We start from the raw sequence: 72,089 nt of genomic DNA on the forward strand, positions 1-72,089 counted from the left end.
CCAATTATAACTATGGGAATCCTATATATGCTCCCAGTAGGATACACAGATGCACACACAGGGACTCAGCTGGGCTCTGATACTTGTAACTTGACGATTCCTTGTGCTTTAGTGTTTTGAAGCTCTAAAATGGAAAAATGATTCTAGCAAGGAGATTTGGTGGGTGAGGAAGAACCACTCACACCCATCAGCGAGCTGTGTGGGAAATCACCTGTAGGTGCCTGGTAGGGTCTTCTTACTTCTTGTAACATTCAGGTTTGGAGATGAGGGAAACCTCTGTGATTCACTCTGTCTCTCTCTCCTCATTTCTCTGAGCTATTTGCAGTAATTAGAATAGTGTATCAGGGAATAGTATAAGGTTTTATTTTTGACTCAACTACCGCCTGAGAGACAGGCTCTCCACCTGTGACATTCAGCCCAAGGGTGAAAGCAAATGAGCAAAGATTATAAAATGTCAGGTCAAGTCACATGGCACGGGGGCCTGCTGGCAGACACAGGTTCACAGACTGAGTCTTCTGAGGCTGACTTTTCTGCTAGACTACTCCCTAACTCCAGGCTGATAGTCAAAAGCCTTCAATGATTAAAGGGCTTAATAAGATTTTGTAAAGGTCTTTGGGTTCTCAACAGGAAGAAAGAAGAAAAAAAAATGTAGAGCACCAGGCAAGAACAAAATTAGATGTTTACATAAAAAGAGTGTTGCCAAAAGGGTAAACCTGTGAAAAATGAGAACACAAAAATAATTGCCAACTAGCAAAAGAAAAAGCAGTATGGGATTAAAATCTTACTGTATACATTTAAGGTGTATGATATGATGTTTCCATGGACATATACATATTAAAGTGGTAGTCAAACAATATGTGATTAAATGAGAGTTAAAAATGGCACCTAGCACTTATCAAATACCTATAGTTTTCCAGGCACCATCCCAACTGTGTGATATATGTTGACTTGTGACTCCTCACAACAACCCTTGCTAAGGATTTAGCTCTGTTTGTAGAGTGCTTGCCTTTCATGCACAAGGTCCTGAGTTCAATCTCCAGCACCACAAAAAAAAAAAAAAAAAAAAAAAAAGAATAACAACCCTTGAGGAAGATAATAGTTTTTTTTTCCCATTTTATAGATGAGGAACTGGAGTGAGAGAAAGTTTCAATAATTTGCTTCAGATCAACCTTATATTCTTAATCATTATAGTTCAGCTTTTTCTCAAGAGGTAGAAGAGGTAGGAACAGTTGGTCAGGTCAGATGGTAAATATTGGTCCTTAAAAGTCTGGAGAATTGAGCTAGGCAGGGGATCTGATATCTATTCCAAGCAAATAAATAGTATTAACAAAAGAGATGTCTTACTAAAGGGGATATCTGTAAATTCATGGTTTTTAATGAGTAGCTCATTTCCTTAATTCAGTCAATAAACCGACTTTCCTTTTTTTCCATAACTCTGGATTTAGTCCTGGTAATAGTCAAATAACTTTTTCTTTTATTTTTCTTTAAAACCATCAGTTTTCTTTGAATGTGATTCGTATAGGTACCTTTAAATGACTAGTGCATTTTAGCTATTGAGGAAAGTTAACTGGATACTTTAAAACTAACTTAAAACTAAATACAAGGAGAAGAATAATATTAGGATATTATTTAATGAAAGTGGAAATGCTCATGGTATATAAATTATGTCTATTATTATGAACCCAGTTTCATTGAAAAAATGTCTATCTGTATGTTCACCTATTCAAAAAGACTGTAAAGATATCTCCAGTTATCTTGGGATGATGAGAATATGGATTTTATATATATATTTTAATCTTTACTTTTTTGAGTTTCCCAATTTTAAAAGATGTTGTGTACTGCATCTATAAGAATTAAAGATGCATTAAAAGCGAAAATAAATACATTTCCAGCATCATGTTTAAGAAATGGCTGTGGTAGGTACTGAACCAAGTTATGAATTCTAATAAAAATTTATCTATTTCTACTTTTTATTTAAATTAAATCTTCTGACTCTTAAAGCAAGGTAGAACATTGTCTTTCAAATCTATAATGGGATTAGTCAAGCTTCAGAAGGTCAAAATAGAATCAATTCTCTATCATGTATTGCAAAGAAAACTGTCAGCTCCCATTCAAAGAGTTTGGGTGCTTGGAATCTTTTTCCGCTTTCTTAATTTACAGCAGTAGTTAGGAGATAAAAACAGTGTTTGTATTAAAAGAGAAGAAAATATGTTTTATGCCATTTTTGCTTCTAGCTATATTTAGTCATCAGGTCTGAATTCTCAGAGCTCTTTTGCAATGTTCATACCCTAGGAATTTGGGTATATAAGCTCCTAGTCAGCTTCTAGAATGGACAATGGAATTAGTGGATAGTATCTGCAGAACAGACACCAAACTTATGAAAGTACATAATATGTTGATGTTATAATTTTCATTGATGTAAGAAAGGAAGCCACAGAAGCGATTGAATAAGACTTTAGGTCGTGCTTTCTGACTATGGTCAATAAGGCATAAAGCATGTCAAGATGGACTATGAAGTCATAATAGAACAGGATTTCAAAAGAAGTAAAATTGCCTTGGGATGATTTTGGTTGAAGAAGGGGCTCAAAATTACTCCTTCTCATATGTTAAGATAAATTTCTTCTGCAGTGCTTTTTCTAGGAATCCATTGTGGCCACCATATTGTGCTACTAACACATGCAGAAATTCTATAAGATGTCACTTATCCTGGTTAACTGGGTTGCCCAAACTATAAACCCTGGAGAGAGCTTAGTTAAAAATTGATGAGCCATTGAGATTAAGAGAGCAAAACAAACAGACACAAAGCAAATGAATAAGTGATGCTTCTTCAGTTAGCCAGTGCCAGAACTGTTCGCTGCCAATTGGACTTTAAACAGGGTGGATTTTGTGCAAAAGACAGGGAAAATGTCCATCCTAATCTATTGAATAGGAATAAAGTCTCACCCCTATCCTTCCTGTTCTTCCAGAGCACACAAATTACAGATTTAGTCCATGTTTTATTACTAACTGCTCAATCTGTGGACAGGAATACCGAGAACCTTGCCAAACACTTAATTTCAAGGGACTGTACAGTTCTTCCTTATTCATCATTTGTTTGCTATCCTAATGTCTTTTAGCAGAACAGATTCAAGCCAATTGAAAAAAATAATTTAAAAAATAAATATTTTAAATCAGTGTAGCAATAAATTAACTTCATGCCTATTCTAAATGGTTTTGTTAATAAAAAAAAAACTCTTGTGGTGTTTGAGAATGACTGTATGGAAGATGAGAGTTTGCAGGCTTTCTCATTGGGATGTGACATTGCTCTCAGCTCTTTTGAATGGCTGCCAGAAGATATGCTGGTTGTCGGTTGTGGGTGCTTAGCCATCTGGAAGGAAAGTTGGCAACACCTAGTTGAAGGCATATCTCAAACGGAGGAATCCTGGCTGCCATCGCAGTTAGTAAACACTGAGGCTTCCCCACTGGATTGAACATATCTGCTCCAGCTTCCTGATGGGGAGAGAAAACTAAGAAGGAGGGGAAAGGAGAAGTGTCATTTGAATGCTGTACTATTGGCAATTCATTAATGCAGAATATTTTTCTTTTATTCCAAAACTTAATCTAGGTGAAGTATGGCCCATTTTCTTTTTCAGTCTCATTACGGCTAGACAATTGAGGCCAAGTTTAAAAAGCATATGTAGTCTGTTATTCAGAAACCGGAGTCTGAAACATTCCTTGCTGGAACTAAATGAAGGAGCAGGGACATAGGATGATTTTGATCTTTGTTTCTTTGTTTATATGACATTTGAGCTGCTTGTTCTGAAATCACTCTTCTGGGTCTCCTTCTCTTGTTTGTGGACTCTGTCTTCTCAGGGAGTGGACCTGAAGACTTCTCTAGATTTGGATGAGAAGGCACAGTGGAGATAAAATAGGAAATTTGGTTGAGGACTCTTTCTAACCCAATCACCTCTGGCTTATAAAAAGGGCACTTTATAGCAAATGTGACCCATTGTGTTCTTTCCCGTGATTGTTCTCACAGTTTTCAGAAACCTGGAGAGTGAAGATGGAGAGATTCCAGCTCACTGTCACCATGGGTGGCTCCTTTCAAAACAAGCCAAATGTGCTTTGCTGTCATTAGAGAGCCTGTTCCTTTTCTCTCAAGAGTATTTCCCAGGAAAACAACTGGGAAGTATTTGCCCTGTGTCCATCTTTGAAGCATGCATGCAATATAGGATTTTGGCATTTTTTAAAGCCAAAAACCCTGAGGAATGCAGAAGCAGAAAAAAATGTTCTCAACAGAAAAAAAAAAAAAAAAAAGAAACTTAAAATATATATTTTCAGCCAAAATCTGGTTATAAAGCTCTGGGCTTCACTGGCACATGTCAGTGCTCCCACAACCTATTTTGCAGAATAAGTTGACCTTGTCTCTTGGTTCACTGTTGCATTTTACCAGAGTTTTGGGAAACACAACTTCATAGTGTATTTGACTTTCTAAGGCCACAGCTTGTTGAATTGTAGCATCACACAATAAATAATAAAACTGTTTTTTCAGCTGTATCACTGTAGCATAACTTCCTTCCTTTGATTAGACAGAGAGTCTTTTTAGTGTGTCTTAAGAGGCTAATGTTTTCCCTTGGAATTTCCATTGGCTTAGGGCATCTTGATTACTCCTAATCAGACAAGGACTCCTCTGTTGAGAGGGTCCAGTTCTTACTGCTTCCTCCTTGTCCACTTTGGTTTCCAAGGAGGTACAACACTGTGTTTTCTGAATATCTCGTGGAGACCTCAGCAAAGGAGCTTTGATCTTGAGTTCTTTGGCACTCTCAGGCTCTTGTCCACATGGAATAATGGGAAACTTGTCTATGCGACCACTTTGTCATGATCATCATCATGCTGCTATGACAATGGATTTTTTTCCCAAACCAAAACTGCTTCACTTCAATTGCACAGGTTGAGATCCATCACTTAATCAATGATTTCAAGGAAAAATACTTAAAGACAATTTAAAGTAAGGATTCACATGGAATGGAATTTCAGTGTGAACACTGAGCCTATCAACTGGTTACATTATCTCTCTCATGTAGATATCTCTGATAGAAGCATTGCTTGTCTCTTAGTCTCCATTTTGCTCTCTATACTAACTGGCTTTTCTCTTTTACAAATTGGCCATGGTCCCTCACACTGTTTGCTTGCTCCAAATCTTATGGTTCTAATGATGAGTATGAGTTTAGATATATTCCTTTAAGTAACAGTTAAAAGTCTTTAAGTTTTCCTTAAATTATTTCCTGAGAAACCCTGTTTATTTTATTTTTAAAAATAGGCTCTTTCCTGGGGCAACAGCTTCATTTTGGATTAGTTACCTTTTGTTTATGTCCTGCTCACAATTTCTAGATCCATTATTATGGTAAATACTATATCTAGAAATTGTGAGCAGGACATTTCTCCATAGAAGAGGCCATGGGCAGGGAAAATACTGACTGGCAGTTGTGTACTTCATCTGCTATCCCTAGAGTGGGACCATTTCTATAGGATCACTACCAGTCAAACACATGTAAGTATAAAGGAGAGAAGGTTTTGGTAGAACAAACACTATTTTGTTTTATACTAGAATATTTTTATCTGTGTTATATTTTGAATAACTCAAACTAAATGAAATGTTTGGAACTATGAAACAATCAAATATTGAAATATTGTGATTTAAACTAAATCATTTTGAACTGTATTGTTTCTGGGTTATTCCATACCACCTGAAATTTTCTCTGAGGTGAACCATATTTGCTACACTCTGAAGCAGTTTTCTATTAGTGAGACTATGCAGAATGTGATGCTCCTAATTGATCTAAACATAGTTTAGTTAAAGGAGAACATATGGTCTTTCCAGTGTTACTTAGGGCATGATTTCATTGGATTAATTTGAAGTGTGTACTTTTATTTTCAGCATAGCACTTAACAAAATCATAATATATTTGTCCAGGGAGTGATCATATACTATCTAGTTCAATCCATGTCCAAATTCTTCATATTTATCAAAAAGAATCCATTCAAATATAGATAATCATTGTGGGTATGAACATATGAAACTAAACTAAATTGCAGAAGGAAACTTTTTCTAACACCTCATGCTCTTCTGAAGGATGGATAAAACATATGTTCTTAAAATTGGTAGTTATCGCAAGCCCTGTAAATACAGGTGAATGAAATAGAGCAAATTTCTTAGTCCCAACTCAAAATTTCCTGAACTTGGTAGAAACCTTTGTTGCCTATAACTGGCCCTTAACCAAGATGCTGGGATTTAATTTCCTCAAATACTTTCAGCATTTAAAATTGCCCTAGTGTGTTTCTCTTTGAGACCCAATTTCCTTTGCCAATGAATGGGCAAACAAGAATTAATAATGTATTTTTATCAGCTACATTCTCTCCCTGTTGCCATGATTTTTTTTATCTGATGCTCAATGCAAATGTTATAAATGATAAATTTTTACACAATGCCCTGCCTAGCAGCTTATCAAGTACATCCATAAAAAAGGACTATTTTGTAGAGTAAGCTATAATAATGCAATGGGGAGAATATTTCTTATTTAAGTTTCTCTTCACACTATTCTGACCTCCTCACTGTGTCTGCATTTTCTTTGTGTAAATCTCCAAATCTGATGTTTAGCTCAAACAATAAGTCATCAAAATATCTCCTCCATAATGCATAAGAGAAAATTCACATCCTTAGAAAAATATCTTCTCTTTAATGGAATAAATATTTTTAAAATCAATACCAAAATGTTATTTGAACAATCAAGTTTCCTACTGAGTTGAGGGCTATGTCAACTATAATTTTTTTTTATTTATATTTAATTTTTTATTGTGGGTTGTTCAAAACATTACAAATTTCTTGACATATCATATTCCACACTTTGATTCAAGTGGGTTATGAACTCCCACCTTCACCCCATACACAGATTGCAGAATCACATCAGTTACACATCAACTATAATTTAATAAAAGATTTTTTTTTCCTTTGGTCCTGATATGGATAAGGCTGGATAACTTGATCTGCCTAAAAGTCAGTACTGCATGCAATGTTGGATATTTTTTCGTTTGTATCTGACATATTTACTGGTCAATGTGGCATGGAGTGGATAATCAATAAGAACTCCAGCTTACAATGTGAAGGGATTGTTTTAAAAACACTTAAAAATTTTGGCCTTTTCACAATGGAAGTTTGAATGTGAATTACTTTCCCACCATCATAAAGTAGTTGAAAAATCACATCAAGAACCATCTATATTCTTACTTGTTTTTTGGTATGTTTCAAATTTTTCAAAATAAAATAAATTAGAATAAAATTTGTTTGTATACAGAGTAATTAATGGATCATACTGATAATTCTTGAGCCTACTAATCAATCTATTCAATATGGGACGGGCAGGTATTTTATGAATACTGATTGGTGGGTGACATAGGACATGCAGAGCTATGTGAGGTTTTGCCACAAGTACAAAAACCTGAATCTAATTAAGCTTCTAGACCTATCTATCAGTAATCAATAACAAGTGGCATGAGGGAAAAAAAACAAGCATAAAAGGAGAGGCGCCAAGGAAGGAGGCTCCTCTTTGAATGGTTTTGAAGGAGCCATTCAAAGAAACTTAACCACCAAATGCAGTGGGTTTATATTGTTAGGATCTTAATTCAGGCATAGACAAAATAAGGCATTTTTGAGACAATCAAGGGAAATTGAACACAGACTAATATTAGCTTATGTTTAGGGATACTTATGAACTTTAAGTGTGATAATCATTTTGTGGCTACTTAAAACTATGTTAGCAATACAAATCAATAGATTTACATGTAAAATTACATGATATTTGGGACTTCCATTAAAATAGTTCAGTGATAAACAAGCAAACAAATACTTAAAGAGTAAGAGGATGGATGATAAATAGGGAATCATAAGTAATTCTGAAGCTGTGTGTTGAGTCCATGGAAGATTACTATATAGAAGTTCCTTGACTTATGATGGAGTTATATACTGATAAACTAATCATAAATTAAAAATATTATTGATAAAGTGTGCAACAGAATTGCATGTTTACTCCTGCAATTACACAGCTAGGTGGGCCTTCAATTCATTTCTGCTCCAGTACAAAAGAGAGCATCTTTCTGCATATTGCTAACATGGGAAATGATCAAAATTCAAAAGTAGAAGAGCTGAGTTTCTACACATTTTTATTGAATGTGTATATTTGCTTTTGTACATTATAAAGTTGAAAAATCATGATTGAGGGATCATCTGTATTCTTGTCTCTATTTTTGTGTGTTTCAATATTTCAGAATAAGAAAATTATAGAATAAGCTAACAAAAAAAGAGTTTTGTCTTCTTTCTAGAGTGTGGTAAATTTTTTAGAACCTTGAGTTTGACTTCTAAGGAAAAAATATGTATCCTGCTAATTCCCAAACAACTCAAGACTGAAGTTTGACAACATATTTATTTCTTTTTTTCATTTTTCTTTTTTATTGGTTCTTTTTAGTTATACATGACAGTGGAATTTATTTTTATATAATTATGCAAGCATCGAATATATCTTATACTAATTAGGACCCCCCCATACTTTTTAGGGTAGAACTATTTTAGGTACCACTTCATGATGGTACTGGTTGTGTGTGTTCATTGGCCTTAAGTTCTATGAGTCATAGAGTAGTTATTCATGATATGAAAGTCATGATATCCATAGTACATGTTTATAATGAAGTTTAAATATGACAATGCAGTGAAACACTTGTGTAATGCCTGGCCTGTGTGCATTCTCAGTAATTGGAGCTGTTATGTCTCTTTTAACAGAGATCAATTGAGTGCCAAGTTTTATGCCAGTATGTATACTAAATACAGGGGATTTTATGACAAAAAAGACATGGTGTTTTCTCATGAGTGGTTCATAATTTATTAAAAAACGGGCTCATAATAAACTGCTGCTTTGTAGTTATAAGTCAGTCAAACATCAGTTATTTCATATGGTTCATTTGGATAATTAAAGTAAGACATAATCATAGAGGCAATGCAGTTGATACTTTAGAGTCTGGTTTGAAACCTAGCTCCAGAGTTAATAAGCTATTATTCCTGACAAAGTCACCTTTTGTGTTTTAGTGCCATTATTTGTAAAGTTGGGATATAATTGTACTTTATACAATTGTTGTGAGAATTACATATAAAATACACAGAACAGTACTTAATGCATAATAAACCCTACATATTATAATAATTAGTAAGTATATAAAGTTATGTTGAAAACACTAAATTGTGGGAGATACAGGTAATCATATTGGTTCCTGGGCTTGGTCCTGAGGAGGTATAAAAGTTTTCACAGAGAAAATGTAGTCTTTGAGCTTCACCAGAAAAAAGGAGCCACTATCGAAAGAAGATTAAGCATGTTTTAGCCAAAAGTTCTGAAATCTACAAAGGCCTAGAAGTAGAGGAGTTGAGTTTCAGAAGCAGAAAGAAATGGAGTGGGGTTAGAGTTTAGAAGGTGGGTATTTAGGCTGGTTAGGAACAGGACACGAGGCTGTCATGGTAGACTGGGTAGTTCAGTAGACAAAAGGAGTCATATGAAAATCTTACCCAGGGCTGGGGCTGTATGTAGCTCAGTGATAGAGTGCCTGCTTCTCATGGGTGAGTCACTGGGTTCAATCCTCAGCACCACATAAAAATAAATAAAGATATTGTGTCCATCTACAACTAAAAAAAAAAAAAGAAAAGAAAATCTTACCCAGAAGTATGGCAGTAATATAGTGAATAATTACAATGGAAGGAAAAATTGTTGGGAATCTATAAAAATAACCTGGAGCCTTGCTACTTGAGGGGAGGTTCCTGGACCAAGAGTATCAGAATCACCAAGGAATCTGTTAGGGGAATTCCTGGGTCCCATTCCACCTATAGAACCAGAATCTGCATTTTGACAAGGTACCCGTGTGATCCATAAGCACACTGAAATTTGAAAAACACAGGTTTGGAGACAACAAAAGAGAATCTGGACTAAGACAGGGATAGTGGGATGGGAAGGAGAGAATGAGAAATTTTCACAGACACATTGAAGAAATGAAATGGAGACAATGTGATGGCAAGGTATGGAGATGGAGGGAAGTAAAAAGGACGTATTGAGAATTAATCTTTGACTCCTTACTAAGGTTTCTGGATGGATGATGATGGAAAAGGGAAAATTTGGGGGAATAAAGGTAGGACAAAGAATTCATTTTATTGAATGTTGTTTTTTAGCAGGTCATAGGAGAAGATGGTTTGATAAAAATAAAATGAGCAAAATTAGTTCAAATTACTAAGGAGAAAACCTGATGTGGTTATCTAAATGTCATAGAAGAGTCCTAAAAGGACAAATGTTATATATACCCTTCTATAGTGTTCTGTAAAAGAACAAGGGCAAATTAGAATTGGTTCTCTAGTGTGCATTAAATACTCTGAAAAATTTTAAGCTCATAAAGTCAAAGAACTCTGGCTCCTAAGCATAAATGCATAAAAATAAAACTGTAAGGCATAATAGAATTGGGTAATTTATATGTATAGATTAGGCAGGAATTCAGGCTCTGGAATTTGGAGAGGTTAGGAAGTCCTGGTGATTCCTTGGCATCTATGTTGGTGGATTTTTCTAAAATTTGGTTTGGCTGGATGAGTGGCATACACCTGTAATCCTAGCAAGTCAGGAGACAGAAACAAGGGATCTCATGTTTGAGGCCAGCCTTGGCAACATAGTGAGATTCTGTCTCCAAAAATAAATAAATAAATAATGAAAGGGCTAAAGTGTATGTAGCTCAGTGTTAGGGAACCCATGATTCCATCTTTAGTACCACAAAAACAAACAAAATAAAATCTTGGTTTGGAAAGATGTAGAGAATTCAGATATATGAGTTTACTAATGTACTGAGTCCAAATGAAATGTTATTCAGGGTGGATTTGAAAGATTATTTAGTCAGATTGTGGAATCTCTATATGTATAATCACTCCTCCACTCAGAGCTACCTGATTTGTCAAATAAAATACAAGAGAGCCAGTTAAATCTAAATCTCAGAAGAACAAGTAACTTTCATTAGAAATATACCCTAAATACTGTAGAAGATATAGTACATGGAAAAAAAGTCAATATTTGTCTAAAATAAAATTGAACTAGATGTTATATATTTTATATGACAATATCTTCCAGTGCCCTAAATAGTAAATATTGGCTATATATATGCATATATATATAATATTATAAATATTAATGTTTTAGGCCTAAGCTGAGAATTTTACAAAATGTCTTATAGGAATTTATAACATTAATTTATAAAAGCAGCTATATATTCAGTTTGGTGGACAAAACAAAACAAGTTTGCTGGGAAAATCATGCTGTTTTTTTCTCCCTGTGCTTATGATAAAATTACTGATTAATTTTTTTAAACCCTGCATATATTTTAGCATTTTGTTCCATAATCTTAATACAACATTTGGTGGGAAGACAGCCTATAATTAAGGCACAAGTTATCAAACAAACTGCAGATGCAGAGCTCTGAAGAAGGTAAGCTTGATGCTCAGTTTTTAAAAGAGACTGATGTTAAGCACATGTGCTTGTGCTGAACAAGGCAGTGCTGAAAATAAAACTGTATTATAGGTAGTGTCTACTGCAGATAGAATCCTCCTCTTCAACTGGATCTGGTTTCAGAAATTCTAAGACACAGATCTATATTACATATTTTTTCAATTAAATTCAAAAAATACACAAAGTAGAAAAATGATTAAAATATACCTGGAAGAATGAAGTATTATGGGGCCACAGAGAAGCAGGAATTAATTTCTTCAAGGATCATTTAAGAAGGTTTCACATGTGAGCATCTCATTAAAATGTAGGACTTAAATACAGAACCTTTTCAGTGTGTTAATTTTTTTTCTGATTAAAGTAATATATGAAGATATTGTGTAAAACAGAGGTGAGTTTATAAAAGCAACAGAAAACCTTATCCTGACTATCTTAAGACCTGGAAATCTGTTATAATTTTGATTTATTTCCTTTCAGTCTTTTTCTCAATTGTAACCCAAAGATCATATTATATATATGCAATGTTCTGTTTAATTTATCAACTGTTGTAAAAATTTCTCCTTGCTACATAGCCTGTCAACCTTATTTAAATAGCTAACCAATAATATATAGATAAATAATGATTTTTAGTATAATCCTTTAACTTTAGGGTTTAGGTAACTTTTAGGGTTCTGTTTTTCTTTAATAAAATGCAAATTTTTCTTGTTCATTTATAGGATTGTATAACTCCAATTATTTCTGATACTTAGAATTATTGGGTTAAGAGTATAAAATAAAATTAGTGGTCTTGACACATATCCTACTAAACTGCCCTTTAAACAGATTGTCCCAATTTAGACTTGAAGAATCCAATGACAGAGATGGTGAAAGGGAAAGACAGAGGTGGGAAAGTGTAATAGGTAGTTTGCAACAATAAATAGTCATATTTGTTAGAGCATAAGGCATGAGTGATGGATATATGAAATCAGGCTAAAAGGGTAGTTTAGAACTAGATTACAGAAGATATTAAATGCCAAACTAATGTAGGGAGCTTCCTTTTTGAAGGGGCTTGTGAGCCATGGAAGACTTCTGAGGAGGAGAATGCCATGACTTTAGAACTGTCTTTCAGTTAATTATAGGTTATTAAATGTCTCTGAACTTTTGGATCATGCCCTAATAATATTTAAGGTCATCAGCTATCAAAATTTGAATGTCTGGAAATAAACTACGCCATTGGCTCATCATGTTTAAAGATATCATTGACATTTACCTTATTGAACATAAATTGATTTTTACACAGTTCTGTCAGTAACTGCATAAAGCACCTGGAAGGCTGAGTGTGCTAGGTCAACTCTCTTGTCATGGAAACCTTTAAATATGTACTCTGGTGGTATATAGAACTGTGAATGTGATAAAGATTTATTTAGAATTTAAGATGTTTCTAGGACCTTCTTGTTTAATGATGTGCCCTAAAATTGTTCCTGGCTCTGAGAAGGACTAGAAGACTAGCACAAATGCTGTTAAAAATCAGGCTATTTGGGTATACGCTAGCTATTTTCAATCAATACACAGGGCATGCTTTCCCCCAAGAGCTTCTCTTTCTCTATGATACTACATATTTATGTTAAAAGCTAAAGAAATAAATGATCTAATGTCCAAATCCCCTTTCTTTCATTTTCTAGGCAAAGATGAGTTCATTTTATTTGATTTTATTTTCTCCCATCACAAACTTGTTCTCAGGGAGTTAGTAGAGACTCAGGTACTTGCTCAGTCTTATCAAAGGAGATTGCCTGTTTCTAAGGAAAAAGATGGACTCCGTGAATGAACTCTTTCACATGAGTGCATGCCCATGGAGAGGAGGTTGGGAACACATGATAGGGAGAGTGGGATAACATCATTTGTTGTTTTCCTGGTGTCTGGGATTGGGAGAACACAAGCTTCCAAATTTGGAAACAATTTAAACACTGAAGGTTCTGGGTTTCAAATTCAACTTGATCTTTTCAGTCTTTGGATTCTGTCTCTTGCTGTCATAACATTGCTTCTCAATTCAAAGAGGAAAGAAAAGAGATTCACAGAAATTCGCATAGAACTTTTCTGGCATGGCCGTGCATTAGTGCAAATGAATCAGAAAACCGAGCATTAACTTTTACTTGAAATAGACAAGACTTTAGAAAATAGGAATAAATAGGGATAAAATTGCATTGATGGCTGGAAATTATTTCTCAAGTGATTTTGTGGTATATACCAGTAGGCATGCTTGGTTAAGAGAGTGTGGAACTCCTTCACCATTATAGCAGTCATTGGAGACATTTTGTTACTTAAATGCAAATAGTATCTCTTCTTTTATATACTGTTTGACATTAATGCTGTTTCATTTAAATGACTAAAAGAATATTTCTGACTAGCCTCTCTAATTTTGCCAGAAAACTTTGCTCCGAAGAATTTTTGCTTAACAGGCTGACCATTTAATACATTTATTTCTTTTGGTCAATTTAAAGCAAATAAATCAGGTCAGCTCTATTTGTGACACAAAAGGGGAAAAATGATAAGTTTTCTTACTTTGGACTCTTTTATTTTTAAATTTCTACAACTAAAATGTCTTTTCCCTTCTTTAAGTACAAGCTGACAGGTCATTAATCCTTAATGTGAATTTGTACCTCTGGGTATTTTGGGGAGAAAACTCATTAAAATTCTTTTGTTTTATATGTGACTGTCCTAATAGAAATTTGGAGATCATGTTTAGAATTTGTTAAAGTGAATAGAAATCATAGAAATGCTTTGCAAAGGAGCTGACGACATGAAATTACTTGTACTTCTCCTCAGTGCTGACACTGTTCTTAAATGTCTGCTGCTGGCTTTTCTTCAGAAATAAGTTCTATAAGTTCTATATTTTCAATACAAAGATATTTATTCCATTTGAATTTCTGGGTAGGCCTGGTGATGAGTTTGACTTAATGAAACCTTCTATAATGCTTCCCTATTTTTCTAGAAAAATCACTGGGTATTTTGTTTCTCCAACTTTACCAAAAGGTGTGGCATTGGGCTATCACCTTGCTTTTATTTTTAAGGAAATAGGCCCTTATTGAGTAAAACCATAGAAGAATGTCTTATGGATACTGCTGGATATATTCTTCATTTCATTGCTGTATCATAGTTTCCCCTTACTACTTGGGTTTCTCTCCCTCTTGTGTAGAATGCTCAGAGACTTCTAAATGGAAAAGCACTGCGCATCAACAAATTTACATTTCAAACTTGACTGGAAAGACTTCACTTATCTGCAAAAGTTTCCCAACTAAATGAGGGATGGGGTTACCTACATCCCCTCTTGCCCCAAATGGCTTTTACCTCTCTTCATTTTTTGCCACCAACACAGTATAAAAATTCATTGAGAGACATTATGCTATTGTTTTTTTCTACTTCTTAAGTGCACCAAATTCTTCCACAGTCCAAGCTTCACTCTAGGTATACATTCCAAATCTGCAACCCATCCATTCTTCATGAACATCAGCTCTGTGTTGAGCACTGGAAACACAAAAAAGAGCAAGGTAGTCACTCTCTGTGCTTTTGGGTGGGAGTGAGGAGAGCATGTAACCCCAATTGTCCTCCAGGGAATAAAAAATTACAGTTGTGACAAGAGCTTCCCAGGAGATACACAGTGCTATCTTGTGTATAAAAGAAAGAACTAATTTCCACTCAAGCCCAGGAAAGTCTTTCTTGAGGTGGTGTAATGATAAAGTAGCCCACAGAGGAAAGTGGTAGGAGACTGTTTGCTGTAGGATGAAAGGAAGATTGAGACCCATAAGATGGGGAGAGTGTCGTTTGAGGTAGGAGGAGATTTATATTGGGAGCAGGTCATGCATGACTCCAGAATAGAGAGTAGAGAAACAATCTAGGAGATGCTGAGGGATTGGACAAAGAAGGTGAGGGAGAGGTGGGTGTTTAGGTTAATTTCCAGGTTTCTGATATGCTTCTATTGTGGATGGTGGTTGCTCTCAGGGTCATTAAATCATAAACTCCTATGGGGTCAAAGGTCTTTGGGAGTTGAATTTATATACTTAAAGTAATCAATTCTGTTCTGCAATGTCTCCTTCTTACTCCAAATGGCCTTTACCGCTTCATGGTCAAAATTTACAAATATTTACTCAGGTATTTAGAAATTCTTTTAAAAAACAGTGTCAGAGAAAATGCAAATAATGCTGTTATTAGAACTTTGAAATGATAATTATAGTAATGTTTGTATTAGTCAAGAATTCTAAAAGCTCAAATCCCCCCTGTATTGTTTAATGTATTTGCATAACATTCATGAGGGCAGCTGAATTATAAATTTCCATAGCAAGGGTAATGCAAAAAAATAATCTTTGACAGTTTCTAAGCTTCTCACCATGATTGTTATTGTTTTTTACATAAGAGGTAAAGACCATTTATCTATACATTTTGTTCTCAGTTATGCTAGGGGCTAAAGAGGAAGTAAGACTGGATTCAGAAAGTTGGGAATTGTTCCAGAGAAACATGTCCTATCTCACTATCATTAAACCCTTTTTATAAAACCAGTAAAGTTATAATCGTCTTTGCTGTGGTGATTGGGGTATATACGTGTGCAGTTTCATTAAAAGGTTTTTCCATTGCTAGCATCAGAAACTAACATCCGTTCCTTGACCCACTCCTTCATTTCTTCACTCCAAAGATTCCAGCCATACGTTTCTTCAGTCATTTATTTTAGGGTGAATGAGGCACTGTGCTAGTGACTATGGACAGAGAGAAAGCTGTAGTCTCTAGAAGTCAGCCTTGAAGGCTCTCAATATTCCTCGCCTCCCAGTGTAATTATCCTGTGTTGTCTCCTTCCACAAAGAAAGCAAGGCATGTCTGTCACCAACTGAGTATGACAAAGAGAATGGAACGTAATTTTCAAGGCTTGGTTTTAAAAGGTATAATATCTTCCGTCTGGTTTCCTTTAATGTCTTGCTCTGAGGGAAGCAACCACCATGGAGTGAGACACAGCAGTTGTGTGGAAGGCCCTGTGGGGAGGGATGCAGGCCTACTGTCAGTACCAACCCGTCAGCCATGTGAGTGGGCGACCTTGGCAGGGGATCCCCCAGCTCTACTCAAGTCTTCAGATCACTGCAGTCCCAGCAGACATCAGAATGCAACTTCACAAGAGTCTGAGCTACTCTTGGATTCCTTTCCTGGGCTGGGGTTGTGACTCAGTGACAGAGTGCTTGCCTTGCACATGTGAGGCTCTGGGTTTGATTCTTAGCACCACATAAATAAATAAATAAACAAAATAAAGATATTAAAAAAAAAACTATGAAGGATGCCTTTATCCTTATTTTAAGCTGCTAAATTTTGGGGGTTATTTGCTATGCTGCAATAATCTCTAATGCTAGTCACTGCATTCAGATTGTTCTTCCTTTTCTAACAGGAGAGGGTAATGTTCACATTTCATCCATGTCTTAAACAATAGTAAAGAAAGCTCAATTATAGCTTTAGCATATAGAGATCTAGTTACAATTTGAACTTTTGGGAATCTAAAACATAGGATAATAATAGAAGTGACTTAGATTTTTATAGCAATTTGTGAATTACTTTTGCAAGTTTACAAGCCGCTGTGTGCGTATATAAATATTCCACAATGAACCATACTATTATGTATAATTGTAATGCACTAATAAAAACCAGGAAAATCTTACAGAAAAGGAATGACTTATCCAGAATTATAACTCATTGGTTGTAAAGCCAGGAACTTATTATTGATCTAATACTCATGGAATTAAGGTATGATGACTCAATATTTAGGATGTAATTCATTTTATCAGGTTGATTTCATTTGATCCTACCTGATTGTCAGAGCATATTTAGTGTGTGCTGCAGACAATAGATCATCGAGTGGGTATCTGAAGGCATGTCTAGTTATTGTCCATCCTGTCAAACCCTTTATGGGCTACAAGGGACCATCTAGAAGAGAGTCAGGCATTTGCCAGCTTTAAATGCCTCTGCTTCTGAAAGAGTAGAAGCAAAATCTTTACATAAAAATGCCTTAAGTATTTGTCATCAGTGTCAGTGAGTAGAGAGACATGGGAAGAGTCTGTGGCGTTCCATTCTGTAAAGGACTGAAAAGTGTAAGATAGGTAGTGTATGGCTGCTAGTTAAGTAGCACAGCTTAGGTGAAGGTCCTGTGGTTGGCTTCACTGGGGAAGATATACTTAATGATATAGGTGGGGCTTGATAACCTTCCACATACAAGAACACAGAGAAGGCGCCCAAGGGCTCCCCGAGTGTGCTGAAGAAGGGGTATGAGTGAAAGATGCTGCTGATTGCATACGGAGTTAAGAGGAGATAATCATAGACTGCTATTATTAATAATTTATCCTTTTACTGACTATGACACCTTGAATGACTGAAGGGAAAGAGAAGGAGAGAGACAGGGTTTTACAGGGGGTCTTACATGTAGCTAACATCCACTGACTTACTCCTGGCAGAAAAAGATTAGGAAGCCAAGGATTCTTGAATTACTAACTGGAGACAGCGTCCCTAGGCAAGGAAAAGCTATTACTTTGCTTGGAGATTAGGGGGCTGAGAATAGGAGAGAGGCTGATCCTAGGAAAATTGCAAAGCTGCTGAAGAGGCAGCAGCTGAACATATTTTCCTTTTATTTTTGAATGTTGCGATGTCTGAAGAAAAAGATATCAGTCATAGTACTGACTGGCAGTGATCCAGCCAAACCTCTAGATAGCTTAGAATTCTGGTGATTGGCATTTGAGTGAAGTCCTGACATCCAAGCTGAATCTGCTCTATGCATGCAGGCTGACTTGTGTTGGCCACTTTTTTTCTCTTCTTATGGGGAGGGGAAAAGTGTTAGTTTAAAATATGAGAAACTAGTAAGCTTCTTGATGAATTCAGTTCCTTTTAGAGCACTTAGGATACCTCGTTCCTTCAATTTTCAACCATTTTATCAGTAAAATATTTTAACATCTGACCCCATGGCAGATGGAATTGTTCTTATTTTCCTTTACATGTGGAAGTTTACTTTTCTTTTTGCCTTAAACCTAACCATCAATTTATTAATCCTCTTGGGTTTCTGAATGGATCTTCATCCTTGAGAAACACTAAATCCCCGAGTAGGAAAAGCAATTGTGCTCAGGGACCAAATGGAAGCTCATAACATTCACCATCTACCTCTGCCATTTTGTAGATTCTTGTAAATTCCCAGAACGTTTCATATTTATCGAAATTTTCTCCAGAAGAACTAATATGGAAGAAGAAAAAGCAAGTATTTTACATTTCATTCCTCAAGTCCTTTCTTCCTTTCCTTTAATAGATATTAATTACAGATAGATACATATCAGGATTTAGGGAAAAAAAGATAAGCATGACATGTTGAAGTCTCACAGAGTTGAGTCTAGAAGGAAACATACATATGAAACTTGTCATTGCAATCCATTGTGATAGGAGCCATAAGAGAAAATTATAGGGAGTTGAAGGACAAACTTATTTGGGAGTAAGGGAAATGGGGAGAAGGGTCAAAAAATTTCACAGAGAAGTTGCCATTTAAGCTAATAGTCAACTTAGTGAAATGGAGCTAGGCGTAGTGTTCTTTTTTTTAAATATCTTTATTTTATTTGTTTATTTTTTATGTGTTGCTGAGGATTGAATCCAGGGCCTCACATGTGCTAGGCAAGTGCTCTACCACTGAGCCACAGCCCTAGCCCTGGCATAATGTTCGTAAGCAGAGATAATAGTGAGTTGCAACAAGTCAGTACAGATGGATGATGGTATCATAACACATTTAAAATACCAAGAGAAGTTCACATAGGTGGTGTGAAATTTGGTGGTCACCATGTTGGGAGAGCTTTTTACTATGGGTGCTGATAAGGATGGTGAGATACACAATGGATAAATAACCAGGGGCAAATTCAAGAGGAATATGAAGGTCATGTTTTGAAATCTGTCCTAGGATAGGCTAGAGGGCCTCTTACCCACAAGGATATAATGAGGACTTCTGCTCTGACTTCTAAATTGTCTGCCATTCCCAGCTTTATAATGACCTCACTGAGTGGGTATAGAACTGGTATTTATAGAGTACCTGCTATATCACCAGGCATTGTGCAGGTGTCCAAGTTTGCATCTTGGTGCTGCCATTTATTAGTTATGCAGCCTCAGGCAAGTTATATGATGTCTCCAGGCCTCATTTTTCTTATCTATATATAAATCATGGATAATAATAGTAACTATATCCTATGATTGTGGAAATTTTAAACAAAGTAAAGCCAGTATTCAACATTTTCAAAGCATTCGAGACATGTTTGCTATCACTATTATTCCCCTTTTATGGATGGAGTTAGAATTTTAGAGGGTTTAAATAGCATGTTACATAGTACTTGATGATAGAATTGTACTACCCTGGCAAAGGATATTGCTACTCACCTTTCCTGCACAGGGAACAAACATTGCACCAAGAAACAGGAGAACAATTTCTAGAGGGGCCCAGACCAACAAGTGCTGTGACAGTGGTTCATAGACATTTGCCAGATGGTGAGGACTTGAGACAGACAAAGGGTGAGGGGGCAGGGGGCTCCATCCCATTTCCTCTTCATCTCTTGGAACCTCTCTAAGAAGGGGAAGACATTATTTCATGCTGTGTAATCTGGTTATGGAGCTCTGTGAAGAGATGGGAAGATGCAAAGAGGTATTGAATCTTACAGTAGCTAATGGCATGGAGTCAGAACATAGTTATCTGTGTGGTATTGGGACAGGGCATTTAACATATCTGAGATTCTAATTTTCCCCAAACTATTAATAAGTGAAGAAGCTACTTTTTCTTTAAATATTGCTTGGCAGTGGGTGCTGTTCTGTGTGCTTCACAGGTATTAATTCAATGAATATTTATAACATTGATGAGGCAGGTATAATCATTATTTTATGAATCATCAAATTTAGGCATAGACTAAAAGCTACTATTGAAACACCAGTTTTCTACTGTGGCACCAATCACATTGTGCCCCAATCACCAAGGGGTTCAAAATAAGTTAGTTTTCCTTATTTCCCTATAGACTTTCTTCCTTTTTTATAAAAAAAATTAGTTTTTCCATATTTAATAAATATGCATTCATGTTTTTTGTATGAAAATGATTCATTTTCATTGAGGGATCAAAGATGAATACATGTCTTACAAGAGTCAAGATCCGAAGAGCCAAACATTCATGTGAGAGACAGACACAGAGCCAAAAGCCTAACCCAAGACCAAAAATTGAATGCTATCTTGTGGAAATGAAATTAGTATTATGGGTTTCAAGGGTTTGTTCAAAAGATATTCATGACTTATTTGATCTCTAGCCACCGATTTCAAATGGAATCTGTGGACTCCAAATGGTTACTGTTCTTAGGGTTTGAAACTGTCTAACTCTCAAACACCTAGTTAATGTCACAATCACTTTGTGGCAAGGTAAACTATTTTAAATTATTGCCAATCTCAATGGTGCTTTTAGTATTCACAATCTTATATTTGTTTGCATCATGTATTTAAAAATTTTTTTTTCCCATTGAAGTATTTCAGAGAGCCCTATAGCTCTTTATGTGTAATTTTTTTTTTTTTTACTTCAGGCCTCTGTATCATTTAAAAATGTTGTTGTTTTCATTTTGATTGCTTTTATATATCAGAATTCATTAATTTTTAAATTCTGGAAATAGTATATATGGGGTTTTGATACATTTTTAAAATTTGGAAATATCAGTATTTTGGAGAAATTTCTCCAAGATCATCTATTTCTGCAACATATAGTAACATGAAATATTGCCTCTGGGCAGCTTATACATTGATGCACCTCTTTCTTTTGTGTTTTTCAAATGTAAAGATATTCCAGCTTTTTCTATTCATTGGTAAATTTATAAAAAAAATATTTTGTTATGTATGATAGCAGAATGCATTACAATTCATATTACAAATATACAGCATAATTTTTCATATCTCTGGTTGTACAAAAAGTAGAGTCACACAATTTGTGTCTTCATACATGTACTTAGGGTATTGATGTCCATCTCATTGCACCATCTTTCCTACTCCCATACCCTCTCTCTTCTCCTTCCTCCCCTTTGTCCTATTTAGAGTTCATCTAATCCCCCCATGCCCCCCCAACCATCAACCACATTATGAATAAGCATCCTTAAATAAGAGAAAACACTCTGCATTTGGGTTTTTGGGATTGGCTAACTTCACTTAGCATATTCTCCAACTCAATCCATTTACCTACAAATGCCATGATTTTATTCTCTTTTAATACTGATTAGTATTCCAGTCTATGTATATACCACATTTTCTTTATTATTTCATTTACTTAAGGGCATGTAGGTTGGTTCCACAGTTTAGCTATTGTAAATTGTGCTGCTATAAACATTGATGTGGTTGTGTCCCTGTACTATGCTGTTTTTATGTCTTTTGGGTATAGACCAAGGAGTAGGATAACTGGGTCAAATGGTGGTTCCATCCCCAGTTTTCCATGGAATCTCCGTATTACTTTCAATATTGGCTGCACCAGTTTGCAGTCCCTCCAGCAATATATGAGTGTGCCCTTTCCCCCACATTCTTGCCAACATTTATTGTTGATTGTGTTCTTAATAGCTGCCATTCTGCCTAGAGTGAGATGAAATCTTAGAGTAGTTTTGATTTGCATTTCTCTAATTGCTAGAAATGTTGAACATTTTTTTTTTTTCACATATTTGTTGATCGATTGTATATCTTCTTCTGAGAAGTTCTGTTCAGGTCCTTGGCCCATTTATTGACTGGGTTATTTGTTTGTTTGTTTGTTTGTTTTGGTGTTTGGCTTTTGAGTTCTTTATAAATCCTAGAGATTAGTGCTCTATCTTATGTGCGAGTGATAAAAATTTGTTCCCAAGATGAAGGTTCTTTATTCACCTCATTGATTGTTTGTTTTGCTGAGCAGATGATTTTTAGTTTGAATCCATCCCATTTATTGATTCTTGATATAAATTCTTGTGCTATAGGAGTCTTATTAAGGAAGTTGGGGCCTAATCCGACATGATATAGATTAGGGCCTACCTTTTCTTCTAATAGATGCAGAGTCTCTGGCTTAATTCCTAGGCCCTTGATCCACTTTGAGTTGAGTTTTATGCGTGATGACAGATAGGAGTTTAATTTCATTTTGTTGCATATGGATTTCCAGTTTTCCTAGCACCATTTGTTGAAGAGGCTATCTTTTTTTCAATGTATGTTTTTGGCACCTTTGTTAAACATAAGATAGTTGTAATTATGTGGGTTAGTCTCTGTGTCCTCTATTCTGTACCATTGATCTACCAGTCTATTTTGGTGCCTATACCATGCTGTTTTTGTTACTATTGCTCTGCAGTATAGTTTGAAGTCTGGTAGAGTTATGCCACCTGCTTTTCTCTTCTTGCTAAGGATTGCTTTAGCTATTCTGGGTCTCTTATTTTTCCAGATCAATTTCATGACTGCTTTTTCTATTTCTATGAGGAATGTCATTGGGATTTTGATTGGAATTGCATTAACTCTGTACAGTGCTTTTGGTAGTATAGCATTTTGACAATATTAATTCTGCCCATCCAAGAACAAGGTAAATCTTTCCATTTTCTAAGGTCTTTATTTTTTTTTATAAATAATTTTGAACCTGCGGACAGGTGTCCATCTGTATTTATGACATTCAAATAGGGCACTGTTGCTCTGCGTGGTGGTCAGAAGTTCACTTATATTTGTTTTAGTTGCAAACAGTCCTCATTAGAGATCTCAAACTGGAGCTTTACCATACCACATGATTCCTCAGAGAGTAATTCAATTCTTTTAGTATACCTTAAAATGATCATTCATGGATATATCTTAACTGGTCTAATGGAACAGTTGGGTTTAGTGGAAAGAGTCAAAGGAACTAAGAGACCTTTCCTCTGTTTCACCACTCTTAGATTGATGTGTCTTTTAACAGATTTCAGATGTTCAATACACATTTCCTATTATTATTATTATTATTATTATTGTTATTATTATTATTATTACATCCATTTTGTAGAATTTTAATCTGTTTTGTGAATCTATTTGCAGCCTTGCTCTCAATCTGGCAGTATGATATGTTTTGGCTGGACTGTTTATATTTCAAGGAGCTTCTTTTGTGTATTAAAAATAAAAGGATGAGTACATCACATATGTTGGAACATTTGCAATTAGTTGGTATTACTCTCTTAAGTGATTGGGCAGAGAAGGCAGACTGCCAGCCTTGGCAATCTTTTCAGATTCTTTTTCATGCCAACTTGTAGTTTGTGACTCTGCCACATTTGTATCAGGAGGTTTTTATTGAGCTTTGGAAATGACTACTTGAGCTGATTAGGTTGGTTCTTGGCTAGTGTCATAAAAATTAATCCTTTTTCAAATATTTTTCCATGGAAATGTTGGGAATAATATATCTGGATTCTCAGTATGAAATAGACATTGCCCCTTTTATAAGGTATAATGGGAATATTTGGAATTGAGTTTGCTGTAGGGATAGAAGAATTATGGCATAGAATGATCTTATCAGGGACATACCATTTCTTAGTTGGTTAGATAAGAATGGAACTGGTTGACTAAACAGTTTCATCCCAAACCACGGATGAACCTGAAACTATGAAAATTACAATAAAACTACTTTTTGGATAATTATACTAAAGTCCCACAGAATGAAGATAAAATGGGAGAAGATTGAGGAGGCTTATAAATTGATTTCTGATCTCAAAGAGTAGATAGTTTGAAATTCAATATTGATTCATAGAAACTTAAGGCCTCTGAAGGCCAAATTGTATTATTGCTTTTATATAACAAGCATCCCTGGATCTCAAGGGAAATGAAGGCTCTGATGCTGAAATGGTCAGACAAGATTCCAAAGCATACATGAGTATTCTTCTGTCTTGATGTGTGAATATAAATTATAAAGGTGGATGGGAGATCAAGTAAAATTATGACCAAAAATTTTAGGAATAGGGATGGCATGTGAAGGGAGTGGTAAAGAGCTATATATTAAATGGAAGCTATAAATACTCTTAACATAAGTTGGAGATTTGTTTTAGAATAAAAGTAATAATTTTCGAAACTTCTTTTTTAAACTTTTGTATTCCTGTTGGAGCATCACAAAGAGTTTCTTTGGGTTGATTCTCTTCATTACTTGGAGAATGAAATAATGTTTACAAGCAATGAAAAGCAGGGTAAAGCATTTTAAATTTTAAATCATGAAATTATAAAGGAGAAATTAAAACATCTTGTAATTATCTAGTCCTTAGAAAAAATTCTATTTTTATTATTAGGTAAGTGTTCCTGTGTATATACAAAGATGGTAGATAGATTATTACTAGATAATTAGAAATGATTTCATAAAAATGGGATCATATAGTATGGTTTAAAAAATTATGACACAATTTCAAAATATGGCTAGGAATTTACATACATGTCAGAGAATTCAAAATGAAATTTCTTTTCATTGCTTAGTCACATCTTGGGCACCATATTTCTCATAACTTAATCTGTGACATTTATTTCAGAATAAGTGTTGTTTGACTCTTCATTTTGAATGTCCTGGGTTTGTGTATATAATTTTAATTCTTATTCATAATGTCATATTTACTGAGGAGTGGATTTTTTAATGTGTTTAATATATTTTATTGATTGATATTCATGAGTTTAAGTGCCAGAGTCCTAACTTGAATGAACTCTGAAAAGAGGGAATTTACTAGAATTGTACTGGGATATGTAATGTAATAACAAGAAGGACAGGGAGAATTGGGTTCCAGGACAGGGGCAAATAAGGAACTAAACCTCTGCTTCCTTTTGCCTGTTGGCTCCCTCTTGCAGAGTAAAACAAATGTGTACGTGTTGGGGAATGTGGTTGCTCAATGCCCCCAGGACTGATGTCTTACTACCCTCCCAGCTTGAAAGATTTTTAGGAAAGATTGATGGTGTGACTTTGGTTAGTGGCTTTTGAATGGAATTTTGTGGCATATACATGGTAATTGGGAGTCCCTTCCTGGGTATAATATTATGTTCCAAGATAAGGAAACTGAGAAGTTCCCTAACAGGTATTAGATATGTTTGTAAAATTACATTGGCTTAAAATATGAATAAACATGGGAGGGGCTGTTAAAACTAATGATAAAAATCTAAGTTACAATACTTTTCCACTTCATTGTTTATGGGTATAGAAATAAGGCCAATAAATATATAATTTGTTTACCAACATGCTATCATCTTCTTAAAAAGAATCCCTTTTCATATTAGCATTATATGTAAGTTCACGGGAAGAAATCAAGTCTTTTTCAAGTTTGTAATTTAAGAATAAAGCGGTGTGCTCTCAGTGCAGAAAAAAAAAAATATTCAAGACAGGTTTCTGTGGAATGAAGTTTGCCTGCTTTCACACCTGGATAACTGACCTTTAGAAATAGAAAATTTAACTTCTAAAATATTTTTCCTCTGCTCCTGGCTACAGAAAGCAGATATAGATGAATAATCAAAAAGGGAGATTAATCTTAAAGTATAAGATGAAAATCATACCTAAAGTAGAATCAGGGAATCAGAGAATTGGAGGGAGAGCTGAACTATCTTTGTTCAGCAGGCCTGGCCACTTCCATTATATTAAGCCACAGGGTGTAAAGTTTTAGAATAAAAGTCTGGAAATTGTAAATTTCTATGGTGGAATACGAGTTCCTAAAGTGTTACTATTTAAAGGGAAAAAGTAACTTTGCTCATCAGCAACCAGAAGCAAAAAGCTGAGAACTGTGTGGATGGAGTTCTGTGAAGACAGGAGATGGTGATGAGTGGCTTTTGAGGAATTGGGTACCAGAGAGAGACCAGGATCAGCCCACTCCCAGCAAAAGTGAGGATGAAAAGATGAGGAGCCTCTGACCTGGGGCTCCAGGGGTAGTTGATATTGTAGGTCACACAGACAGGATAGGTCTATGAACCAGAAAACAAAACAAAACAAACAAGCAAAAAAAGATAACCTTAAGAGAAGTTGTTAAATATTAAATATTAAATCTTGGGCCAAACACAAAGCTGGAGCTGGATGGTGGCTGTTTGTTCAGGGAAAGAATAAACAGATCAGAGAGATGACAGGGCTCTGTTCCAGCTGTGCTGTCTATTAACTAGCTACTAGCCAGGAAGTCTACTTTATTAAAATTAAATAAAATAAAAATTCAGCTCCACGGTCTCACTAACCACATTTCAAATGCCCAATAGGCAAGGGCCAAAGTCGACAGTAATGATCTGTGCGTGTGTAGAACATTTCCATCATCACAGAATGTTCTATGGGACAGTGCTGAGAGGCTCTGACAGTGAGCCTGAAGTGGCCGTGAACCTGAAGGCTTGGTTCAATGTCCTGCCTTCATTCTTCTTTTCATAGTTACCAGAAACTGTTGTGAACTCAACTGGATCCTGATACTACTATGACATGTTGGGACAAGCATCTAGCATTACAAAAGAGGCCAATACTGGGGTAGGTGTAAGTACATAGCATAAGACCGCATCTAGAGTCCTCAAACTTCCTTCCAAAAAAGGTTGATGTCCCTTTGTAGGCTACCAGGCAAAGATTATACCATACCCTACAGCATGTGCCTCTGCTCTTGATCAAGGCTGTATCTAAGCCAAATAAACAATGGACTGATGAAATTATTTAAAAATGTTGTCTTATTTCCCAAAGGACATTAACTATGTTAGGGATTAGTGATAATATCAGATCTCTCACCTATCTCATATAGACAGGTATTATATAGAGAGACAACAGCCACCTTATCCTAAGAATTCATAGTTTTGGATTCTGAAATTAAAACTATGCATTTTCTTGCAAAAACAATCTATTTATTAAAAAAACAAACAAACAAACAAAAAACACCTGTTAGTAAGTGGAATCCACATTTACCACTAGGAAACATTAGTTCTTTGTGTTTATTTTTTTGATTTTTGTCCCCATCAATGATTCTTCTTAGGTATAGGGATCTTTTCACAGTCATTGACTCCAACTTTTTTGAACTGGTGAGCAATTTGGACTTATACATTTATTTATTGCTACATTTTGCTCTTTTTAAAAGGACGTTGAAGAAGAATGTCAAGACAACTCCTAGAAACTCATTCTCCTGCTCCTTGAACTGTTGCTATTTTTAACTCAACAGTTTTTTTTTTTTTAATTGCAGCTGCTTTCTGAGGCTATTAGGCTACTATTCAATTAGGTATTGCTTCTGTGTACACAATGGCACCCTCAGAAGCTTTAAAGTGCTCACGCAGTTTCAGAAATGTTTCATTTGCTACCAGGGAGTATCTTAGTTCAGAATAGCTCAGGAAAATAGAAAGAAGAAAACAGGATACTGTTTCGCACACCTACAGTTACCAAGGAAGATAATAAAAGCAATGAGAGCTCACAGTTATTGAGGGCTTAAGCTTTTGTGTCACTCCAAGTCTTTATCTTTTTGGACCCTCACAAGAATTATTTGAGGTGTGTAATATTCTTATTCCCATTTTGCTGGCTGGGAAATTGAGGCTTCAATAAACAACACTTTACCCAATGTCATAGTCTAGAAACCACATTTTCTTTTTTTATATATATTTATTTTTTTTATTTGTAAGTGGACACACAATCTTTATTTCATTTTTAGGTGGTGCTGAGGATCAAACCTAGTGCCTCACGTGTGCTAGGCAAGCACGCTACCACCGAGCCACAACCCCAGCCCTAGAAACCATATTTTCAATCACCATTTTAGCATCTTTGTTGACTAAGATGGCTATTTACTGAGCACATTTTGTGCTTTTCCAACCATGTTTGTTCTGAACTGGGCTAGAAATGATTTGCTTCCAGTTTTCATTCAAGTTCTAGCATCTTTTAAGATTCAGATTAAGTTTCATCTCCTCCAAGAAGACTTTCCACTCCTCTCCATCCATGGTGAACACTCCTCCCCGGTCTTAATCCTATAACCCTTTGTGCTTTTATGTAGTATTTTTGAAGTCTTCCTTGCATTGGAATTTTGTGGTTGTACCGTGAGTTTCTGGAGGGTTAGACTATTAGCTTATCATGCTTTTTATTTCCCCTGGTGCTTAGAATTATTCTGAATAAAGTAGGTACTCCAAATATTTTTGTTGTGAATGATTTTGAAGGCTTACTAAAAACTTAATGAATATTGTGTTTTCTGAGTCAGGATGGGAAGGAAAGGTGAATGATTGAGGTTTCTTTGTCACCCGTCCTTTCATTTGTACTTCATTATATTTGAGTACAACTTACCTGTTGTGATTTTATGATTGCCTCTAAGGTTTTATGCATTTATTCAATAGAGACTTTGCCATCTTTCAATCTACTAGGAGCTGGACATGTGAACAGTGACAAAGACAGATTGTGTCACTCTTCTCCTGGAGTTCAGAATCTGAAGGGGAAGATAGAACTCTATAAGCAAATATTATAATTACATGTCTGCTATGAAAGAAACAGAATGAGATAATATTGAGAGACTGAGGAAGTTTTTTATTTAAACAAAAACTTCATGGGTAGGAAGGAAAGGATGGGAACACATTGTGTGAGTGTCCTGAGGTGAGAAGAAGCATGAAGAACTGAGTTACCGTGGAATAGATGATACATGTGATCAGTTCTCCATCATTCATGCATGACAAGCTTCATACATATCACATAGTTGCAGGTTAAACTATACTTCTATTTTATTTTTTAGGGGCCTGAATGGCCTCCCTTAGGAGTCAATTCTGACTTTTGTATGTTTGTTAATCTTTGAACTTGTAAATTTGGTTCAAATATAGCTTCTTACAAAAACAAGGAATTTGCTGTTGAGTGTTTATGTCAGGTAGTCTCTTAACCATTTTATTCATATTATTTCTCCAAAAAAGAGGTTTTGTCAATATTTTTCTATAATTTGAATGCCAGGTAGTGTTTATTAACTATTTTAATGATCTGCGTTACAACTATTCAACTTTGTTGTTTTTGTATAAAAGCTGTTGCAGATAGTACCTAAATGGCATAAATGGATGTAGCCATATTTCAACAAAACTATTTCTTGTTACTGAAATCTGAATTTTAGGAATTTTTCACATATTATAAAATATTCTTTTTTAAAAATTGTTTAACTATTTATAAATATAAAAACTGTTGCTAATGCATGGGTCATTCAAAAACTGGGCTTTAGTTTACCCATTTCTGTCCTTTTATCCCATTTTACTAAAAATCAAGGTAGGGTCATCGGGAATAAATTTATATGAAGAATTAGAATTCAGGTTTGGTGGATTCCAAGATTCATTTTTTAATGCAAATGCCTCACATCATTAACAACTTTGATAAGTTCACAGAAAAATGTCCTAATTTCTTCTCATGTATAAATGCTAATCCCCAACCAGAGTGCATGCTCCTCTGAGGAAGGGACTCTCTGTTCCAATTGACTTGTCTCTCACTACCAGATTGATGTACTTTCAGGAGGCATTCAGTATTGCTTTAGTGTCCTTCAAATGCTTTTTCTAAAAGTAACTGTGAACTGTAGATTTGGGGGAATACGTAGCAATCATATTTATATCGCCAGCATAATTTAGCCTCCTAAAATGCATCTCTAAAGACTGATTAGAAATGATTAAAATTCTAGGTGCAACTTTCATGTCACATTTGTAGAATTAGCGTCCTCTGATCAGTTTTCACATGCAAGTCTCCTAAAACACAAAAAAGTTGATTTCCCTTCCTTTATGGAACAATTGCCCTCTAATCCTCTAAACCGTGGGGGACTCTTTAATTTTTTTTGTTTTGAAATTGTTGTGCCTGTGGAGTCAATTAGAGGTGAATGTAAGAGGGTTTAAAATCTAAGTAAATAAATGGAAAAAGCCTGAAGACCTTCAAAATAATTAAATAATATGTGGGTAGAGAGTTTGTGTGTCTTCCTCACTTCTTTCCCTCTCTTCATCTTCCTCACTAGTTACCTTAAAATTAAAGTTCAGATATGACAAAGTTTTCACAGGAATGTACTGATGTGGAAAATGGTGGAGTGCTTTTACAAAGAGAACTGGCTTTGCCATTTAGGGTGCCAGTTATGGCAGACATTTCTATAAATATGAGTACCTAAAATATAGTATCAACATTTGGGAAAAAAAAAAAAAAACATTGAAAGCAGATATACAGGAAGTCACATGCAAGAATGGATAACTTACAAAATTTCATCCTATGACAACATTTTTAGTTCCTAACTTAAAAATGTGTGAATAGATGTAGTGATTTAAAATAAATTCTTCTGAAGGGTATGATAGTAACAGATTTTGAACAGTGTTGGTTTAGGGGCATTTTCTTTTGAAAATGGTTTCTCTGAAGATTGGACTTCTTCATCTCTAGTAATTAGCTGTGTTGAAATATGCACCCCCCCCCTTTTTTTTTAACTGAACTTTCCCAATACATCCCCAGGTTGATTGGAAGATAAATGCAAACTGAGGAGACTAGAGGTGAAGTGACAACAACAAGTTGTGGGAGTTTTGAAATAAGTCTCTTTCACATCTTAGTGTTTGTGGGGATTGTTTTGATGTTTACACTGGAACAGAACATGAAAGGGCTACTGTGAAGTTCCACCTGTTTCAGACGTGCAGAAGTGTGTCATTGTTGAAAATAATAATCAGCTGGAAAAGAACTGCCTAGAACAGCTGGAGAAGAGTTCACATCACCTTGTATAGAAGCCTGGAAACAGGGAAGGCATATCTTCTAAACCACAGCGTACATCAGCAGCATGGCTGCATAGCCTGGTGCCTGTAGCCACTCCGGCTTAAAAATATGTTCCTCTTTGCTAGTTTGTGGGACAAGGCTGTGAACAAAATAAATTAAATGAGCAGGGTTCTGACCTAAGCAGCTGGTTGCCACAAAATGATAGTGAGGACTGAGGGGAAGAGAAATGAAGTTTGTCTGGTCTCAGTGGAATATTTTCAAGGGAGTGTCACTGACAAGTTATATTTCTTTAGATGTCGACTTAACTTTACTCTGGTTCAGTGAAGGAAGATTGTACTTAATAGAACCTGGGTGTCCCCAAAGACTCAGTGCTGCTTCCAATTGGCACTTTCAAATTTAAACAAATTATTGTCTTGTGGAGGCTCAGACTTTTCATTACATTTTTATGGGGAATAAACTTCCTGCATTTGCTGCAAGCTGAGTATGTTTTTTCATTAATTATCGATGCAGGAAGCAAAGAAACCAAACGATGAGCAAGCCTAGGTTAGACTCAAGAGTTCTTGAACCGGGCTGAAAGCAACCTGTGTTTACAACAATGAAATTGCTGCATCTACACAGATAAATAGAATCTCAAGGTTACTGTGGTGAATTATTTGACCTTAATTTTTTAATTCAGCATCATCACAATGTTTTGTGGAAGCACACTTTTTTCCATTTTCTTAAAAGTGAAATTAAGTTTTCTCTAGTATAAAGAAATGCAGCTAACTATCAAATAAATCATGTGATTTTAAGAATTATGGTTAATTTCATTTTGAGCAACTATGACTTTAGAATGTATGAAATAAGAACAATAAAACGCGTTTAAAGTAGTCTTGCACAAATGTTAGTACTTTTAAAATATGATTGATTTATAAAAATAATTTATTTCTACTTAAGAAAACAGATGTTAAAGCCATATTTACCACATGTTGAAAAAGTGAAAAAAATGCAGTCATCTAAAAATTAATTGCCAAAATTATTTCCAATTTTTTAAAATATAAAAACTGTATAAGTAGAGATTTGACAACTGAGTCTATATAACAGAAATACTTTAAATACTGTGAATATAAATTAGTAACTGGGTACATGATGTTGATGTAATCTGCTAGGCATTTGTCTATACGGCATTTGAGAATATTCAACTTCCAATTCTGTAGCATCCCACAATTTATGAAAGTGAAACTTCTGTGGGACCCGGTGTACTGAGTGTAGTTTAGATGACCTTCTGTTTTTCTGTATGCATCTTTTGGGTGGTTATTTTTCTCATGAAGTTTTGAAGTTTCATGCTCTAATGAAGAGCATTGAACAAAGACCATCCTTTACCATTAGTTTTAATGGATCATGTTCTCATTTGTGGCTCAGTTTTAAAACCTGTTCTCTTTTCTTAAAGGTTATCATGAGGACAGATAAATAGTAGGCTCAGTGATTTTCAAGTTATATGGATGAATTGATTTATAAATTTAATGTGACTGACTTTAATTTCTTTTTAGACCTTAGTACATTGGTTTGATACAACTATAGCATACATGTCACAGAAAAGTAAATGGTATCTGCATTCATTTATCCATTATATATTTTTTCTAGAGGTCTTGTATTATTCCCGTTTTTCATACTTATATAAAATTAAGTAAGGTTGAAGACTGTTGAACAGTAAAGTGGGGAATGGGAAGTGTGCTCCTGGTAAGTAAATAAATTTATTAGCACATTAGCACATCCTGATTTACCCAGGGAAGATCTATTCAAGAACAGAATGACAGCATTTGTTTTGAAATAAAACCCTAAAAAAGATGATTTTGAAAAGACACATAACAGCATTCCTGGAAGATGTTAATAAAAACATTGAGGTAGGATTTAGGGCTTTTGGAAGAATGGATCTTTGCTAAACAGTACTCCAAATCTACATCAACCACTGCCAAAGTGTTTCTATTAGAATGTTATTTTTTTACCTTAAGTCAGACTCTACAGCCTAGGTCAGCCATCGTAAGCCAATATCATGTGTCCATTGGAGACTGAAGATTAAAGTTTCATCTTTAATCTATCTTTAATCTAGACTTTTCTAGATTCATCTAGATTAATCTTGACCTTTCAATCTGATAAACAGTATTCATTGAACATTAAACATGCTAAAGTTTTACAGAAATCAGATTTTCTAATTCTTTCCATATATATACATACGTACACACACAAACATACACACACACACATATATGAGATATACTTTATATTATCATGATCCTTATTTTACAGTTGAAGAAACTGTGGCACAGACAGTTTATTTAACTTGCCCAAGATCACACAGCTGTCAAAGGCTGGTGTTAGGATTTAAAACCAGAGAGTTTCAAAGCTTTTTTTTTAAAAAAAAAATCACTGCTTTGCCTCAAGAGAAGCATGAAGCACTTACCTTCTAGTAAGGGAGAATGGAAACACATAATTTTCATATGGTAGGAAAAATGGAATCAACGAACTGTGCACAATGTGCAGAAATATATAGAAAAAGGACTATTGATATTGTTTGTGGGGGTAATCTTGGGTTTGGAGCTTAGTGACACCTAGATAAACTACTGGGGATGAAGGAGAGACTTTTCATTTGGGCAAAGTGGGAATGGTTAATAGCTCAGGGAAGAGGACAGTAAATGCACCAGGTCTGCATGTGAACACATTAACATGAATTTGTGCAACTTCAAGTAGTTCAGTTATGACAAATTTTAAATGGGGTTAGAGTGGGTCAAGTGTGCAAGAGAGAAGAATGAAGAGATTGGCAACAATCAAGAGAGGGGTCTTTTCAGCCAAAGTCAGTGGCTTCAGCCACGACTCCAGTTACAGACTGGGCCAGCAGGTGGATGTTACAGCACCTGAGTAAGAGAACACAGGGGCAAGGGCAGACTTTGGGAGGATGGTGAGTTTTGAATCAAAGTCGTACAGCCATATTTAGTTTATCCTTTTTATCTAGATCTTCCTTTAATGCCAATTTGGATATGTAGTTATTCTAAATATTGACTCTGAATGGCCTATTTTGTGGGGACAGACAGTCAGGGGAGTCAGTGTAAAAACCCAAACAGTCACTTTCTATTTGCTCACTCAGACTTCAGAGTGGTCAAAGTAGAATCATGTGCGTACGTGCCTGCTCACCCAGGCAGGTCTGGGATTTGGAAGAGGGAGCCAAGGAGGGGTGAGCAGCAGCTTTCCACCTTTGGCAATATGCCTTACTATTCTGAAGACCAGTCATTCTTTTGCTGCTATTAATGCTGATTATACAGAAAATTGCACAACACTTCACTTTGATTTAGCCAATTGAAATGCCCTTTTATGAAACAAGTAGCATTATCGAATCGGTCAACTCCTGGATCGATGCAAATCTGAGAGTTCTTTTGCTGCCATAGAGAGAGTGGTCCTATCATTTCTGTGCAGTCAATTAGCAAAGGTGATGTGAAATCCTCCAGCTCTGCTATGGAAAGCAAATAGGCTTTGCGTGATTATTAAGCAGTTTTCTCATGTGTTCCTTCCTTGACAAGTTAAAGGCATTAAGGTTTGAATCCTTCCTGCCCACGCTCACTGTATAGAGCATATGTCATTCTCTCCATCTTTATTGCTATTCATATTGAGGTCAATTATGAGCTGCTGTTTAATGTCACCATGAAATTGTTCAATTATTTTCTCTGGGCATCTAAGCAGCTATCCTCAAAGGGATTTAGGAGAAGTGATATTAATACTGAGGAATTCTTAGGAAGCTAGTAGCATTGGATGGCTCTCCTTTTGTGTTTCACCCCTTCTCAATTATGAGATCCAAAACATTTGATAAGTTGTTAATGAATAGCTCAGTATCCAATCTTGTCTTTGGTTAGTACTGGAGAAAACAGATATAGTTCTTTTTTTTTTTTTCCCTTGGTGGAGGACTTGTACTTAAAGAAGAGAACCTGTAATCTTTGTAATCTTTGCCATTTTTTATCTATCTCTCATAACTAGGAATCTTCTGGAATCCTTAGGGCTTGTGTTTCATAGTTAAGAAATCAGTAGATTTGAGTTTTCTTTTTCCATTTTCATGGTTTAATGGAATGGGTAGGGTAGAGGAAAAACCTGCTTTTGCAGCAAATCCCAAGTGTCTTTGTACAATGTCAGTGTTTATCTATTTGGAGTTTACAAATAAAATGTCCTTGAATATCTGTTACTATTGTTATGATTTTCAGGAAGATGCATACACAAATACTTCAATAAAAAACACTTATCAACCAATATCTGATGGTACTCCTTTTTTTTCCTTGATATCCCAGGATGGGTTTTCTGAGGTTCACCCAATTGTCCATGATCATTTTATGCCTGTTCTTGGCTCTGGAATTTGGTTATGTCTATAGCAATGCAAAATCTACTACTGTCTCTTTGAGATATTTCAATTCTTTGTTTTTTTTTTTTTATCCAAACCACTATGTGCAAGGTAATGTACTAGATATTCTTACTAGAAGGGATCTAACTGGATCAATAAGCCAGGAGCTCCTTTGAAGGAGTTTGTGGTATAATGAGGCAATGGACATGTAACACTGAACTCAAACTCCTGGCAGGATTAACCAACTATTACAAGAGGAGCTAATAGAAGTCTGTGAGAGAATATACAAAGGAATAGTTCTCAAACAAATTACTTCACGGAAGAGGAAATATTTGAGCTGAACTTTCAGTATGAGAGGGATTTTCACAGGCAGCATGGAACTGGCTGGACATTGAGGTTTAGGGATGCCATGAGCAATCACAAGCATCATTACACCATATGATTTCATCCTCTTAACCATTCCCTGCTACTGCTTTCGGACTTCTATTTGCTAATGTTGTACCCATCTTTCAGTCTCATCCTTTAAAAAAATATCATTTTCCATATTGCTACTGCAGTAAGCCTTATGATTCTCAAGCTTCATTCTGTCTTCCAAGATTAATAAGCACAATGTCATTCCATTGAATCCAGACAAAGACAAACATTCCTGCCTTAGTATATACGGTTTACCTGAATATGGTAGGTACCTGTGTCTACCAATTCATGCCTTTCTGCATTATAACTCTGGATAACCCATTTATTAAGCATGCATTTACACCTATATAGTTTTCTGCGTTTAATGTTTTCATCTCTCCAAAAGTGAGTTCAGTTACTTCATCTCTACTGCAGTTAGCCATCAAGACTTGGTTTACTCTACAAGTACCTGAGGATGGGAGGGAGTGGGGCAACTAAACTGCATCACTATAGAGTGCTGTTTAAGCAAACTTGTTCATCTTTAATGTGCTCCTGTTATCCTCATGTGGTGAGGATCTTTTTTTTGTGGGTGTTAATTATCAAATACAACTTTCAATTGTACTGATTACTTATGATTACATCCTTCAGTCATATTATGATAAACAGTTACTAGAATAGGATGAATTTGAAGGAAGAACTTAGGAAGTGAAAGCATATGGGACTGGGGAAATGAGAAATATCTGAGGAGAACATTAGTAGTTGAAGGGGTGAAGGCTTTTCAACACCCATACATCTCTTCCTAAGAGATTTAAATATACATTTCATACATATTTACATGATTTCATCTTCAAATGAAAGACTGAATTCATTCATTTATTTATTTATTCATTTATTCAGTAAATAATTATTGAAAAAAAGGCTTATTCCGAGGTAGATGATTGTTTGGAGTCCTCTGTCTGGATTTTTTGGTTGTTATTGTTGTTTGTTTGTTTTTTGTTTTGTTTTCTGTCTGGACTCTTTAACACTTTCTGGGAAAACTGTGCCAGTTATTGAGGAAACCATGAAAAAGAAAAAAAAAAAACTAATTTGAAAACATGGAATCCAGCTTAGAGGATTTTGAAAACCCCAGTCTATTTCCTCTTTATGCTCCAGCTCACTCTGTGCCTGACCCACTTGGCTTCCTGTGGTGTTGGCTCTCCTTTCTAATCCATGTATTTAGACTTGGTTATTGGCTTCAGATTGCCACCTGGACCATTCGCTTGACATAGTTCCATGCACCATGACTGTGAGAGGCCCATCATTCTGTTCAGACCCTCCTTGCAGACCCTGCTCTGGGGACCAGCATCAACTTCTAGGATGTGTCTGCACAGGGTAGATTGGGGGTGATCTGACAGAGATACCCAGAACAGATTTGTGGATTATATGGTATGATCAGCCCATCTTAAATCTTGAACTTTAGGCCATTTGCCTTCATTGTGTATGACCTTTGGTTTGAGAGGAATATTTAAATTCTTTTGCATAATACAAATGGACTACTTTTGTTCTCCTCAGAAGATCCCATACCAATGCAAATATTTTCTTTATAAGGAAAATTATACATATATTTTTTTCCTATGTTGGAATGATAAATTCTTACTGAAACTCATGCAATTGCTTACTCTCATTCTTCCTTTCTGAATGTTTTTAATACTATATAAAAATAATCACTTTTTTAGTAATTAAATTTTAATCCATTATGGTGTTAGGTTGTAGAATAACCAGACTATTCTTAAGTAAAAAAGAATTGTTTCTTATTTCAAAATCACTTCTTAATGAATCAAGGAAAAAGGAGTAAAACAAGAAAATATCACCCAGTTGGTATGTCCAGTGATCCTGAAGTTACCAAAGTTCTCAGTGATCTATACCCCATCTTCAGGATGATATCTCCCCTTAGTTCCTTCACTGTTTTCCTCTTCTTCTCCACATACAGAACAAGTAATATTATTCCAGGAAAGGCTGGTGATGTCAGTCCTTGTGCTCATCAACGATTTGTGATATGGCTAGATTGCCTTTTATTGAAAAGGGAGACAGAGCCTATGATAGGGATATCTACTTGTCCTGGAATATATCATGTCAGGACTTGATTCCCTCAGGCATAGGAAGTCACTGTGTCCTTGTACACTGTGTCATGTAATGCCTGCCTGCTTTGTGATGGGAAATTCCTTCACTTCCCAGATTTGTGATCCAATTGCTGCTTCTTCCTGTAACTCAAAGAATCACTGTGCTATTCTAGGAGCAGACTGCAGGTTATTCAGGAAAGTGCCATCATCATTTGTTGGCTGCTGGAAATATTTGGCTTTAAATCAATTTCAGTAAAAGTTCTGACCAAAGGCCAATGGCCACATTTTCCTTTAATCAATACTAAAAGTTGAACACTTATGTGGCTTTGAATTGTTTTGGTTTCCAACCTCTCATATTTTTGTATTAGTAATAATAAATTGCATGCTTACTATTTGTGGATATGGTAAATCAGAAAAGTAAGTAACTTCCTGTTGAAAATATAGATATCAATCATGTTCATTGTAAAACATTTAGAAAATACCCATAGACAAAGAGAAATCACTTGTTTCTCAAAAGTATCACTTTTGTTAAATTGTTGGTGAATATTCTTTTTAATTATATCTCTGTATTTAAAATGTAAATGATCCACAGAGTTTGTTCCAAAAGTGGGTTACTGTAGCAGAAATATGACCACACTACTCCTTGTCTCTGAATCTTTACCTGCTTTCCCTTGTCTATAGAATTAATCCAGACCAGTTAGTCTGGTTTTAAGAACCCTTTTTGTATTTGGATTCACTCCCCTTAAACCTTCTTATCCATCCTCTAAGAGTAGAATAATGCTGCTTGTGTTTCTTGATTCTCTTGTCTCCAATGCCATTACCCTACTACCATCCATCTCTTAAATCTGCTTGACTCTTACTTCAGAGGCTCTGAGTTAGAATCAATGCTGTGTTTCACTCTAGTATAACCCATTTTTTTTCTGTTAAGCACATCTCTTGGTCAAACTTAGTCTGTGTTTACATACTTGCTTTCTCCTCCAGATCTGGAGTTTGGAGGGGGAGGATCCTTATCCTCATAGTATGTTGTGATGCCTTATTGAATGTCTGTTTCCCTCACTGCTATAATCTGTACAGAGACTGGGTTCACATTTGCAACTCCAATACCATGTTCTTATTGCTTGGGGATGTAATAGTACAGACTCAACAAGACTTAAGACTCATTTACTCTGCATCTTTGCAGCTCCTAACATAGCACATCGAAGATGGTGATGCCTAAAAAAATATTTGTTGAGTTGAATTGTTATTGACTCTAAGTAAGGAGCATGCCTGGGTCAGATGGCAAGGACTATGAGTTGTCTAAATTCTTTGGAACATTTTCAAAGGAAGTAAGATCATTGCTTTGAACTTATTCAGTAATATAAAGCATTTTGAATAGAGATAAAGTAAGTCAATATTTTTCCAGGCAGCATTGTTATTACAGGGTGTTCTTAGTGACCTCAATAGCCACTATAACTATTTGAAACATTATGACTCTTACTATTTTTATTTTTGTTTTGTTTTATTTTATTTTTTGTTCATCAGGCCACATCATCATTAACATTGGATCAATAATTGTGCCATCAGCTGCAATCCGGGCAGAGTACCACCATTTACTTAAGAAGACCACTCAAGTCTGCCTTCGTCATTTTGGGTTTTATTGGTCATCATCATCATTTGTTTAGCTCTTCCACAAATGATGGTACTTTTTCAGCTTTTACTTATTTGGTAAAATATCTTTCCAACCCTATTTTGGATAGAAAATGATTTTACATTTTGGGTTCTCCTCTAAGTAACATTGAAAGGTACACGCTTTTTTCACTTTTTCTTGGATATTTAGGAAAGATCGCAAAATTTATCTTCCTTCACACTTTGCAATCTTCTCAGTCCCTCTTCTTTAATTTGCTGAATTTGTCTTTAAATTAAAAAATAATGCCTGGTTCCACCCCCTTTTTGGGCAGCATAATTTTTTGTTCTTTTTATATACACTTTTTAAAAAATCCTTATTTCCTCATTTTTTTCATTGCAAACTAGTTGAACATAAGAAAACTCATCTTCAATTCTGTTGGAAAAAAATATCAAAATTCTTAATGAAATAAATTTTTATCCAACCTGTAAAATGGGCATCTGAAATCACTGTTATTTCATGGGACAAAAGCAATAAAGATAGTATGCTAGCTCTGTAGTGTTAGCAGTGCTGCATGTAATTGAGAAAAACAATGAAAAAGTATGGATGCACCAATCTTTCTCTTAAAGACTGAGTTATCAGCCACCTTCAACATTAGTGGCATTTTCTAGGTCAGGATCATGTACTACTTAATGAATTCTGAATTTCATGTAGTAAGAAGTGATTTGAATTCTGTTCTTATAAATTTTTAATGTCTGTTAATTTAGTGTTTTCTGCAGTCATTTCTAATATAGGCTAGTCCTTTAATTTTCAGCAATCTTTTACAGTATTTCTTGAGCACCTAGAATATATATAACACTAAAGGGACTCCTTGAGGAGTACAGATGGAGTATAAAGTGGAGTAATTAGAAAATATACTAATTTACTCTCACCTGCACTTCCTATTCAGTTGTACTGCTTCCTCTTTCATACTATATAATTTCCTTTTTCCTTTACATAATAGACTGTTTTTCTCTAATCAGATTTTTGATTATTGACATATGCAAAAGGGATTTTAAAACAATTTTGGAAAATATAATTTTCAATCCAAATTTAAACGTCTGGTCATAATTTCCACTGCACTATAGAATCTCAAATATATTACCAAATAATATGTATAAAAGAATCAACTATAAATTCCAAGTAATAAATAATACATATTTATGACTTGGAATTTATAGTTGATTCTTTCAAAGTGCTATAGTCAGATTCTAGTGTGGCTTTAGAATACTGCTGACAATAACGGGATCAAATACAATCATCAAATTTGTGACAATGAATTCCTTTCAAATTTATTACTGATCAAAACGCTGACATTCCTATTAATTGGAAGTCTGCAGCCTCAAATAAGCCTCCCTGCACTCACTGGCTTCATGTAAGAGATACATGGAGTATTTCCAAGTGATTTTCATTATATGGGAATAATAATGTACATGTCAGTTTTTGCTCATTTAGATTAATGTTTACTAGAACAGCCTTACCTGTCACTGTTTGTTTTTGGAACTGTGTAACATATGCCATCTTTATTTCTAAATCTTTGTACTTTAAAATTTGACATAACAAGTGAGTTCACTGAGTTTCATTCTTAATTATTAGATTCCTAAGAGGATGGCTTAAGGAATGCCTATCTCTTTTGAGAGGGAATGAAAGGTGATATAAAAATGTAGTTTTATGGGGGAGCTTCTATGTAATTTTGGCTCACTGGAATGCCAGTTGGGGAATGGCAAAGGCTAATACTCAACAGATGGCAGAGTCCTAAAACCTATAATAATGGTTGCAGTTATTTTCATTACTGTCATTTGATGACACATACAATAGTGTGAAAAGGCTTGAACTGGGTAATCATAGTAAATATACTCAAAGGGACCAGATGCATTTCAAACAATCAAAATGGTGATGGATATTCAGGCTGAGTGCCACTTCTGTACATATTCTAGGTACATTTATTCCTATGGATTAGAAGCAACATTACTTGTCACAGAGAGGAGCTCCATTTCCCCTTTTAGTAATAACAAGCAGCAAAAATTGACATCTGTTGTAACACAGAGAGATTATTTCACATCCTTTATGATTGTGTGTCATTATCATGCATATAAATTTAGTTTGCAGATGTTCAACGTCAGAGATCAAAATACCAATTTTGTCTACAAAGGAGTTGCAATGGATACCGAAAATCTAAGCACTTTTGAAAATAGATAAGTTAAATCTTTCAGAGTGGGGACAATAAAAATCAAATGATATTAGGAATAAAAAGTATCAGAAGGTAAAAGAAGGGGATGTGGGAAAATTTCAGAACATCTTAATATTTTTATTTCCAGCTTTGTACAAGCACCATTCTTGATTTTAATCTCCAGATACTATAGTTTGAAATATCTTTGTTATTTTCTTCAATTCAATGAAAAAAAAATGAGGCCAACATTTTTTTCCCTTGAAAGACAGAATCTGTCATTCTAGAGAATTAATTAGATCACATTTGAATATTCATAATTCTTCCTGTGTCTAGTATGTAAAAATAGTTCTTGGTGATTGCATGCAATGGGGAGGGAGGGTGGTTAGCAATGACCTACAAAGATACCATTAGGTATGGTACAATAGGCAAATTTCCCTTTGAGGTGTTCAATGCTGAATTTAATAACACTGTTGATCATATACATACATATATGTTACTTTTTTAAGTGCAGAATATATGGCTAGAATAAGAATGAGAAATGAGAATGAGAAGACGAATGAGAGGGAAGGTATTTATATTTTGTAATCCAATGTAAAATATCTAAGAACGCAAAATAATTATGTTTTATGGAAAATATTTCTCCTTTTCCCTACCTCAAGCAACCCTAAATCACAAACTTCAACCAAAGGGAAGAAACCCAAGTCACTCATTTTAACAATCTTGTTCCTGTTTCAAAGGCATTGCTAACAATGTGGATATATTTTGCATTTGCCTCTGGGGATTTACCACTCAATATTAAAGCACTTCCCACTGTGACATTTTTTAAACTGTCTTTTTCCTTTGCTGAGCTAACAACATAATGGGGATCAAGAAAACAGCCTGCAAGAAGCACAAAATAAAGTTCCTGCCAGGCACTGAAAGCTAAAGCATGGTTTTCAACCCTCTTTTTGTAATGGGCAAAGATATAGGAGTTTTGCCCTCTCATTCTTGCTTTTTCCAAAGCTTGTTAAATAAATTAGCTAGGCTTTTTTTGTAAATTTGAAATGTTTACACAGAGTCCTTGGTTCAAATCTAAGTGTGTAGTCTATTAGATCAGTGATATGTATAGAATAATACCTATAATAAAGAAGTGATACACTATTGAAAAATCTAAAATGGCGTAGAGTTGGTCAGAAGCCATGATTAAATGATGAGATTATTCAGTCTCTTGGAGCATTGGAAAATATTTATTTTTTTCCATATGAATTTTCTATATTGAGAAGTAAAACATTAAACTTTTACTGATTATGTATATTCTGGTGCATTTTTTATATGATCTACTCAGTAAATTTGGTAATCTGAGATCATATTTTACTGAGGAATTTTACTTGGGACTTTGATTCTGGTTTGTCTTGGGACCAAGAAGTTGAAATATACAGTAAAATTAATAAAATTAACTCAAAGTACTTTGAAAATGAACAGTGTGAAATCACATCGGATCATTTTAAATTTAGCAACAATAATTGGCCTATCCATAATTAAACCAGCATTCATATGTATTATTGCTTAAATAGGTGTTTAAATTTTACATGCTCTGGATGATTTTAGCTTAAATTAGTTAAAAGTACAATTTAATTAAGACTGATGAGAGGCTGAGTGAATGCATTTTGCTTTGTACTTTGCCTGGATGTTGTCACTCTATACAGTACTCATTTACTAGTGACAAGTAAAGAAGTCAATAAATCCCTGTTTCCATCAACTAGACTAATGAACTTCATTAGTTGATCATGTTATCAGTATAATTACTACAGACTGCATTTTGCCCTTGGTTATTAATGCGACAGACTTCTGCAACTTAGGAGCACTGCCTAAGAAGAAAATAACTCAGTTGAGCTCTGAAAAATAACCTTGGCTCTTTTCTTTCTAAATTCAACATTATGCTTCTTAGAAATACTTTGAGTATACCAGGTACTCAGTTGGGATGGTTTGTAAAGTCTACGTTGGGGATATTTTGTTATAGTTATATAGTTATATTTTGTTATTTTGTTATAGTTATTGAGTAGACTATGATTTTATGTCACATTATTAAGAGTTGATTTTTCCTTCCCCAAAAAGATATGTTGGAAGCCTTAGTCCTTGTACCTGGGATTGTGATCTTATTGGGATGTGGGGTTTTTGCAGTTGTAAAGTAAGATGAGATCATCTTGCATTAACAGTCTTTAGAAAAGACAAAACAGACATATGGAGAATGTCATGTGATGAGAGAAGCAGAGATGGGGTGACATAGCTGCCAACCAAGCAATGCCAAGGACTGATGTCACCATCACCCAGAGGAAGTGAAAAAGGGCTCTATCCAGAGTCTCAGAGGGAACAAGCTGTTGTAGGCACCCTGTGTTTTGAAATTCTACCCCCTACGACTGTGAGAGTGTGAATTTTTCTTGTTTTAAATCACCCAGTTTGTAATCCTTTGTTATACTATTTCATGGAAAATCAGATTTCTTATGTGAATTATTAACCATGATGGATCAGCTGCTAGTGAAGAGCATGTGATCAGCTGTTCTGAGGGATAAAATAGGGCTTAGAAGTTCAAGTGCTGCTCATTAAGAAAAACTCTTAAAAATTCAGTGAGAATTGTAACAAAGAATAAGAATGGGGGTAGTGGAAAAGAAGGGAAAAGAAATGGAGAGAGGGGATGTAGAAATGAAATATAGAAATTTGTGCTAATTATTCAAGCCAAAGGGCCCTTGTGTGGGCTTTCTCTCATCCAGCGAGGAGGTCCAGGGAACAGGGTAGAGGAGAGTGTGGCTGTGGAGTCACTAATCAAGACCTCCGGAGACCAAGCAGGAAGCAGGTCTGATCTTACTGTGTAGTTACCATGTATATATATTCAGGCAGTAGCTAAGCAGATTACAGGCAGCCACCAATACAATTTCTGGGCAACTGTCCCTGCAGTGACCAATTGAGGAGCAGGCAGGGAGCAATTGCAGGGACTGCAACAAGCGGCCTCATGCCCAGGGCTGTGCCTACCAGGTAAGCAGTTTGTTGGTCATATGCCTAGCATGGGGGAGTGGTCTGCCACTCAGACACCCTTAACGTATACCATGTATTCAGTACTCCATGCATTTGTCCCGACAGACCCTTTTAGTGTCTTTAGAAAATATAGTGACTTTGTCTTTCTTTTTGATATTCCATTTTTAAAGGTGAAATTTTTCACTCATTGCATGGCATTACTGTTGGAAACTACCCTACCAAAATATCATGCTAATTCAGATAAAGTGAACACAAAAGAAGAATTTGCTGTTTTTTTTGTTTGTTTGTTTGTTTTGTTTTTTGTTTTTGGTACCCAAGGGCACTTTACCACTGAGCTACATCTCCAGCCCTTTTCAATTTTTCTATTGAAGTCTTGATAAGCTACTTGGGCCTCTTTAAATTGCTGGGTAAGCCTCAAACTTGTGGTCTTCCTGCCTTCGCCTCCTGAGTCACTGGGATTATAGGTATTTACCCTTAGGCCCAGTGAAATATTTGCTTTTGATGTGACACAAATGACAAACAGAATGACAAATGATTATAAATAATTTTAATAACTTATATATGAATTTTAAAAGTCACATTGTAAACATTGTTTGTTACCCTAACAAGTTTTTATCTCTTTTAATTATCACTTGTATAAATAAGAACATCAAAATGAGAAAATATATAAAAGCACATTTAAACATACATATATATGTATGTGTGTATATGTGTGTGTTTTTGTTTCTATCTAATCTATCTATCTATCTATCTAGGTATATCTATATATGTATATCTTTATAGGTATATAGATATCTATTGATAGATAGATAGATAGATAGATAGACAGACAAAGTTGATGTATGCTGTCCATGCTACCTAGGTAAGTCAGGAAAAGCCGGAAATAACCAGCAAAACTCCAAAATATCATTTTAGATGATTCTTTAATATTCTACTCCAAAATTATATAGCAAGCATACACATAAGAGCTTTATATCCTTGCAGATGAATAATTTCAGTCTTTAGGTGATTGGCAATGGAAGGGAAAAGGAAGAGAAATACAAGCCTTAGCTAATTCATAGACTTGCCTCAATGATGAGAGGTGTTATGCAAGGCACCTTGTAAGTGGAAATGAGCTAAAGATTGGGATTGTGCCTATGAAGCATGTTGATGTACTTTCAGAAAGGTTTAAGAACAAAAGTGTTTCTTGGTACAAAGTGCATCATTATTGACAACTGAGGATAGTTAGCTTTGAATTTGAATCTCTCTCTTACAAAGGAAAACCCTTGTCACCTGTGTGATCCTCCATTGTGTGCCTAGATTTTATTGACTTTATGATTTTATTTAAGCAAAGAATGATCTCAATATGATACAATCTTAGTATATTTTCCAAGTTCTTGGAGGTATTTTTTCTATTAATTCAATATAGTTTTCCATAGTTTTCTGACTTTTTTTGCCATTCTAAGAGAGAAATCTTTTGTTTTTTACTTAATGCTTGGTAGATGAAAAACACTTTTGCTGTTAAAATAATGAGGAAGATTATTTTTAACATTTAGACTTTCAAATACCTTGGTGAGGAAGGTATTGCATCATTAAAATTTACTTGTTTGATTTGAAGTTACTGCTGTTGGACATGGTAAGAGTTTTGAACTTTGATTTATTTTTTCGCTATTGTGAGAGCTATGAAGAATATGTAACATTTTGTTTTAAATGGAAAAATTGCTATGGAAATAGCTATAATCTTTTAGAGATAATTCTGATTGCAATTTTCTATTTGGCTAACAGCACTAAGAGAGATGATTTCAATTGAAAGAAGTGGTAATATTTCACTTTGGACTTTCTACAAAGAACAGGGATCCTTTCTGTGAACCTATGAAAATCATGGCATATGTAGGAAATCCAAGCACTCTCCCAAGCACAACAAAGGTTGAATTAACTAGGAATTTGCATTTTCATGTCATTTCATACATCTATCAACATTTTCCCCTTTTCTTTTCATTTATTTGCTCTATTTCCAAAATTTTATTCTCCACAATTTCATCATTATATGCTATGGCAAATGATACTTTCATTGAAGGGCAGTCATGTATCTACATTATATAATTTGATGGATTCTGTGAGGTCTCCTCTTAGCCCAAATCTCTTGCTACCAGCTGTCTCTTGAACTTTCAATCACCCCTGTATTCCTTTGTGAAAAATCATTGTGTCTTCAGAAAGCATTGCTAAGAATAAAGTGCTACATGGGAAGGACAACCATTATATAGATTACTTGCCAGAGACCTGACCTCTGAAGAAATGGGTATAAAACATGAATCTTGGTAGAGGAAAGGAGATAGAGAGTGGTTTGGATTTTGGAATTCTACCAGTAGCAATCAGTGGAAGAAATCAGAGTGAAGGATTCTGAGTCACCAGGATTCAGTGGAAGATATCAGAGTGAAGGATTCTAAGTCACCAGGATTCAGTGTGAGAATTCTAAACATTTGGTAGGAATTTGTGAGGATAGGCCCTGAAATCAGAAAGATGTTTTGTGCAGTTAAACCCTTGTAGCACATCTACCAGATGTTTTCAATAATTTCAAGTGACCTCCTGGCATGTTATAGATTGTAGTTCTGCTAAATTTAAATGAAGTTCATGGTGCATTGCTGATGGGAGTTTTGGTTAGCAGGTTGGTGCATCTGACAACCACAGTGTCGACTGATGATCAACAGGGCTCTGTTGGTTCTGAACAGTCTTGAGCAATACAGAGATTTATTTTAAAATTACCCCATCAGTGAAACTTATGCAGTGTATTTGTTTTGTTAAAAAGTTCCCAGCACACATGATGTTATTCTGGAAAGAAATGTGATTTCAGAGTAAGTAGATAACTTAATAAGCACCTCAAGATTGGTCAATTTCTCAAAGTTTCTAGGACAGCAAAGAACATCATGAGTTGACTCCCTGGGAATCCAGGATATTTTAAGTTCAGTGAATACATAGTTATGTTCATTGTTTGAGTTTCCTTTCATTATTTTCTTCCTATCCTCCTTTCCTTCCTTCCTGTCCCTTTCCTATCCTTCCTTTCCTTCCTTCCTCCCTTGGTCCTTTTGTCCTTGTTTTCTGTTTCCTTCCCTCTCTTTATTCTTATATCTCCTTTTCCCCATTTGTACATGTATGGTGATATAGTCAATCAGCTCGGGAAATTTGGCCGAAATAAATACTATTTTGATGAATCCTTAATTCTCTCTCGTTGTTTCAAAAAATGTTTGCAGGGGGAAGAGATTGAATTAAATGTTGGTAGGAGAACTGAAGAGAAGCTGGACTTACCTTGAAATTTTGTGAGCATTTCAACAATGCTGTCTCACTAGCTCTACAAAAATAATGACCTGCCCAATTTTTTTTGCCAAGAGTGAATTAATAAGCATTTATATTTCTTAGGAGAACCCAATCAGTTCTGCAGCCCAAATGTACCTTTGGCATCTACTTTGGTAATAGTCCAAAAAGAATATTTAAAAATATTCTGCGGTTATATTTTGACTTTTCAATATTAGAGCACTACTTATTGTGTTAGCATTCTGTCTGCACAGCATGCTGCATTCATTCATTAAATCCCTTTCCCAGACTGCTGTCATTAACCTTGCTTTGTAGATAAAGAGAGACACAGAGGTCAACAGTCTTGGCAAATGTCTTGTCCACTCACTGTTGCTGCTGATATTAGATAAAAGTATTGGGGAAAAAATGCAGCCTCATTTCCTTGTTTACCCTACCCAAAGTTATGCACCAGGAGATTATATGCTTCAGTGAAACTGCTTAGGTAGGACATAATGTGAGAATACAAACTAATTTTGTTTTTTATTCTTATAAATAATAATAAAGATGATTGGTATATTGCCAAATTATCTATCATTCTATACATGTGTTTCTACATTATATTACCATGTTTGAGTTTTCATGTTACCACTACCTTGGGTCTTCCTTACCATATAGCATTTATAAATCTTTTTCAGTTATTAAATCCATTACAGTTATTTACCTAATTTTAATAATCATTGTTGTGTTTTAAAGTGCATGCATATTTTCTTTCAGCCAGATAAATTCCATTTTAAATGGTAGCAAACCCAGTAACTGAAAAGCTTTCAAACAGAGTCTATTGTCCAGGGCTTTCATGGTGCATTTCAACAAAGAGAATCTCTACACTCATGCAATTTACAAACATCTGGAGGAAAATAATGTGATAATTAGAAGGCGACATGGGTTCATCAAAAACAAATCATGCCAAACTAACTTAATTTCTTTCTTTGATTTCTTAACAAGCTGAGTGGTAACACAGTGGGTATTTTTATTATAGTAAGACACTTGATGTAGCTTCCGAACATTCTTAAAGACCCAGGAAAAAAATGCAGATTAGGTAAAATGACTGGCTAATGTAGGCTATCTTTTTAAAAAGGGAACAAACAACAATTATCTGCCTGTGGTTCAGTATATAGTTAGGAGATACTGCTGGGTAAATTTTATTTTATTCATTATGTCGTTATTAACTATCTTAAGCTTTTGACTTTAGTTATATATATATATATATTTCTCATATTCTTAAGGGTAATTTGTTGTAGGGATTTGATTTTTAAAAATAGAATATAGGCGGTTTTCTTTGTAGACAGACGCATACATCTTGGCCAATTGATATTCATTAGAGAATTGCAAAAATCACTTGCATACATTATAAATGCATGTGAGTGGGCATGTACATAATAGTCCATAATCTCAGTTTGCATATACAGCTTATGTTTTGGGATAATTTTTTATTCAGACACTTTTCAGTCCATAATATGCATGATTTTGCAAAAGTTAGATCTTAGTTATGCACAGGGAGATTATATGCTGCAGTGAAACTACTTAGGTAGTATATAATATGTATGTTTTCATTTTTTGATAATATACTATTAAACATAGTTCCAAGTTGATAAATGTAGTTTTATAGCAGTATTTACAATGTCAACATAATATTCTAGTATCTGGATGTGCCATATTTATTGACTCATTTCTTGCTACATAGACTATATCTATGTAATTGTTACTATAAACCATACTGAGATAACTACACTTTTAGTTAAGTTCTTCTGTTTTATCATAAGACAAATGCCTAGACATTGTATTATTAGATCAAAAGTTATGAACATTATAAGAATTTAATGTGTACTCTCTTAATTGCTTTATCAAAAACTGAAGCATTTTACATATACATACCCATATATATACATCACTAAATATCTGAAGTTTTTGACTTTGGTATATATGTTTTATTTCTCATTTTAGTACCTAATTATAGGTTTTACACATACACACGTGCACATGGACACACACACACACTCACACACACACACATGAGATAGAGATATTTCTCTATCTCTAAATATATAAATACATGACATAAATTTTTAAGAAAAAGTGAAATTTTTTTCTTTGGGAAAAATGAAAAATTTCACCGAAAAGTTTTAAGTAATGAAAGCACCATAAATATTTTAGAAACTCCACATTTCATTATGCAGCTGTGATGAAAAAATTCTGAAGTGTAGCCTTAAATTGACTTTTCTGCTATTTCATTCTACAGATTTATCAAAAGGAGAGATTCATTTTGTGGCAGTTATTGTTCTTATTGAACATCTTGAAATAAGAACTTGTCTATGCCTCAAAGTGACATTAAATTATGTTCTTTGTTAATATACTATACAAACCAAGGTCTTTTAAATTGTGTTTGAGATTAAAGATTCTGTTTTGTATTTTAATATTGCAGCAAATACAGTTCCTTAGCTTCAACAGTTAGGTGGTCTTGATTTTTCATTCTGGTCTTTTCCTTCTTTGCTGCATGTTGTGCCTCATTAAAATTTCAAATGGAACTGTATGACACTGATTAGAATTGTTTCTGTTGGGGGGAAATGTACACATTAGATGTGCCCAGAAATTCATCTAAATTGAACCCTGCTATTTGTTTGACACAGTGAATTTTTAAGAAGGGAATTGTGGAGGTAAATCTTTAATAAAATTGCTATTGACTGTACCTACATGAGACAATGTGCATGTTGCCTAACCAGGAGAGTCTGAACCCTCAGCTCTGTAGCTTTACTGGCTGTGTAACTAACCCCTCTAAGTACATTTACTCTTCTGAAAAATGGAATGATATAAAACCCTTAAGGTTGTTGAGAGAATTCAATGAGATAATTAGTGTTCAGACCCCAGTAGGCTCTTGACAAATGTTATCACGGCTATCTCTTGGTGACCCACACTTCCCATGGATGGTAGGGCATAACCCTTCCTATATATTTTGCAATAAATTCTGACTTTGCTTGTCTAAGCTTATTGCATCATTTTGGAACAATATACCAGAATCTATAAAATAGCTGTTTGAGTCAATAATTCCTTTTTTCTCCCCCTCCCTCCTTCCTTCTTTCCCTTCCTTGGTATTTATTGAGAAGGGATTGTGTTCTATACTCTGCTGGGTATTTGAGAAGAAAAAGAATGATGTATTCCTTCCCAAAGCATCTCACAGACCATAGGGAGAAAGAAATATTAGTCAGATAACCACAGATGAATATTAAATTGCAAGGATACCAAGTGCCATATAAATGATATACACATGGTTATAAGTTCACAAAGGAGATTGGAGACTTTCTTAAGACAATGAAACAGAGATATAAAGAAAGTCCAAGGGCAAAATAGGTGAAGTAGTAGATTTATAACTAATGTCCCTATTTTTGCCATTTTCCTCTTATAGTTTATTCTTCACATAGCAGCCTGTGTAACTCCATTAAAAAGAAAGTCAGTTTACAATGAACTCCTGATCAAATCCCTCTCATTAGGACTTCCATCTCAGGGTAAAAATCTTCTACTCCTTACTCCAGCTTATAGAGCTCTGTGTGGTTGTTCTGCTTCCTTTGTGCCTCATTTTTTCTGTACTCTTTTTACAGTGGCCTCCTTGCTATCCTTCAACTCACAGATAGACTCACTTGAGAATCTTGGGTCTGACAGTTCTCTGCCCACAACAGTCTTCCCCAGATGTCCCCTTGTTTGGTTAGTGAACTCTTTCCTGAGGACCTTATATGCCATAGCAACTCTAACTCCATCAGCACTCCCCCTTCACCCTTACACTGTACTTATCTCCATGCCACATTTCATAACTTTACTTGTTTAATTTTTTTTTTCTGTCCATTCTTACTCAACCTGTAGAAAGTCTGTTGAAAACTTCATGATATCAGGAGTTTATATTTAGTGCTGAAGGTTCAGCTCCCAGAGCAGTGCCTTCAAGGTACTAGGCCCTCACTTAATGTTTGAAGGAATGAAGGAAGCAGAATAGACTGATGGCAAGATCATCTAGGACAGGAAAAGAAGCACAGATGAAGCCCCAGGGAAATGGAAGCACTGGAGTGAGGAGCAGCTGAGGTGAGGGCCTGGCTGCTGTTTAACAGTCAACAAGGGAGAGTATGGAGTGGTAGAGGCTGAAAAGGCAGATGGGCTCCTGCAGCTGTTAAAGGTTTTCTGCTAAATTAAATGGAAAATATTAAAGCATTCTAAACTAAAGGGAGGGATGTGATCAATACTGTATATATACAGTATATATACAATACTGTATATATATATACACACACATACATATATACGTTTATGTATATTATGCGTGTGTGTGTGTATGTGTAGTACTAGTCCTTTCTTTACCACTGAGCTATATCACCAGTCCTTTTTATTTTTATTTTTTTGAGACAGGATTTTAATACATTACTCAGGGCCTCACTAAATTGTTGAAGCTGACCTTGAACTTATGATCCTCCTACCTCAGGCTCCTGAGCAGCTGGGATTACAGGCATGTGCCACAGAGCCGGGCTGAAGTGATATTTTTTAATACTGGTTTTCAGGTTAGGAAATGCAACATTTGGTTTGATGATTTCACTCAAGTAATTGATGCTGCTGTGGCACTAAAATTCACAGCAAGCTTGGTCGAAATAGCCATTGAATTCATTCTCAGAGAACATCAATGTTGTACTCTCAGCTAGTGAGTTTCTATGGAAAGATAGTTTAGTATTTTACTAACTTTATATGCAAGAGGCCAAAGCATTTTCACATACTTTTTTCGTTCACACTCTTTGTATATTTTCATTGGCAGAAAGAGGCCAAATTAGAAATATTGTGTTAGAGAACAAACTTTCAGGCACTGAGGCATTCATGAGGCTTAAATTTCCCTTGCAAAGTAGGAGAGGAGCTAGAAACAGGATTCAGGATTTGCCCTTTGCCAGCGTATTGTGTTTCCCAGGAGTGTAATCACTGTATCATTCTTTCACTTTGAGAGTCTCTTAAGATTATGCACTATATTTAATCCAATATCTTTATATGTTTAATCTGCATAAGAAGAACTGGAGAATGTGCATTCTTTTCTATTTTATTTGTTTGAATTTATGCTAAATGCACTATCCAGAATTCAAGTAATGCTTAATTATATGTGCTTCAATTGGAGTTATCTGGAACCCAGTTCTTTATCTTCTGCTACAGCATATATCATGGGAAGAATCTGGTAAAAGAGGAAAATTATCGAAGTGAAAACTTTTATGTTATGTCCTCATACTTTTAAGTAAAAAAGAAAACAAAAAGAGGTGTCATAAATGAATTCCTATGTCATCAATTGATTATTTTGTCTCTTTTCAGAGGAAATTGAGAACTTGTTGAGGTTGGGTTTAGAATTTTGTCTGCCTCTGTACCTTTGGTGAATATTTCTATACTTGTCCTATGCTCGTGGCATGGTTCTGAGGTGGCATGCATTTTGAAAGGGCATTGATTTGTGTTTTGAAGAAATTAGGGCATTTATCTAGTCAGTACTCCCTGTCTTGTCTTTCCATTCAGATAGGCCTCTAATCTTCTATTACTCCACTTAACTTCTGTAATTTGCTTCCAGTCTCTTGTTAACATTTGTTCCTGCTTAGAGGATGAAGCCTGTAATTATTTATCCATCACAGACCTGTTCCTGGAGTTTTGGTTAATCCTCATTTTATTTTGTTTATGTTTGCTTAGAGAAATAATACTCTTCAACACTTTTTCAGGTAGCCTGTAAAGCAATGGGATCAATAACCTAAGCCTTAATAAATATGCCTATACTGGCTGACCCTATTCTACCCACATGTGTCTGTAGTGTTAATTGTATCTGTACTGAGCAACCTCATTGACCCCTACAGATTCATATAGCTACAAACAAGAATCAGATAATAGTATAAACTCAGTGTGACAAAGTATAGGAATCCTATCCTGTCATCCTCCAGTTTATTTTGCAAGTGGGAAACTGAGTCCCAGAAATTAGGAATGATGCCTCACATTTTATAACACTATAGTTTATAAAATCCATTGATAACATTATTTTATGTGATATTTTCAGCAATTTTTGTGAGGTAAGCTGGACAGATATTATCTCTATTTTACCAACAAGGAAACTAAAATGTAGAGAAATTGAGACTTGTCTCCACTACTTACAGCAAATAAGTGGTGGATGTAAAATGCTGGCTTCCAATCAAGTGTCCTTTCCCAAATACCATGCTGCCTTCTGGACAGAGCTTCCTGACTCACCTGCTGCTGTGCTGTGCTATGTTGAGATACTGACTCAGCACCTGGACCAACAGGGTAGCCATTGACCTCTAGCTGCAAGCAGCCTGCTTACCTCAGTGTAACACAGAACTACTATTATCTTCTGTGTACCGTGACATAGAAAGAGCTCAGAAGCATAGTCCTACCATATAATGGAAGAGGAGAGACCTGTTTAAATCAATGAATGAGTTTATTAAAAGATTACTAGGTTCATAACAGTCCTGGAAATGTTTGCATAGTATCCACCAACCCTTGCTCTGATACTTGTATCCATTTCCCTCTAAGGAACCAACTCTTCCCATTCCCAGATTCTGAGGTTGCAAGAAGCCGACTAACAATGTTACTGACCCTGATTGGAGATATGGGCTTCTAGAAGTTATTGCACTCTCTCTTCTTATCATGGTGATTGATTTAGGGGTAATCATGGTATTCAGCCAGAGCCATTTTTTTTTTTCTCATGAGACTGTGGCTGTAGGGAAAGAGAGTACCTGATACTCTTCTAGAAATAAACCTGGAAGCATATAAGCTGGGGTAACTGCACCCTCTTGACTCCTCACATAGTTTAAGATTAAAGCCAGTGGTGGAACTGAGGAGAGCTGAGAGATTAACCAAGCCTTGCTGATACCACTGGATGTAAGGCTGAACAAAAAGTCAAGACTAATTCTGCATTTCAGAATCTGATAAACTGATAAGTTTCCCCTTGTAGTGATTGGATGAAGTTGTCATATTTGGAAACCTAAAGAATACTAATGTATTTCTTGTTAAACAAAAAATTCTCTTTCACAAATGATTAAAAATTCTGATTTGTCACTTTAAAGGAGACAGATGGGTTTATAAATGAATGTTCCAATTTGATCTGATCTCTTCCAGTTTGAGTGTTTTCCTTCTACGTTTGAAAAGATGATTCATAACCTCTGTGAATAAAAGTCATCTTTCTGTAAAGTCAAATAATCTATGAGTTTTCAAAAGGTGCTTTTGTCATGGTCAGTCACCTATATGAACTCAAAAAATAATTATTGTTTTGACACTGAGCGATTCTGGGCAACAAGACACCATTCTTGTCTTCAAAGAATTTATAATTTAGTAGGTAGGAAAGATACATTGTTGTGGAAAGAAAAGTAGAGTCAAGTAGGTTCAATGTGATGTGAGTGTCACTGGGAAAGGTCAAAGGAGGACAAGGCCACCATTGGTTGAAGAATAACCATCTCTATGAAAGAGACCAGGCTGGAGTCAGATCTTCAGGGTTTGGGAAGGTGAAGAGGGTGAAGTCTGCCTGGATTTCAAGCACAGTACAGGCAAGGTCTCAGGCACAGGAAAGAATGACATTTGAGGAAGGTAGTGACTCAACAGGATGGACTGCAGCCGAAGATTTGGGAGAGGGAAAAGATAGCTTGGAAATTTCCATCTCTTCTGAAAATAGCTTTAGGCCAAAGTTCTTAGTATTTGCATTGAGAAATGATAACATGATAGCAACTCATTATTGAGCAGTTACTATATATGTGACATTAGACTGGAAGATATGGATTAATTAGACTGCATATCTTTCAGGGAGGCATTATTCTTATCTACATCTTATACAGACTGTGCCTGTTTACAGTCCTAAAAATTGTTCAGGCAGAACCAACTGTGGTCAGTCTGACTTGGAAGTCCACCCATGGAAGTTCTTCTCCTCCCTAAGGTGAACAGAACAGTCCTTGGCTTGTTGCAAGTTTGTAATACTCCTTCATATATTTTAGTGAGTGTTTTGGCAACTTAATTTTCAGTTGCTGCTTGAAATTCTTAGCATGAAACATCACTATATTTGAAACATTTGAAGGCCTCTCCTTTTAATGTGAATGTTATGATTTGGATCTAGAAACGTCCCCCCAAAAGCTCATGTTTTGAAAACGTAATCCCAAACGAAGCAAGATTCAGAGGTGAGGGTTTTAGGTCTTTTAGTGGATTAATCCACTGATAGTTGAATGGATGACTGGGTGGTCAATGTAGGCAGGTGGGGACTGGATGGAGAAAGTAGGTCACTGAGGGTATGGCTTTGGACTTTACCTATCTGTCCCTGGTCCCTTCCTCTCGTTCTCCTTTTGTCCCCTCTGGTCCAGAGCAGTGAGGTTGGCCAACCACGAACTGAGACCTCTAAAAGCCTGAGCCCAGAATAAACTTTTCCACCTCTAAGTTGTTCTCAGCAATAAAAAGCTGAGTCACAATGAGTTTTGTTGTTGGTTCTTCTACTCTTGAGGGAAGAGAGTGAACTTTCATAAATTAGATTCAACTAAATATTATTTATAACATCACAGTTGCTTGGGACTAAGTTAATGTATTTGTACCATTATTTAATCTGCACCTCCCCAAACTGGAAATGTAGGTATCATTCTCTTATTTTTATAAAAACAAAATAAAAAGTATTCAGATAATTTTTCTTGAGAGTATATATAGTTCGTGTGAGTAAAGCTATGAGTTGAATTCAGTCTTTTAATCTGAAATCCAGCATTTGAACTATTATTTTAAGCATTAAGTGACAGAAAAATACATATGAAACTTGGTGTTTGGATTTATTGGCATTGATTTAGGCTTTTAAATGGCCAAAGGGCACAAATAAAAGTTGGCATTTGGATTGATTACTGGTTAGTATGAACATGTAGAGGAATTATTATTAGTGATGATTTGACAGTCAAGTCTCTTTCAAACTCTAAGTTTGGATTTTCCAGTTGTCTGGTTGCTTGCTCCATGACCTGTCAAACAGTCAGATAAATATTCATTGAATGCCTCTTTGTTAGATAGAATGATATGCCAATGTATAAAGAGCTTTCCATGAAACCTATCCTGATGGAATGTGAAATACTGTTGAAGACAAGGTGAAAATTTATACAGCAGTACATGAAAAGTTATACAGTACAAATTATGAGTTCTCTATAAAAAAAATAGCAAATAACTGTTTTGATGCAGTACATAATAATTGAAAAAATGAGTGATATGAACATTAAGGGGTATGACCTCAGAGGAAGAATATAATCATAGGTGCTGGAGTGGTCTTGAGAAAACTTCACAAAAGAAGTATTTGAAATAAACCCTAAAGGTAGGACTTGGGAGTGAGGCTGTTCTTAGGTCAGAAAGCAAAAGCAGAGAGTAGAGGAAGTGTGAGGAGGGCTTCAGGGAGCAGTTTTTCTGGAATCAAGATTTAAATAGGAGAAGAGGTAGAGATAAAGTCATAGAAGTGGATCAGTGGCAGCTCACAGAGTCTTAAATGGAAAACCAAGGGGCCTGGATTTTATTTTGTAGGAGGAAAGGTGAAGGGAACAGAGAGGTGTGAACCAGGAGGACTTAGGAGATGAATTTGGCATATAAAAGAAATTCATTTGGTATATAAAATATTGATAAAGAATGTAAATGAAATAATGTAAATCAGAAAGTGAAAGAGTTCAGGTCCCCACATGTTACTGGGGAAAGAGGAAAATGATAAAAAACCTTTCAAGGAAATAATCAGACAAATTCCAGTATTTGAAATTCTCTAAGACAAAGTAAACTATTATGAAAAATAAAACAGGAGAAAGAAAAATTTTAAAAAGAATCTGATTAATTAAATATAACTAGAACTTGTGAAACTATGATTAAATCACTGTAAAAAGCTATAAAGCTATTTAGGGACCACTAGGGATTTTGGAATGTGGATTGGATTTTAGATAATATTAGTAGATCATTTTTATATTTTAGTTGTTATAATGACTATGTGGTAATATAAGGCACAGAAGTATAATGTCTGCCCATTATTGTCACATTGCCTACAAAATATATGTGTGTATGTATTTGTATTATATTTTTATTTGTCTCTATATCTATTTCCACATCTATACCTTCTCTATATGTATTAGTTTTCTGTTACTATAACAAAATACCTAAGATAAAATATCCATATAAAGCACAGAGGTTTATTTTGGCTTATAGTTTTGGAGGTTCACCCAATCGCTTTGGGCCTGTTGCAGCACATCATGGCAGAACAATGGTGGAAGAAAACCACTTACATCATGATTTAGAGAGTAAAGAGTAAGGAAGAGACTGGAGTATCATAATCCTCTTGGAGAATATTTGCCTAGTGACTCAAGGGCCCCTCACTAGATCCCACCTCCGAAAGGTTCAACCACCTCCAAACAGCACTACACAGGGACTGAGCCTTTAGCACATAGGCCTTGGGAGAATATTCAATCTCCAAACTGTAGCACTATGTGCATATCTATATTTATATCCATATTCATACCTTTGGTCATCCTATATCTCTGTCTACCCTTATAGTTAGGTAAAGATATAGAAAAAAAACAAATGTAGCATAATGTTAAAATTATTGACTCCAGATGGTGAGTATACAGGCAAGCACTGTGCTATGCTTTCAGATTTTCTCTATGTAGAAAAATTTCTAATAATAATTAAGCTAGAGGGAAGGGGGAAAAATAGGCCAGGCCTTGGAAAAGGAGCAGATGTGCAGGGATAATTGGTAGCACTGGGTAAGTTGTTAACCTAAAGCATCAGAGGAGTTTCTTAAGCATGAGTCTTGGCAGTGAGGCCTTGCGGACTGGATGTGGACACATTTCGAACAGAGACAGGAAAGTCATTAGGGAAAGTAGGCTTGAGGAAGAGAATTATTTGGTTTCAGAAGGGTTTCCTTCAAGTGCATATGAGTTTTCCAACTGAACACTTGCTGGAGGAAGACTCTGAGGGAATGTAGGCTGGAGATGTCACTTTGGCAACCACAGAGGATAATGGTGGTTGACATCATAGAATTGAATGAAAGTTACCAGTAAAAAATATACAAAAGGAAAAACCCCAAAGTAAAAGCCCTTAAGGGATGCCCCTAGTGGTGGGAAATAGAAATGACAACAGCAGTGCAGATGAAGCCGGCCAAAGCTGAAGTAGAAAGCAGGCGCCATGCAGAGAAATGCAGGTGGAAGGGGCCACAGGGTACGCACTCCAGAAGCCTTTTTGGTTTGGGGAATGGAGAGCTCCAAAGTCATACAGAGCATCAAGACAATTGCAATGTGGCTAGATGGCCCTTGGGGTTGGTAGTTTAGAGGTTATTGTTAACTCAGTCCTGAGGTATGTTAGAGGATGCTGCAGTGGCACATCCAGAAGCTGAAGTCGAGAAAGGCCCTTCGGTTCTCTAGGAGATGGAAAGACATGGATTCAAATCCTGGTTCGTATCTCACGAAAGACTTCCCTGGGCTTCAAGTTTTTATTTGAAAAGGCAGGGTGGACTATGTTACTATCCAATATTTTCTTACAGCATTTATTCCACCACCTCTTCTGCTATTATTTTTTTTTAAATCATGTAGACTGGATTGTCCCAATCCATAATATAGTGACATCTTCAGTGACTGTTTTGACCATCATACCATATGTAGAGATAAAAATATTTTACTCCGTTTTTGCATTTCATAGCTTTATAATTATATTATTAGAATGGTTGATAAATATGTCCATGAAACATTTTATCATAAATAAAACATAGCTGAGTAGCCAAATGATGCTTTAATTTTTTTCATTTCCAGTTTCACATTTGTTTTATAAGAGCTAAGGGATTGTCACAACAGATAGCTGTGTATTAGTAGTTATTTCTAGTAAAAAGTTGGGGGAAACCCAAAGTCTGTGCCTTTTCCCTACTCTGATATAAAATTTCTATATCCTCTTAGGTCTAAATATGCAGAAAAATATTGTGCAGAAAATATCATACTGCTTAAATGACAAACCTGGAATGACAAATGCTATTCCTGGTCAATTAACCCTTGCCAGAACTCTCTCAGTGACTAAAAGAAATGTGGTGGAACAAAATCTCAAATATCCTATAAAATATATGGTTACAAATCTTCTGAAGAGGATAGAGTTTCCTTAGAAATATACCAACTCTATTTAAGTCTGTAGTTCTCTATTTCTCAGAACATTTGCCAAAGGCTTGAGCTGAACCTGGCTGATCACCAATATTCTTAACAAAGCCTCCAGATCTTTGTTATCACAGAAAGAGATAAAAAGTCTAAAATCCTCCCTATGATTCAGGCATCATTTGTTATTCTAGAGCAATGTCAAGCTAAAGATTTTGGAAAGGATTTTGGCAAAGTGCAATGCAGTTGTAGATTAACCCACAGCATTCCTTTAGATAAGTGACATAGTGGGGGGTGGGTCTAATCAAGGAATCAGAAGCCTGGGCTCTGATCTTGAGATGACTGATTATCTCTATGACCTTCAACTAGTTACATAATCTCCTTTTGGTCTAAGAATCCATTATCTAATCTGTGATATATGGACTCTGCTTCTCTGTTTGTTCATTTAAGACTATAGCAAATGCAAGGTGCCATTTTCTCATGTTTTGAAGACATTCATCTTTGCATTTGTGCTAAGGGAATCCTTTCTTTTAAGTGTGTAGAATTCACTGGCAAACAGACCTGACCTGATGAGGAAAGTTAGTCCTACAAAGAACGACAGGATTTGGGCAAGAAGAGTGCTGGCCTCTGAGTCATGCTGTGTTTGAGATGATGCCACATAATTGGACACACACATGGACTATGTGTCATTTGGTCTTGATCTCTCTTGTAGCCTGTGACTTTGAGGAACTTCATAGACTATAATTTGGTATTTCAATAGAATATAATAATTGCTATGCCATTTACTTTTTACTTGGCAACCTCTGCTTCTTGCCTTGCTCCAGGCCTTTCTTCTTGCTGAGGGTAACTTTCCACTTAGCTTACTCTCCATGACTTCTTCATTGCCCTGGAGGACTCCTTACTATGCACTTGTGTTTTCATTTTCTCCTTTTAAGTGACTATTTACAGTGACTGATAGAGATAGGCTTCATTAGCACATTTTGCCAGTTCTTTCTGCTAACATTATACTCAAGTATGGGCTTCAGGGTCATATGAAACCAAAGTATTCTTCACAAATCCAATTTGCAAATTCCACACGCTGTATAAGATCCTTCATGATTCAGTTCAACATAATGTCTTCCACTGTTCCTACTCTGCTCAGATCTTATGCTTTAGTAACAATAAACAAGTAATTCCCAGGTGCAGCATGATGTTTATCATGTCCAAGTCATTATTCATGTTTCCCTTATTCTTGGGATGCTTTCCCCCACATTCTGACTATATAACTCCTAGTTGTTCTGTGTATACCTACTCATGTCCACCTTACCAGGTTATCATTCCTGACCTCCTCACTCCTTTCCAACTAGCAAAGGAGTTCTCTACACTTCTCTTTCTTTATACCTAGTGAATACCTCGGACTTTTCACCTCACATCTTGTTTATATTTCTGTTTCTCTATGTAATCCTCATTGGATGATGATCTACTTAAAAGCTTTCCAGTAGCCACCTAGTGTTCGGCACAAAAAGAAAGTGATTAATGTATGTGTAAGTGAATTAACCTACTTGGAAAGATAAATATAATTTCAGATTTGAGCAGAATTTCATGTACCTTTAGTGTCTATCAACAATTAGTTGTGTAGCTAAGGACTCTTGTGTGACCTTGGGCAAGGTAAAAAGGGAATGTTCATGGAATAAATGAGGCAGGATGAAAAACCACTTGTTAGTCTAGAGATAAATGCCACATATAGAGAGGCAGCCTGTTTGGGAGGAGAAAATGGACTCAGGGGAAATCAATGATGAAATAAGCCTCTTAATTATGTGGTATCTATATTTTTAGCTGATATTGCATATAAAACAAAGACAAGACTTCCAGGCCTTCAATGTAGCAAGTTGCCATGACAGCAGCACCATCACTCTAGGCTCTTTGAGTTGTAGAATTTCAGGGGAGAATGGCCTAACACTAGTAGGCAGTTTTCCAAGGGGCTGGGAGAGGTTACTGAAGCGTTTTATTACTGACACTGAAGAAATGATTATAGATCTTGAAGCAGGAGAACTTACCATACCGTGGCAATAAGATTCATTGGTTTCCAGAGAGTTGCATTTTGACTTTTAAAAGGAGATTTTTAAAAATGATAGTCAAATGCACTTCAATGGATTAAAAAGAATAACCATTTTAAAAGCAGAAGGTAGAAGCTGCAAGAGAGTATTCAAATCCATGCTTCTTAGCAACCAGACCAGATTTCACCCCTAAAAGAAGGCTGGAGTTACAATAAAAAAAAAATCCTTTTTGGTTCTCTGGAGAATACAAAGGCATATTAGAGAAAAAGAATCACTTTGAGATCTGTGGATGAAAGGCACTGCATGGGTATAAAGTATTATTATAAAAAGAGAAGGACAGGGAAGAAGCAGTGTCTAGACTGGGTAGGTTATCTTGGGTACATAGGAGAATAATTGCCAAAGTCGAAATGAGAGAAGATCATGACAACTGGAATCATTAGAGTGTTCAGAAGTTAGTCTTATTTTTAAACATAACAGATACAATTTCTTTCCTGAATCAAAGCCAAGAAAATGTAACAGGAGAATATGTGGATGGCTTGGTAACTTGCTAATATTTCCTCAAAAGGTTTTCACAGTAAAAAGAGATGAAAGGTACAAATGAAAACATCACTAATGGTCACAGGGTTTGATGTCATCTATCCTCAGATAAAGTTTGAGCCAAATTCTATACAAGGCCTTAGTTCTTAGTGATCCAACAGTACAGCACAGTGGGTCATTTTTGCACAGTTACTTGATAATATTAAGTTCAAAGAGTCATGATAAACAAAACGAAAACAAGAACCAAACCAAACCAAAACAAAGAACCCAAACCCCATAATGAACAAATGAATATTTTTGTTTTTTTTTCAAAAAGGAAAGTCAGGGGCAATAATGTAATTTTTGGTGATGGAATTTAAAAAAATAAAGAGTCAAACTAGAGCTTTCATTGCCTCTAACTGAAACGAGATCTTTTGGTGTATATATAAGAAATTGAACTATGAGATATGAAAGAACTGGTTTTATTCTTATGCCAGAAAAAACTCATAGACTATCTTCAGCCTGATTCAACTGTGTTGTTGAGCAGTATATAAAAACAAACAAACAAACAAACAAAAAAAAATCAATGTATTTGAAAGAAAAGAAATGTAAATGAATGTGTGCTGGATCAACATAAGAACAAAGTTTGGAACTAGAGTGTGTAAATTTAGCAGAGGCTTAACTCGTGGTCTGAACAGACGGTGTTGCAGTTGTTATCTGCCGAGGTTATTTTATGAAGGCTGAATTTTCCCTTGAAGCCAGACCCCATATGGGGTGAAGATGACGAAAGCCTCGTATATCTCACTATCATTAGGCTAATGAGGTTGGTCAAGGCCACATGCATTCTAATTCTTGGCAAAATTTAAGATAAATCTTCTAAACTGTCCTAATAGCTTTGTGCTTTTTTCTAGAAAGAACAAGTAAAAGAAATAAGGAATGAATTAAAAACATCTTCCAGTACATGAGGTTCCATTTCAGAAATATTGTTGCTATGAAAATGACTTTTAAGATTTGATGATTATTTACCCATATTATTAGGATTTTGGGGAGTCACAGAAATAGTTTTAACCAGGTATTTTTGAAAATCTAATGTATAAAAAGAAAACAGTATGCAACATTTGTTTCTTAAGCCTTTCTTTAGCACACAAAAGTTATCAGTTAAGAGTTGAAAATTATGATGTATGGCCATTGAAAATAGGTTAACTTGGTACTGAAAACTTTATTTTAGAGACCAGGTTTTGGAAATTGGAGCCAATTTAGAATTGCTAAGAAAGTTGGACTTGTAGGAGTGATAATAAATGTTTCCTAATATGAGGCTTATGTGCAGTTGGGGAAGATATCATTTCATTTAAAATCTTGGGATAGGTTTTCAAAGCTAGTTAAAATAATGCAAATGCATTTTGACTTTGTCATATTAAAATAATATTACAAGCTGTTAGTTGGATAATTCATTGAAATTACAGAAATTGTTCTTTATACTGGTAGGCAATAGCTACATAGTATAGTCTATAAAGTAGAGGCTACTTGGTGAAAAATGTTCAGATTGCTGTCCAAATGCTGGAGTTATGATACAATGCAGAGCAACACCCAGTAATAAATGGAAGTACCATCTGCAGTATATTACAAATGAGTCAATTTAAAGCCTTATGTGGGACTCTCTAAACACAATTGTAGCTGCACCGACAAAGTGAAGTGGAGAGTTTAGAAATTATCTGGTGCATTTATCAGCTTAGACAGCCACTGTGGATAATTTAGATCTGCAACCCTTTGCCTCTGTAAGAATTAGATATTCTTGGCCTGAATATCTTACATAATGGCTATAAATTTATATATATTTTTTTTCACCAGATTTGGTTTACTGTGCTAAAAAAGCCCAAATAGGTGGGTTGATGAATATTTCCCCACATTTCACCCCAAGGGGTTAGAAAATAGTGTGTATGTGTGTGTATGTATGTATATATGTATGTACACACACACACACACACACACACACACACACACACTATTCACTTTTCCAGAACAACTCATATTGTAAGGCTGACTGATGGTAGTTCACTAGCATCATGTTGACATAATATTATGATAATATATTCAATCAGAGGTGACATTATAATGCTGGATCCTGGGCTCATTAGGAGACTTCCCATAGATTGCAATTCCTACTAAGACATTTTCTAAAAGTACAAGGGTGAATTACCTTCAGTCCAGTGCTAGAAAACAAATCCAAGTAAAACTCTTGGTTTAAAACTGTGTTTTATACTATGTTCTAAAATTCCTCACTATTCTCAAGCCATTTAGTGATTCATTTTGTGTCTACTATTAGATTTTGTTCTAGAGGCAATGTAGCCACATAGGTGCTCCAAGATGCTGCCCTTCCCTGAAAAGAAATGGCAACAAAGAAATGGGGAGGAAATACTACCAAGAGAACTCTATGCATTACACATATGAAGATATTTCACAAACATATAAATGCATAATCAAGTCTATATTTTAAAATTGTTAGTAAGTCTTCCTTTTCAAGAGGAAGAAATATGCCCACTCTAATGAAAACTATGGGACTACTTTTTATGTGTTGAATTTTCTAGTTCTCTTTTTTTCATATTGGTAATTCAAGCAAATTGAATTATGGAAGATTATGCATAATTTGACTTCACTTTATTTTTTGAAAATACAAACTTTGGAGATTTTTTTTCTAGTATGCCATTATTTATAAGGTTTGCATTTTTCAGCTTTCACTTTTGACTTCTTTGTTTTGATTTGTTATTTTGTTTGAAGTGTGTCCATGAAATTATCACTTTGAAGAATTTTAGCCTTTTTTGGTCGGCACAATGTTTAGACTTCTCACAGGTGCTGTGGCTAATGTTAGAGTACCATGGGTTATTGGATATTCCAGGTGTTAACTCACTTTAATTCTATATTATTTTAAATTCCCAGTGTCTTTTTCATTCAAAGCCAGTTGTGCCTTTCAACTGGATGGGACATTGAATACTATCATTCCAATGTGCTTTAATTTATTTCACATTTATTAGGTCAAGATGAACATTGAATTTTTTACAACAAAATGTCTTCAGTTCCCTTCCTACAGAGGACACTGTGTTGTTCATAGGACATTTTTTATTATGTTCTGAGACACATACAATACTGACAAAGAGTTAGTGCTTCATGGAAGTTCAGCTCTGAGACCTATGTCTGCCATCAGATGTCTGTAGAAACTTTGAAATGGCCTCATATTTCCATTTCTCTCCATGGATGGGTGGCTGGGGAGTAGGGATTCACTAAAAATTAAAATTTCCTGTCCTCAAATTAATCACTTTATTTAAAACATGTATGTTGAATTTAGTAAACCTCTTAAGGATGACTAATCAAAGAATTTTAGCCTGAAGCAGAATTTAAGATAGAAAGCATCTCATAGCAGTCCAGTAGTATTCTCTCTCAATAATTTTTGTATTAAAATTGCTATTTACTTTCATCTTCTTATTCTCATTCCCACTGTTCATCTGCTTGTGTGCAAATCTATGTATAACTATTTTTGAGTCTTTTTCTTCAGTCGCCTCCCTTTGGCTATTCATGTTGCCAGAGTCACTTTAGGTGACATTTAGCCTTTGGTTTTCCTCAATTGTGTGCTCAACAGCTAGTCTCCCCTATTTCCTAATGTAGTAGCTGGAACAGTGACTGGAATGTGGAATTTCCCTGTTCTTGATTTCTTCGTGACTCTTTCACAGTAGAAAGCATTCTCCTCAAAAAGGAGAATGATAGCTGTGTAAGTCTCTCCCTTCCTGTGAGTTACCACACGGTGGTCTTAACTCTTCTCTCTTGTGAGAAGAATTTCCACGGGATAGAATTGAAATCATAAAGTAGGATTGTTTAGGCTCCTAGAAACCTTCCAATTTGTCAGAAAATTTTTCATATACTATTCTAGAACTTTTCTCGAGCCTCAGTCTACGTAGATGAGCATTCTAGTAGATGAAGTACATAGAGATGAAAAGGAAATATATTTTAAGGCAGGTTCTCCAATGTTTTATGCCATTTTACATCACTTTGACCATAGGAGCATGGATGATTCTTTTCACATTGCAATGAATTCATGTGTCTAGTTAATGGAATTTTGTGGACATTATCAATGATGCATCTATGTACTTCTACATAAAACCAAGCAACTCACATAAAAATCAATGAATATTGATGAGGTTAATATAACCATAATGTATTATTAAAATAAGAATAATAGCAAGTGAAAGCTGCAGTCAAAGCAAGATATCCTCGTTGATCTGACAACAAAGCTTTCTTCCTTAAAATTGTGGTGATGTGAAAGTTCATGCACATTGTTCTCCAATGATGTGTGACAACTAAATTTCTTAGTAGAATGCTGAATTTCAGCCTCAGTAAGCACTATTAATATGCGAACAGTCACTTATGTACCCCAAATTTAAAAAATACATAGTAAACCACTCAATAGGATATTTAGTAGCTTTATATAATTTGTAAAAATAAATTTCCAGTCAATTACCCCTAGTAACTGAAAGAAGGATGTATAATTCTTCTGTAGCCCATGGCTCATCAAACTGACCCTTGTATAAATCAACAATAATGCACATATTTGACAATCTATGCTTCTGTCAAAATTTCTTTTAACAGAGGAAATAAAAGTGAGTACTGAAAAATATTTTTCTAGTTTATGTGGGAAGTATTTGCTTAAGAATTTGAATTCCTGGGTTGTATTCTGGGTCACTATTTAAATTCATTGATAGACCTTTGCTTAAGAGTACCTGTATATAGGGATTTCTCTTCATCATGGGACCATCTACTTCATCATAGGGCAGATGTGATAGTTTAAAAGTTGGGTCTGATTTTAGATTGAAATCTGTCTTGTGGTACCTTTGATGTATTTTTTTTTTTTTAGTTTCCTGGAAAATAATAAAATTTATTTTGTTTTGCTTCACATTTGAATGAGTATTTCAGGCCCATGATCTATCCACATCTGTATTAATTAATTTACAAGGTCATAGGAATAAAATTCTTTGAAGTAAATTAATCCTTCTGCAGTTATCTGTGTTATAGAGATTGACCAGAAGATTTCTTTCCAAAGAGAGCAACTTCAGTTTGCAATGTGATTTGCTTTAAGATGGAAATGGCTCAGGAAATGATAGGGATTGTATCAATCTGCTTACCTAATAGGAAAGCATGTAGATAAAAAGAGTTCCTCTCTGGCCCAAGTCTTTGATAATTTCCATAACATTACGTATTGAGAACTCTATATAATTGAGAAGTTGCAGCTTCTTTACCAGACAGTTTTGAAGGACTTGATAACTAATAATTTCCATATGAGTTTTTATTGTGTATGGAAATGACCACTTTGCTTCCTGCCATTGATGTATTACTGGAAGCACAAACACTTGAGGATGTAGTTATCATATTGGGAATTTTTAAAAATAGCAATCTGTAATCATTTTTTGTCAAAAGCAGCCTAGAGGTCTTATCTGTCTGAAATGGTCAACCAGTAGGCAATTTTTTTTTCAGGAGAGAGCCTAAAGTGCTGAATAAGTCTTACAAATAGAAAAAATGCTATGTCACTGAGGTAGATGTAAACTTGGAGCCAAAGCAATGTGCAAATTTCTTCAAAGGTTATGGGAATGACAGCTATTAACAGGCTGGCAATACAATTCTTTGAGAACTAACACACAGCAGTCTTTGTTGCCTTTTGCCCTAAAATCTCACATCAAATTCTATTTGGTTGGACAGCTATTGAACTCAAAAGGACTTCAGAGTTTCTTTCAAGTTTCTTTTTCCACCTTTCTCTCTTTGGCATTATAAGTACATTCAGTCTCTTGGGCACTATTTGAATTATTCTATTAAATTCTGCAAGATCTGAGTGATTGGTTTCTGGGATTTCTCCATTGTTAGGACCACTGACTATTAAATCTTCAGGGCAATGTCATGGTCAAGACAAGAAAAGAAAGACATATTAAGGTATATAATTTGGGTGAAGAGTTGCTACTTAACTATCTGCCAGAATGTTAGAGGGTGACTAGGGCATCACTGAGTCTTAAAGTGTTTGCAATATTTTAAAAAGAAAACGTAAAACACAAAACAACACCAATGTTTTTTTGGGGGAATCATTCTTCCTAAGTCAGTGGAAAGTTTGGTCTAACTGAATTTAGAATATAAGCATGTGGATAGTTTGCCCAGTTGTTTCGGTTAATTCTGTGTTCATTTTAATACCTATTTATAGAATAAAAGTGCTGTTCTTTGAGAGAAGGAAAAAATGCAGAGAATATAATGCTTAAAAGCAATGCTTCCTACTACACCCATTGAAGGTCACTTTATCTATCCAAGGGTAAAGCTTTCCTTTTTCTCTTTTATTTTTTATTGGACTGCCACCTGCATAGACTTTCTTTTTCCTTTAAAGTTATCATTTTCTGCCTAATTGTACCCAGCTTCATTTATACCTTGAAAGGATTGTGTTTGAGCTCTCAGACTCAGGAGACTCCTCCACTCAATAGCCAAACTCCAGCAACACCCTCTGGGATATTTGAGCAAATGTAAGTGAAAGCTCCCTCTGTTTGTTTCTGTGTTCCCTTTAAACAAAAGTTTAACTCAGGACACTATGGGAATATTTAAAGAAATTTATCTGTAGAACTGTCTTTCAGATAAGATCCAAAAAATACTTTTTGGCCTGAAAAACTGTTCATCAGTCAGCAAAATTTCCAATAGCACATCGAATGTTTTTAAGTCACCTTCTCCCCATACTAATAGTTAAAAGAACTACAACCATCTGCCTTCAGTAGATAATGATATTTCTTTAAAACTTTCCATGACAAGTTACTAGCAAAGGATTAAAAAGGCAAGGGCAAATCAAGGATAGCAAATTGATTTCAAATCCAATGGAATGTCAATTCCAATCAATTAGAGTGTGGCATCTTGTGTCAGTCAAGAGTGATGGTAAGAATGTATTTATGTGCTGTGGGAAAGCTTTCTGTGATTGATTTTTGGTGTCTGCCATGAGCGTGGGAAAGCAACTGATGACATATGGTATTTCTGTATATTACTCCTATCTTGAATCCTCAACACAGATTTGTGTAGGCCTACGATTATTCAGACCTATCTGTTTTTCTTACCTACATCATTCATCTTCTTGTGATTGGAGTTGCTTATGCTCTACTAAAGAATCAATTTATCAAAATCTAAGGTCATTGGATCCCTTCAGTTACTGAAATATTAAATTGAGCAATAAGGGAAGGTTCCATTACAAATCAGGTTTGCTAACTTGATCCTCTGGTTCTAGAACTAGGATATTGCCTTAATTTTTATGACCATGACCAACTTTGTGTAGTTCTAATTGAATGGCAGGGCTTCCTCTCCCTGGGAACTCTGTGCATAGTACTGTGACGCTTTGTGTACTATTTTGGTCTACCCTTTCTACTAGCCATAGACATGAGGTCATGTTTTCCACATAAATCAAGAAAGTTCCAGGATGTTTGCTATTTGTATAGCCATATTCCTTTGAAGCCATGTCCCTAAGACTTCATGTCCCTGATCTTACCAGTTGTTGGCACTGATTCTGGTCTGAATAATGAAATTGGACTGTCCCTGATTGTTCTCCTTCCTCTACATATTGACCTGCTGCTTGCTTTTGTTTAGATATTAGTTTGAGATTATGTTTTGATTTAGAAGTAATTTAGGCTTAGAGCTGCTCTATCCTCTACAATTTGTGGCATGAACTCACAATACTGTATGTGCTCTTCAGCTTCACTGAGTTTGTTGCTCACAAAGAGATGGATATTTCTGTTACATTTATGGCTTAAGACAAAGAATAAATTTAAGTTATCTAACTGTACAAATATATTAATAGGAGGGATTCTGGTGGCAGAATTATAGCAAATCAAACAAACTTGTTTTAAACATAATTTGGGGCTTAAAAATGTATCTTAACTAGTTCAGCCCATATCTGGAATAGAAATTCCAGTCTAGACTATTAAATTAAGTAAGATAAACTCTTCCAAAAATAAAAATTCAACCAAAGAAAATTGGAAAATTGAATATAAAAATGGATATAGTGCAGGTGGTCATTGCTTTGAAAAGAAAATAAAAAAAAAAATAAAAAAAAAATAAAAAAAAAAAACCTCCAACTTGTATCAATTCTCCATGAAGAACCTGGAAAGGAGAATGCTGATCTGCTGAAGCAGATGGTCCAAACAAACATGAGCTAGGAAAACAAAGCAGAAAATCTGGGAGGAGAGCCAACATCTACAATGGACCAATAAAAGCGAACAAACACCTCGGCAACCGTGTCGGATGGCTAAGAACCCAAATTGGCGCTGCCTAGCTCATTGTCTTGGGCATATCGGAAAAAGCAGAGGGACCACCAGTCTGTAGATGCTCCATTTACTGGACCAGTAATCGCTAAAGAAAATTAGAATCCTTCCAGTGCAAAGAAAGCTCTTGAGATTTGTGTATTAGCCATTGCTGGTGCTATTCTTAATTTACATATACCAGCAAACCAAGAGATTAGTTAACATATCATATTAAGAGGTTGGACCCAAGTGGGAACGTTTAAAGAAGAAGAATAAGGGAAGTAAATAAATCCCTTATTTAGGGATCCATTGTAACATCTTTTCCACAAATATTTGTATTTTTGACAAGATAACAGACACTTAGAAGGGTGCTTGGTGGTGGTGGGGGGCTTAAAATATCCCTTGCTTATCTATACAGTGCTGTGTATATTAATTCAGTGATTATTTTAGGTAATATTTCAATAGTATGATTTTAACAATAGATCCCATAGTTAATTCTCTATAATGATTCATAATAAACTTGTCTTGTTTTCGTTATTCTCTATTGAGTGCAATTTATCTATTGTTCATAGTTTAGAATGACAACATAGTAGTTTGAATCTTTAAAGACAGCCAGATCTAGGCTTCAGTTATCCATGAATTAGCTATGTGACCTTCAACAATTCTTGAAATCTCCTTAACCCTTAATTTTTTTCATTTAAGAACTGAGGATCACAATATTTACTTCATAAATAAATTAAAACTATGAAATGTATGTGAAGTGTTTAGCATAGTTTGTGACAGATAAAGTAGTCAATAACTTTACCTATTAATATGATTTTTCTGTGTTACATACATATAAATATAATCACTTAATTACTAAATTTCATATATACTAAAAACAAAGTCCCTATGACTAGTTAATAGTGGGATTAATATATTGAGAGTTCTGACCTTCCAAATATAAAATTATCAAAATTTGGACCTCA

This window comes from Marmota flaviventris, chromosome 1 (genome assembly GCF_047511675.1).
Source record: "Marmota flaviventris isolate mMarFla1 chromosome 1, mMarFla1.hap1, whole genome shotgun sequence".
Taxonomy (NCBI): domain Eukaryota; kingdom Metazoa; phylum Chordata; class Mammalia; order Rodentia; family Sciuridae; genus Marmota; species Marmota flaviventris.